This window comes from Conger conger, chromosome 5, assembly GCF_963514075.1.
Source record: "Conger conger chromosome 5, fConCon1.1, whole genome shotgun sequence".
Taxonomy (NCBI): Eukaryota; Metazoa; Chordata; class Actinopteri; order Anguilliformes; family Congridae; genus Conger; species Conger conger.
Genome location: NC_083764.1, coordinates 37,936,323 through 38,008,411, shown reverse-complemented (window position 1 = coordinate 38,008,411; position 72,089 = coordinate 37,936,323). Strand labels below are relative to the sequence as shown.

The following is a 72,089-nucleotide window of genomic DNA, read 5'->3' as shown; positions in this document are numbered from 1 at the left end:
ATAGGAACCAGAGCAAGATGTTTTTTCAAGATCTGTTTTTCACCCTGAATCATGCACTGCCTGTTTCGCACTGCTCCCCATCGCCCCCCCAAATCCGCACTGTACCTTGGCATGCAGTCCAGCTATGGACTGCTCAAAGTTCTTTGCATCTGCCTGCTGGTGGTTACAGTGAACTGCAGCTGCACGGTTTGCCCTGTTGCAGGCAAGCAGCTTCTCAGCCTGGCCATCTGACACTGTTATGAGAGAAGGGGGAGAGGGAGAAAGGGGGAGGACGAGAGGGAGACTGGCTGTAAGGGTTTTCTGAGTAGTCTCCTTCAGAAGCTCCACTCCTGTTGCCTGTTTCTTCTCCATCTCGTTTTGAAGCTCCTCCTGATTTAGCTCTTTTCGCATTGCTTCTTTTTCCTTCTTAATTCTCATCAAATGTGTCTTTAGTCCAAGTCCTTTCTGTTCATTTTTTGGCCAGACCTTCAGAAACTCTGCCTCTCTCAGCTCTTTCTTGTTAAGATCCTTCAGAAGAAGCTCCGCAGCTTTATTCTGTTTCTTGGCCATCTCTTTCTGATATTCTGCCTCCTTCAGCTGTTTTCGCCTTTCTTCTTTTTGCTTTTTAATTTTCTTTAAGTGCTTCTTTAGATCCTTTCGATTCATTTCCTTCTCCTCCGCAGGGTTCTTCGTTGGCCCAAGTTCCTTCAGTTCTACAGTGTTCTTTGTTTTCTTCTCGGGTTCGTCCTCATCCTCATTGGTCTTTCTCTTCATTTGTGGCCTGGCCTCTACCTCTCTCTGCTCTTTCTTAGCCATCTCCTTGAGAAGCTCCACCTGTTTGTGCCCTTTCTTCTCAATGTGCTTTTCATTTTTTAGTTTGACTTCTTCCTCTCCTTGCCTCGTCAAAGCCTTCCTCCTGTCCATCTCTTTCTTCCAGATCTTCTTGAGCCTCTCTCTCTCTTTCTCCTTTTCCCCCATCTTCTCCTTACTCTGTCCGGCCTGTCCCTCTTGCTCTATCTGCATCCTCCTTTTCTTATCATCCGATTCCAACCTGTCTTTTTTTGGTTCAGCCTCACCCACCTCCTTTTTCCTCTCCTTGTTCTCATCTGCCTTCTCCTCCTCTCTCTCCCTTTCCATGTCACTCTTCTTTCTTCCCCCTTCCATCTCTCCAACCTCACTTTTTCCTGCATGCTTCCTTTTTAGGCTGAGGGGTGGGATTAGCAGTCAATGGCAATTTTCACAACACCTCATTTATCCATGAGCACTGATTTATTTTGCCCTTCAGTTCTCACCACATTCCTCACTCCCTTGCAATCATTCTGTTAGTACTGGCACATGTAGAGCATTAACTTCCACATAGTTAGTCATTAGTTAGATTTCCTACACCTGTCCTTTTCACTACACTCCCTTCCCTGCTGACTGTTGAAGTTTCCTCTTCTAAGTCAAGTACCTTTTCATGTCTGTCAGTTCTTGTGAGCTATACAGTTTGGATTCTATCTGTATTCTATCAGTGAGGAGTGCTTAACCTGTCTGTGGTATGCACAACCATTTGTATCTTGTTAAAATTGAGGGCCCATGTGCATGTAATTATGGAACTATTTACAAAAACATTGGTTTTTGTAACAGTTTGATTTAAAAAAAGGAGGCAAAAGAAGAGTACAATAAACTAAAAGCCTGGTGAATTGCTGTTTAATTGACGCCTTACTGTAGCTTCTAATTAGGTAACTGGACTGAACTGTCCAACAATCCAAAACTCAACAATCCAGTGCAATTCTGTCTCTCCAGATTGAAATTTCAAACCTGTATAGCTCCTGAGAATATAGTCCTCAAATTTTAGAGACTGTTATTGAACCGTTAACAGTGGCTTATCCTCTCTTTTTCACTGTTTCACCCAAGTACAGTAAGTATGGCCAGTATAGCCTTTGCAGTACTAATTTCGTTAAAGTATGGCTTGGCCAAACAACTTTTTGTTTTTGTCATTGGTAAGTTATGTAAATGACTGGTTGTTCAACTAATAGTATCCCTCATCCTCGCCCACTCTCCTGACCAGTTTTTTTTTTTTTTTTTTGCGGGAGCACCAACTTAGCCAAGAACGCAGTTATTGGGGTTATGTTTGCCATTTGCGCTCCAACTTTTAATTTGATAAAGTATTCTATGCTATACAATGGGAGTTTCCAATAGCTGATGAAAATGTCAAATTTGTGACAGAGGAAGGAGGTGGGGTATGGAAGTAAACACAAGAGCCAGCGTTTGGGATGGCTGAGCTGAATAAACACGTATCCTGGAGTGCTAAAAATCCCATGAAAATTACAACACAAAGCACAATTGTCGCAAGTTGTATGGGTTCCTTGTTGTGGAAAAAATATACTTGCAATTGCATGTGTACCACACAAAATGATTTGTGCTCCTCAAAGACAGCCATCGTAATGTGTGCATGTCAGTGTTCGTAAGTTGCTTACGTTACCAAATTTCAAGCATTGCGTTGTAGTTTTAGATTTTCAGCAAGCTAATGAATTCTAATAATGAACTACAAATAAGAATATAACTTAATAATCACTGATACGAATGGTGCTCATCTACAGTGCAGTCCATAAGTATTTGGACTGTGGTACAATTCCCATTCTTTTGGCTCACAAATTACGCATTAGATTTGAAATGTAACAATGAATATGAGGTTAAAGTCCAGTCTCTTACTGTTCTTTTCTCATTTAGGAATAGAATAGAATAGAATAGAATAGAACACAATATCCTTCTGCTCTAGGTACTCTAGGTTCTAGGCCTCATCTCACCATTGGTGTGACATATTAGCTATGTAGTGCAAGATTAAGTGTGGCTAAGCCAGTAAAGGTAAAGTGACTACAATTGGCACACTACCAGTGAGAGCTGTCATCTTCACACATATGACCTGTGTAGAACTGGCAGTTCCAGCTCATCCATAGCGCTTGGTTGTTCGCAACCAAGTTGTGTAATAAATGAAGCGTGAATGCAGTGTGAAGTTCATGCATGTATGAATATATTAATTTTGTAGGCAGCATGAATTTTGTCATTTTAATGTATCAGCAGTGATTGTCATTGCCATAGAAACAGAATATTGTGAAGTGGATGTTGCTGGGCTCTACTCTAAGCAATATGTCAACATTAATTTTGGAATACGAAGAGTACTCAGACATTTCCAAGTCATCACTAAATACATCACATTGATTATTTGTAAGATGTACCTTCCTCATGTATTCATCCCAAAATATTACTCATCCCAGAAATAACATCTGAATGCTCTTCTTTTTTCTTTCATTTTAAAGATCTTGTCACCACAAATGGGGCTGAGTGTGTCCAGTTCTACCCTAATTTGTAGTTTTTAATTAGCTATTTGCAAACACAGCCACATTCATGGAGGGTGATTAATGACATAGGCTACTTCATTACGCACTCGTTTAATGTGTGCATGTCTCCATGCCGAATGAGCGTGTCCTCGTTCCGTGCGTGCAGGTTCCATGAGCAAACCCGCATTTCCACTGCAGCGTCTTCACTTCATGGCCGATCACCTTCATCAAGGAGGTCTTCTTCTGAATGAGCATCTTAATAAAGGCATTAATCTGGCCTCATAGCATTCATGCGTGCTCCCTCTCTGCTGATGTCTCAGGAGTGTTCACCTGCTGTTCTCCTTTGATGTACTTTCCTGCTGCAGGCCACATACAGTGGAGTCGGAGGAAGACCTTTCAAATGCAGCTTTGCAGTTGACCCATGGAGGTTGCTAAAGAGCAATGAAACGCTGAACGCAAACCCTACTCAGCTACCAGCCATGGTCAGCTCTGACATTGTTCGGATTCAATCCAAGGCCACAGGTCTCACCCATGCCCCACAGTGTAGTGCTTAAGCCAAATGAGCCACATAGCAGCCCCGTTGAGCCATGTATTTTATTTTAGATGCCATCTGTTTGTCATATTTCATGGTAAAAGACAATCATCTGAATCATCTGTAAATATGTAGCAAATATGGAGATTTGTGAAAGTGATACCACACCAATAATATTTTATGACTTTCATTAACAATTGTCAGAATGCAACATGCCTTGTACATCCAGATCTGTGACAAAAAAGTGTATAATTACTTCATATATGAAATTAACAACACTATTCCTATACAGCTCTCAGCAATCTTCTGTACAAGGTCCAGACCATATGGTAATTTGATTAAACACTCAACTTTCTGACTGACAGTATATAAAAATTGACCACAAGATATTTAAGGCGGCACGGATGGTGTTTTCCAGTTTCTTATAATATATAAATATGTTATGAATATCTTCCATCCATCCATTATCTTACCCCGCTTATCCTGAACAGGGTTGCAGGGGGGCTGAAACCTATCCCAGCATACATTGGGCGAAAGGCAGGAATACACCCTGGACAGGTCGCCAGTCCATCGCAGGGCACACACACCATTCACTCAGACACTCATACCGGAGTGGACATGCAAACTCCGCACAGAGAGGCCCCGGCCGACCGGGATTCGAACCCAGGACCTCCTTGCTGTGAGGCGGCAGTGCTACCCACTGCACCATGGTAGGTAATTGGTAAGATTAAAAATACATAAGATAAAACAAATAACCATTCTATTTTTTAAGAACTCTGTGTGACATAATGTAAGCATTACCATGGGCTGTAATATAAGATGATGGTAAATAACAAAATATGGGCCTGTTACATGGACACCGATTAGACCTAATCCTGGACTAAATGCAGCTTTGTATGGATAATCCACAATTAAATTTAGTCTAGGACTAGGCATCTGCGACTCAAGAATAATAATTATAACTTAATTTGTAAACAAAGTTACAAAATGTTGCAGTATTGGTTTATTAATATACTCATACTTTTTAATTTTTAAATGAAAGGTAACTGTTAAGCATTTACTTTAATCATTTAAAAAAATGAAATGAAGCTAGATATTGTTTATGCAAGAAATCGGGAGCTATGATTTTGGGACTACGTCCACATTATGCTATAGGAAAACCTTGAATCCTAAGGAATGCCATTGCACTATTGGATAGTAAAATTAGAAGTCATTTCAAAACCGCATGCAACTACAGTACATGCCAAATTTGGGTTCTACGGTAATGTTAACATCAATTACAAACAAGCTCTCTCAAAAATACAATTCATATTTGTATGCCAATGGAATGCCAAACATTGTCCACGCAACTAGTACATAACGTCACCTAACAAGACATCCAAAATCACTTGCTGTCCTGCTTGCATATCGATCTTAAAGACCATACTGAAAGGTTTTTTTTTTAAAAAGGCTCCAGATCAAAATCCCATGTGAACTACATTGACAATTAAAATGTACAGGGCTTTTCAAGCCAAACTGAAGAAGTTTGTTAACGTTACTGTACCTTACACTCGTGGTTCTCTAAGCTTGCATAACTTTTCAAGATCAATCATTTGAAATGCAAGCCAACATCGCTACAACTTGGCAATCAACAAAATAAGAAAATATGTGCTTTTGTTATGCTGATTAACGTTACACAAACATCATACTGAGTCTGAAACGTGTCATTTGGCCAACACAATAATTGAGCTAAGTTATGTTAACACAACAGTGAACAGCGGTGGGATCAGCTCCAGTGCTGGTAAACTGACTTACGTTTCCGTATGAGTTTTCAAATGTGTTGAAATTTGAAATTATTCCGCATCTTTTAATTTTCCACATTTTGCTAGTTGCAATAATTTTCTTTGCTCGATGAGCTTGAGTTATCTAAACTCAAAGGCCACAACTTGCGGAACTGTAATCTTAGCAAGCTGTGCTGCAGGAAATACAGTGTAGGTTGTTGCTATAGTTGCTAATAAAATGGTGTGGTGCGTAAAACGACGTTGGGTGTGTTTTAACTAACGAATGTCTTGCATATAGAAAATTTAAAAAGAATTCTTGGATTGTGATTATTCACTCCGTCATTTTCATGATTCCATTTAGCAGACTCCAATTGTTCATGAGTCCTTATGGACGAGTCCGAGTCGAGTCTCAAGTCATTTTTGGACGAGTCCGAGTCGAGGGTGCAACTTTGACATTTTTGGATGAGTCCATGTATGTGTGACTGAAGTGTGAGTCCCCATCTCTGCATCCAGCCAGCTGGATGGCTATCTGATCTTGGCTGGCATTACATTAAGACATGAAGTAAACATTTTCTTCCATTACACTCGAGGTTTCATTTATACAGCGCTAGCTATACTTCAGTCATTTCATTAGAACTACAGTGTGATCATTATCCCCAGTCCTTACCTCACTGCTATAATTAGCCATGTGTACGCCATATGTGACCTGGCATAACTCCACTCGATTACGCCACCTTGGGAATTACGCCCAAGGAAATAGTTTGTAAGATTTGAGGATTGGTGATCAATCCCCACATAGGTGTGTTCAACTAAATGAACAAGCAGAGACATGGATTCAATAATAAAACAGAGTTTATTAATTACCCACAGGATCGCCAAAATTATAAAATGAGCTGGTAGGTCTTCCCCGCCGCTAGGGGCGCTACTGGGTGCATGCGGGTACGGGTCCATGGAGGGTGGAGGACTTACCGGAAGTGGAACCGAAAGGTCACTCACTCGTGAAGGTACCAGCAGACATACACGCACTGTAAATCGGTGAGATACAGACACGGTGAATCAAATATTCTACTTCTGCACACACACACACTATAACATGCAGTGAAAAGAACGGCACCACTTCCGACGGTGCCGTAGCGACATCCACGCCAAACCAGATTCCAAACCACGCACTGCAACGTAAACAGTAAGCCGCCCTAAAGCTCCAACTCGATCAACAGTTGGTTTGTCAATAGTACGAGTATTAAAACTAGAAATAAATATGGAATCCCAGGGAAAAGACGGGTATAACACAGTTTAAAAACACGAACGCTCCACGTAGCCAGTTACCGGCATATTAATATAACTGGAGCCCCGCTATCCACGTTCCTTAGCCCTTTAATGAGACTACGCCATAAACGCAAATGACGAACGCCGGCAAAACAGCAGCTAGCAATGTCCTCAATAGGCTATGTATGTGCAGAGTCTCAAGCTCCACCACCTCGTCTATGGCGACCTTGAAGCCAGACAGGAACCTGCACACAAGCAGGGAAGAACAAGAACCCCAACAGGTAAGGAATTTTCTTGTACGTAGTTGTTGCAGGCTATTTATAGGCTCCCGGTAATTGTTAATATGCGCGTCAGCAAACCAGAAACCGGAATGCACAATAGCCAATAGAATTAACATAGCCTATTCGCTAGTTAGGGTATTTTTAGTAACCTGTTAAACATAGAATATAATAGCACTTATGTATAATTATTTTAGTATTCAGTGTATTCTAGCTGCCAAACCGTGGTATGCTAGTTGGAAAGTTGATGTACTCTTCAAGGGTTCAAGTTGTATCTATGTGATTACTCTTGGGCTTGGAACTGTACTTTTCTCTAGGGTCTCCAGCGCAGTTGTCCCTGGTTTATATTTGTGCATTATTGTCTGCTAATTGACTATAATGTAATGTAAAGTAGTGTGATGCTATGCTCCATAGCTGTCCCTGTGTTTATGCAATTGGGGGTCTGGAGTTGAGTTTCTAGGCTATGATATCACCAGATGTTTGTAGGCTACTGAACAAAATGCTACTCTGGATTGGCATATGGTGTGTATAAATAGTATAGCCATCCCACAAACAAAAAATGAATACCAGATAAGATTGATAATTGTTTTGCAATGGATTTTAATAGGATTTCATAGGGTTTAATACATGTCTTACATCTGAAATGCATACATATTCATCAAGTAAATACAATTACATAAATCTAATCAAGAAAAATCATTACATAAATCAAACAAAGTGGTTTATTTTATTTTATTTTTTGTTTTATGGTGGGGGATGGGGAGAAAGTGCTCAGGGTCTGTTAATTTTGAAGGTTCTCACGGCGACCTGCCTGGCCTCCTCTCTTGGCCTGAATGTTCAGCTTCAGTGGCTGGTCCTCAAGCTGGCCTGTGGCTTTCCGCTTTTTCCTTTCCTCACTGAAACACACACACACAGTGAGCTTACACACAGGCAAGTGAGGACAATATCCACAGGCACACCCGTGGGAGGATAGCGCTCCACATTTGGGACACTCACACATGCCACTTTCTGTTGAAGCAGCACTTGGCATCCCATACTGTCAGCTCAGTCTTGGCCTGGGCGAGCTCCTGTGTCAACATGTCAATCTGGAGGAGAACATAGAAGCAGAACATAGGAACCAGAGCAAGATGTTTTTTCAAGATCTGTTTTTCACCCTGAATCATGCACTGCCTGTTTCGCACTGCTCCCCATTGCCCCCGCCAAATCCGCACTGTACCTTGGCATGCAGTCCAGCTATGGACTGCTCAAAGTTCTTTGCATCTGCCTGCTGGTGGTTACAGTGAACTGCAGCTGCACGGTTTGCCCTGTTGCAGGTAAGCAGCTTCTCAGCCTGGCCATCTGACACTGTTATGAGAGAAGGGGGAGAGGGAGAAAGGGGGAGGACGAGAGGGAGACTGGCTGTAAGGGTTTTCTGAGTAGTCTCCTTCAGAAGCTCCACTCCTGTTGCCTGTTTCTTCTCCATCTCGTTTTGAAGCTCCTCCTGATTTAGCTCTTTTCGCATTGCTTCTTTTTCCTTCTTAATTCTCATCAAATGTGTCTTTAGTCCAAGTCCTTTCTGTTCTACAGTGTTTTTTGAAATCTTCCTCTGCTCTACCTCAGTCACTTTTTCCTGATTAATCATCTCCCTAAGTTCCACCTCATTTTGTGCCTTTTTAAGCAGCTTCTGAAGCTCTGCCTCATCCTTCTTCCGAATCACTTGCGTTAGAAGCTCCGCCTGTTTTTGCCATTTCTGAGTAGTCTCCTTCAGAAGCTCCTTCAGTTTCTTCTCCGTCTCCTTTTGAAGCTCCTCTTCCTTTAGCTCTTTTCGCATTGCTTCTTTCTCCTTCTTAATTCTCATCAAATGTGTCTTTAGTCCAAGTCCTTTCTGTTCTACAGTGTCCTTTATCTTCTCATTTTTTGGCCAGACCTTCAGAAACTCTGCCTCTCTCAGCTCTTTCTTGTTAAGATCCTTCAGAAGAAGCTCCGCCGCTTTATTCTGTTTCTTGGCCATCTCTTTCTGATATTCTGCCTCCTTCAGCTGTTTTTGCCTTTCTTCTTTTTGCTTTTTAATTTTCATTAAGTGCTTCTTTAGATCCTTTCGATTCATATCCTTCTCCTCCGCAGGGTTCTTTGTTGGCCCAAGTTCCTTCAGCTCTACAGTGTTCTTTGTTTTCTTCTCGGGTTCGTCCTCATCCTCATTGGTCTTTCTCTTCATTTGTGGCCTGGCCTCTACCTCTCTCTGCTCTTTCTTAGTCATCTCCTTGAGAAGCTCCACCTGTTTGTGCCCTTTCTTCTCAATGTGCTTTTCATTTTTTAGTTTGACTTCTTCCTCTCCTTGCCTCGTCAAAGCCTTCCTCCTGTCCATCTCTTTCTTCCAGATCTTGAGCCTCTCTCTCTCTTTCTCCTTTTCCCCCATCTTCTCCTTACTCGGTCCGGCCTGTCCCTCTTGTTCTATCTGCGTCCTCCTTTTCTCATCATCCGATTCCAACCTGTCTTTTTTTGGGCCAGCCTCACCCACCTCCCTTTTCCTGTCCTTGTTCTTATCTCCCTCCTCTCTCTCCCTTTCCATGTCACTCTTCTTTCTTCCCCCTTCCATCTCTCCAACCTCACTTTTTCCTGCATGCTTCCTTTTTAGGCTGAGGGGTGGGATTAGCAGTCAATGGCAATTTTCACACCACCTAACACTGTTTCAACATATTGTTGAAGAGCAGCAGTAAATTGAGACTAAAGGATGAAGGACTGACTGTGAAGTCTTAAGAAAATTTAACTGGTCAAGCTGGTTTCTGTTCTGGCTGGGTATGAGCTGGTCAACCAGCATGGCCAAGCTGGTTATAAGCTCTTCTAGCTGGATATGAGCTGGTCTACCAGCTGATTCACAACTTAGCTTCAGCTGGTCAAAACATGACAAGCTTGGAGATAGTCTGAATTGGTCAACCAGCTAAACCATATGGAGCTGGTTTGAACTGGTCAACCAGCTACTAGCCGTTTCAAAACCAGCATTTTTTTTCAGCAGGTTAGTTTCAATGTTTGATGAATATGCATTGTGTCATATTTCATATCAACATATCAACTGTGAACTACTGGCAATTCTTCAGGGTGAGCTCAGTTAGCAGAATGAGGGGGTATAATTGGAAATTAGCAAATGATACATTTTGTACAGGCATGAAGTGTTTTTACACATGGAGAGTGGCCTCTGTGTGGAATATCCTGCTAGGACATGTACTGGAGGCAGAAACACTGGGGGTTTTCTGAACCAGGCTTGATAACGTGCTAGATGCTATCTAGCTTTTAGGCATACTAAACATTGGGTACACATTAGTGGTCGGAAAACGCAAGCATTACTTGGCTGAATGCCCTGTTCTCATCGTTATGTTATGCTATGCTATGTTATGTTATGTTATGTTATGCTATGCTACTCATACTGTGGACCCACTGCACTACATTTAATTCCAACTTGTTTAAATGACATTTGAACTGCTCATCAAATTTAGAAAACATCAAGTTAGCATTTTTGAGCCATGGGTTCTTTCGGCAGATTTCCCATGCTTTTTTCACCCATTGAGATTTCGAAAATTAGGTCTGTCGTTAACGTAAGCTTAAGAGAGTTTCACAGTTTGTTAAAGAGTTAAATTACATCCGTTAATAACTGAAACGTGAATTTTGAAGCGGTCATGCACGTTAAAAAAGCAAGTTGCTAAATTCAAACTCCAAAAATGGTCACCTTTCGCCAGCCACCATTCAAGTTGCATACTACCCCGCCTGTAGGCGAGATTACCATTGTAGTTTAAATATAGCAACTTGTTAGCAACTTAATTTTTTAAAGCACATAGGCCTAACAGCTTTGAAATTCATGTTTGAGATATTACAAGATGTCGGTGAACAAAATGTGATACTCAAGCAAGCTTTTTTTCATAGAAACAGCTTTCGAAATCTGTGAAAACCCCCCAAAACAGCAGGGAAACCCATAGTGTGGCTCATGGTGGAAAGAAATTCCAGGTTGGCCTACAAAATGACATCATCATCGGAAAACCAGTTCGAACTACAAAAGATATCAGCTGTGACAGTGGCAGCTGATATCTTCCTGTATTCTAACACCTCCCCACTGTGACATCACAGAAGCTATGAGTCTTTCGAATTAAACCTGAACTTTCTTGAAGAGTTCAAATTACAAATAGCCCAAATCACCTTCATCAAATAGCCCAATTCACATTCATCATCACCCAATTCACCATCACAGGACAACAGATTGTTAGCACTAAATTTAGCTGTAGTAGGTCATAGTGTGGGACAGCTGGGCCATTACATGAATTGACAAATGAATGACGACTATCAGGAATAAATACATGTCCTCACAGGGGAAATATATTATTATTAGTAGTAGTATTGTTTGTAGTAATATTGATATCATGTATTATTAGATATAATGTATAGTTTGGCATAATACTCTTCCATGGAGAGAGACTGTTATGATTAGTCGGATATAAAGCTTATCTAGAGATTGAATTAAATTAGGATAAATTATCAGCTAAATCGATCCTGATTAGTAAATCAAAATTTGGAAACACTGGAGGGTTATACTCACAGAGCAGCAGGAGGCTCTGGTCCCAGAAAATCAAAAAGTACAGATTTTGATGTCATTATTGGAGTAAAATAGCTGTTAGCAGTTGTGCGTACAATGTCTAAACTGAAAATCTACTGGTAATACTTTGAATTTCAACACATCTTCCCCTGTGACTTCACAGAGGTTAATAATACAGAACACTCCAACTTACTCGAACATTCTAATGCTTTGGTTGTTTTCTAGTCAGAATTCTTACTGGTTTCAAGGCCTGTACAGTGTAACAGCAATGTGTTCAGATGTTTTCAACATAAAAGCTAATCTGTATATACAATCATTTAAAGCATAAATACATTTTGAAATACACGCAGTACTTACAAAACTCTTTCTTCCTAAAATAATATTAACTTTAAATATCAGAAGCGTTCTGCTCTGTCATTAAAACAGCATAATAAAAATAAGTTACTGTTGTCATGCCTGCCGGTTCCCGGATCCCCGTCCTTTTGTTTATGTGTTTCCCCAGTTCCCCTTGTGTCACATATTGTATTTCATTTGTGTGTTTTTATTTTTTCGTGTTGTAGGTTGGGTCCAGTTTGTGTTCTATTTCCCACAGTCACTTCACTTGCCTCGATTCCCCGTCTCTCTTTCTGATCAGTTTCACCTGCTTTGTTATCACCTCATTTATCCATGAGCACTGATTTATTTTGCCCTTCAGTTCTCACCACATTCCTCACTCCCTTTCAATCATTCTGTTAGTACTGGCACATGTAGAGCATTAACTTCCACATAGTTAGTCATGAGTTAGATTTCCTACACCTGTCCTTTTCACTATTTAGTCCCAGCTCACACTCCCTTCCCTGCTGACTGTTGTTTCCTCTTCTAAGTCAAGTACCTTTTCAAGTCTGTCAGTTCTTGTGAGCTATACAGTTTGGATTCTAACTGTATTTTATCAGTGAGGAGTGCTTAACCTGTCTGTGGTATGCACAACCATTTGTATCTTGTTAAAATTGAGGGCCCATGTGCATGTAATTATGGAACTATTTACAAAAACATTGGTTTTTGTAACAGTTTGATTTAAAAAAGGAGGCAAAAGAAGAGCACAATAAACTAAAAGCCTGGAGAATTGCTGTTTAATTGACGCCTTACTGTAGCTTCTAATTAGGTAACTGGACTGAACTGTCCAACAATCCAAAACTCAACAATCCGGTGCAATTCAGTGCAGTGTAAGTCTCTCCAGATTGAAATTTCAAACCTGTATAGATAGCTCCTGAGAATATAGTCCTCAAATTTTAGAGACAGTTTTTGAACCGTTAACAGTGGCTTATGCTCTCTTTTTCACTTTTTCACCCAAGTACATAAGTATGGCCAGTATAGCCTTTGCAGTACTAATTTCATTTAAGTATGGCTTGGCGAAACAACTTTTTGTTTTTGTCATTGGTAAGTTATGTAAATGACTGGTTGTTCAACTAATAGTATCCCTCATCCTCGCCCACTCTCCTGACCAGTTTTTTTTTTTTTTTTTTTTTTTTGCGGGAGCACCAACTTAGCCAAGAACGCAGTTATTGGGGTTATGTTTGCCATTTGCGCTCCAACTTTTAATTTGATAAAGTATTCTATGCTACACAAGGGGAGTTTCCAATAGCCAATGAAAATGTAAAATTTGTGACAGAGGAAGGAGGTGGGGTATGGAAGTAAACACAAGAGCCAGCGTTTGCGATGGCTGAGCTGAATAAACACGTATCCTGGAGTGCTAAAAATCCCATGAAAATTACAACACAAAGCACAATTGTCGCAAGTTGTATGGGTTCCTTGTTGTGGAAAAAATATTGCATGTGTACCACACATGATTTGTGTTCCTCAAAGACAGCCATCGTAATGTGTGCATGTCAGTGTTCGTAAGTTGCTTACGTTACCAAATTTCAAGCATTGCGTTGTAGTTTTAGGTTTTCAGCAAGCTAACAAATTCTAATAATAAACTACAAATAAGAATATAACTTAATAATCACTGATACGAATGGTGCACATCTACAGTGCAGTCCATAAGTATTTGGACTGTGGTACAATTCCCATTCTTTTGGCTCACAAATTAAGCATTGGATTTGAAATGTAACAATGAATATGAGGTTAAAGTCCAGACAGTCTCTTACTGTTCTTTTCTCATTTAAGAATAGAATAGAATAGAATAGAACACAATATCCTTCTGCTCTAGGTACTCTAGGTTCAACTCATCAAGTAGGTTTATAGCCTCATCTCACCATTGGTGTGACATATTAGCTATGTAGTGCAAGATTAAGTGTGGCTAAGCCAGTAAAGGTAAAGTGACTACAATTAGAACACTACCAGTGAGAGCTGTCATCTTCACACATATGACCTGTGTAGAACTGGCAGTTCCAGCTCATCCATAGCGCTTGGTTGTTCGCAACCAAGTTGTGTAATAAATGAAGCGTGAATGCAGTGTGAAGTTCATGCATGTATGAATATATAAATTTTGTAGGCAGCATGAATTTTGTCATTTTAATGTATCAGCAGTGATTGGCATTGCCATAGAAACTTTGTTTATGACAGAATATTGTGAAGTGGATGTTGCTGGGCTCTGCTCTAAGCAATATGTCAACATTAATTATCGAATACGAAGAGTACTCAGACAAGTCATCACTCAATACATCACATTGATTATTTGTAAGATGTACCTTCCTCATGCATTCATCCAAAGATATTACTCATCCCAGAAATAACATCTGAATCTTCTTTTTTTCTTTCATTTTAAAGATCTTGTCACCACAAATGGTGCTGCATGTGTCCAGTTCCACCCTAATTTGGAATTTCTAATTAGCTATTTGCAAACACAGCCACATTCATGGAGGGTGATTAATGACATAGGCTGCTTTATTACGCACTCGTTTAATGTGTGCATGTCTCCATGCCGAATGAGCGTGTCCTCGTTCCGTGCGTGCAAGTTCCATGAGCAAACCCGCATTTCCACTGCAACGTCTTCATTTCATGGCCGATCACCTTCAGCAAGGAGGTCTTCTTCTGAATGAGCATCTTCATAATAGTCATTAATCTGGCCTCATAGCATTCATGCATGGTCCCTCTGCTGATGTCTCAGGAGTGTTCAAACACCTGCTGTTCTCCTTTAAATAATGTAGGGGAGATCGGGGTCTGTTGTGACACGGGGTCCATTGTTAACAAGAGCAATCAGAAACAAGCTACACTCCCATACATGTCCTCTTTCACCCCTTTCAATGGACCAGTTTTGTGTCAATTTTGTGCTCAGTATAACAGTCGGTCGGTCCATGTCACAACAGCCCCCAATCTCCCCTACTTCTTTTCATGTTACAGCCCACAGCTATGCTCACATACATTGGAGTCGGAGGAAGACCTTTCAAATGCAGCTTTGCAGTTGACCCATGGAGGTTGCTAAAGAGCGATGAAACGCCGACTGCTAACCCTATTCAGCTGCCAGCCATGGTCAGCACTGACATTGTCCAGATTCAATCCAAGGCCACAGGTCTCACCCATGCCCCACAGTGTAGTGCTTAAGCCAAATGAGCCACATAGCAGCCCCATCGAGCCATGTATTTTATTTTAGATGCAATCTGTTTGTCTAATTTCATGGTAAAAGACAATCATCTGATACCGGCACAGTAAATATGTAGCAAATATGGAGATTTGTGAAAGTGATACCACACCAATAATATTTTATGAGTTTTATTAACAATTGTCAGAATGCAACATGGGAAATATGTGCCTTGTACATCCAGATCTTCGACAAAAAAGTGTTTCATCACTTCATATATTAAATTAACAACACTATTCCTATACAGCTCTCAGCAATCTTCTTTACCAGGTCCAGACCATATGGTAATTTGATTGAACACTCAACTTTCTAGCTGACAATATATAAAAATAGACCACAACATATTTATATATTATAAGACATTGGAACATTCACCTGCACACCCAAACATATGCAGTAATAGTGAGAGGATGTGTGTAAATACATAGGTCATATATAGGACATAATCCATATCAACCAAAGTAAATTAACCAGCTGGTTAAAACATGATTGAGGCTTATAGATAATCCTACTACAATTTGCTTTGCCCTTTATTTTACAAAACAAATCAAATGTACATTAAATTCTGATTGTTTGGGAGAAACAATGGAATATATTGTATATTTTAAATACATTGGAAGGACATAGCACTTCACAGGCTGAATTGTATTCCTTTTGAAAATGCTGAAATCAATGACTGTGTTACATGCAGCCAAATATTAATTTGAATACTGAAGAATTATAAATAAAAAAGATTCACGTAAACACATTATGCAGAATACTGAATTTGAAATAACAAAATATTCTATTGGATAATGCATTACAATTCTATCTGTTTGTCAAAGCTCTCAACCTTAAACTCTTGGAATACTTTGTTTGGTTGTGCATGGCTGATATATAAGGTAACGTTTCTACATATTTCTGGTTCCTGGAAATGGTAAAGTTATTTTATTCTTGAGGTATGCACTCACAGTTAAGTAAGGTGTGTTTAATATTTCTGGTGATTATTTATAGCAGCAATGGTATGTATAGTGCAAATCAGAAAATCTTCCATGAAATTTCAATAGAGTACAGGTATTCCATAAAAGCAAATAATTTACCCCCTTAAGTCTCATTGGCCCAGGGCCGGTGTAGGTTTTTAAAAATTAATTCCTTTTTTTCACAGTGCAATTTTCAATAACAATGGTAACAGGATATACCATTTGAAAGCCTTAAAATTCACAGTTCTGTATAACCTATTTTAAGATACCATTGCTTTAGCGACAACAGTTTGTTAAATGTCCAATTTGTATTGCCCTGGAAATCCTCTTTCTGTAATCAGTATGCCTAATCCTGTGCTGGATAAAGTTTACATTTTCAGAAACATCACTATAACTAGAGGTGATTTGTTGTTCAGAGCAATACTGCTACCACAGAACTTAACATGAATTGAGTCATCCATTTCCATTTCATCACCGCCCTGTGTTGGCTGCATTGATCCATTAATCATTTTTCAAGTATATTGTATACGTGAATGGTGAGTGATAGAGACCTGCCCACACCCCTGATTTACTGTAGGGTCACCTGCCTCTACTTATCCACTTTTCACATCCCCAATGGCGCTCCACACATCCAGCAACAACACGTCCGGGAAGGCAAAGTCCCCCAGGACTGAGTCCAGAGCCTGGGCAAAATCATCTGGGCTCTTCTTGTCTTTGCCTGCCTCCACGATAGTAGCCGCTACAAGAGAAAAGTGCCATGAGTGACCAAGCTGGCCAACTAGACTGTTAGACTCTCACATGAAATTAAAGGTGAACAATTGCCATTAGTAGTACTCACAGTTATGCAGAGCTATCACAGCTATGGCTTGTAGTCCATCTACAATCTCCAATGTTTGTTTCAGGCTGTGATAAGGGTGCCATTATCTAATCCCCCCGCACACATTCTTTTCCATTCCCCCACCCTCCCAAGACTAATCTGACTTAGCAAGGTAAACCAAAGAAACAACATTAGAGCTCAATTGTGTGTTAGCAACTGCCGAACAAGCCAAAAACCGTCAAAATAAATTCTGTTCATAAACTTGAATTTCCTGTGTTCCAGGAATCCTCATATACTAACATACTATGTTTTGATTCATTCTGAAACCTATTTTATTCATTCTGAAATATCGTACACCTCCAATCAGCCTCCAAACTTGCCCTACAATAAAAGGGAGACCTATTGTATGAGTAGAAGATGAAGTAGTCTAGTAGGTGCATTTTCTTTGTCAGAACTTCAAAATAAGTAGTAGAACTAAATAGAAAAGGATAACTTTGAATGGAAATAAGTCAGATATTTTTTCAGCCTTAAGTGTTTTTGAATTAAACATGTTGCATTTAAAAAAATAATAATACATTAGTAACACCTTGGTTATGGTAAAGATAATGTAGTGATGAAAATCAATTTGTTCTGGAAGATACTTGGAAATCTTAGCGTTTTCTTTCATGTACTCAGTCACCGTTTCATATATAAAAATATTGCCTATCTTATTTGCAAGTTAACTTTTGAGTTTTCTGTCTTGCTTAAGTTAAGATTATTTGGTCTTAATGCAGATGCAACAAGTTCTTCAGTGGATGACAGTCACCATAGGTACTATCCTGGGAAGCACCAAAATAAATCCATGATCCATGAATGGCAAGCCTTATAAAAAACCTTTGCCAATATTGATGCCAAATTGTTATTATTATTATTATTATTATTATTATTATTATTATTATTATACATAGACATTGGCATAGCAAAGCAAATGTATCAGGTGTGGTACATGGTAAGTCAAGTATTTCTTCATTATTTTGTATTTCTAATTAATTAGCTTTACAACCAACAACACAAATTCAATTCAAGTGAACACAAGTTAATAACATTTAGAAATCACAGTTGAATCCCTGGTCATTCACACAACTGTCAGCTATGTCACCTCCAAAAGGTCTCATGGGCACTGTAGAACTGTGTTATCCACTGGAATGGGTGAGGTTAGTGACACTCAAAGGTTTTAAAGTGTTGCTTTTATCACCCTTAGCCCCTCGATCCCTCAAGTCCTGGAATGATTGCGTTATCAATATCTTTGCACATAACTAAAGGGAGCAGTCTTACCGACTGCTTGAGGACTTAAGGGACAACAGAGCTAACAGTTTCCTGAGTGCGTGATGAAGTTCTTGTCTTTAGATGCTGCAACACTCAAGTTTGGTAAAAAATGTATGAGGTTTGCACACAAAAGTCAACAAGTAATTGTTGAAATGTACTGATATTATTTAATATTGATATTGTTTAATTCATGAAAAATAAATGAAGATTTGACCAACAAACTCATTTGAGACCAGGTATACTATTTGATATAAGAACTAAAAATTATTCAGTTCAAATCAAGAATTTGTCCTGAAGAAAAACTTGACTGATATTGTCAAATAAATGTGTTTACAGCTGCTGAATATGTTCAAGTGGTAAAAAGTACTGAGTAGTAGCTTCAGCATAGGTAAGGGGGAACTCACACCTTGTGAGAGTTTACTGTGTATGGGAAGTTTTGGTTATAAAATTGTTTTAAAACAATGTTAAAGAACATAGGGCAACCAATAAGTGAGGAAAAAAAACAGTGCAGTCTGTACGAACTGTTGCTGTGTTATCATAGACATAAAATATGTCATATGCATCACAGGTGCTGAGTGAATAAAGCACTTTCCATTGATATGATTGAGTATGTTTTACTTTTATACACAAGTATTGGTAACAACACTCAAGTTGCACTTACTCCATGAAAGTATAGAATACTCTTTACAAACTCAAATGGTTCAAGGCCATCGGTGTCATTAAACCATTTGAGTAAATCTTATTAGGTTTTATAGTGTAGAAACCTTAATATCACAGATTGATTCTGGCACTTTATCTTAGTGCTCGACACTCCAAAGCTATTTATGGTGTATATAAGAATGTCCTGGAACCATGGACCGTTGGAACAACACCTCTCTATGCTTGTTCCGCTACTTTAATAAGTTTATATCAAACCTGATCATTACCTTGGCAACCCTTGGCTCTCTGTTCCTTGCAATTTCCCAGAATTTCTGACGCCTGCTCATTGAAGGCATTTAAAGGAAAACGTTGACCTAGAGCACATTAATTGTAGCAATCCACCTCACCCAATTCCAGGTCCCGGATGCCCATATAGCTCTCTAGAAGGTCGTCCACTGTCTTCACAGCTCTGTCTTCAAACTCGTTCGGCTGGGGGGGAAAGTCTCCATGACTCAAGATCAAGAATCCGTTACATTCACATACACTCGATGAGCACTTTATTAGGTATTTATTTGACTTATTAGACTTCTGCTGCTGTAGCCTATGCACTTAGATGGTTTGACGTGTTTTGTGTTCAGAGATGCTCTTCTGCATACCCCTGTTATAATGCTTGGTTATTTGCGTTACTGTCACCTTCCTGTCAGCTTTGACCAGTCTGCCCTTTTCCTCTGACCACTCTCATTAAGCATGCATTTTTGCTCACATTTGCACTGTTTTGTTTTACCATTTGTGCAAACTTCTACCCTGTCCAAAGCTCTCTGGACTAACGCTATCACGGGTTGAAGTGGACACTGTCCTCTGTGAACCTCCTGATCTCGGGCAATCACCATGAGGAGATCACCTTTTATGTTATGAAGTCGCTCCATGTTCCTGCCATTCTGGGCAGGTCCTGGCTTCTACGCCACAATCCAAGCATAGACTGGATCCAAGGGACCATAGCAGGCCGGACCCTGGGCTGCCATGTTTCCTGCCTCCACTCTGCCTCTGTTCTGTCTACTACTGCTCCGGTGACCGAAGAATCTCCTCCTATCCTTTGTACCAACCTCTACCACAACATAGGCCAAGTCTTCAGCAAGGCACGGGGGCCTGTTCCCTGCCTCTGCACCACTCCTATGACTGTTCACAGTTAATGTTCAACTACAGGGAGTGAACAAGAAATAGCCCAATGTGACCTAATAGTGTAATAGTACTTGTAGCCAGTACAGCCTGCATGCCCTATAGCATGGAATCTACCAGATTCTGGAATTATGCAGGAGGAATATGACACCACGCTTGTATTAAGAAACTCAATCAACTCCTGCTTCGGTGATGGAAGTGGAAAACTGTGTAAATGTTGCCTCAGGCATCGTTCCAGAGCATACAGTACATAATTGACTGGGTTCAGATATGGTGGCTGAGAATGTCATGAGTTATAGATAAGTTATCAGAATCATGCTCCTCCAACCACTGAATGACTTATCATTCTCTGTGGACCTCTGTGGAAATATTGAATTGAGATCTAACTTGCAATTTAAGGATGAGAGCCATGCCAGAAACTGTAAACCATCCAATTATGGAACCAACATAAGCCTTCCCTGCTGGAACACTTTTCATATCCACTACCTGTAGATGACAGGTCATCCATAAGGAAATTGAAAGGAGTTCATTTTGTCTGATGTGTAAGTAAGGTTGTAAGGTTACTGACAATTGAGGCAATGTATAAATTCTATTTCTATCACTTTATTGTATTTCTCTTCTTCTACAAAAGCACTGATCCTCTAGTGCTATATCCACTGTCCTATCTATATGAAGTTAATATGTGAATTATGTGTTTTGGGTTACTCACTATCTGTCCATGTCTGTTTGTGCAAACTCACCACTTCCTGTACTGTGGCATCCCCCTGAGATCTGAGTCGGAGGGTCTCTCTCCCACTCGTTATCTTCCCTTCACTGGACTTGGGTGCCTTTGTCCTCTGGCCAATCATATCTGAGAGAGAGAAAGAAAGAGAGAGAGACAGTAAATTGTACATTCCATCTTTCTGCTGAATCTTTGCACTGTTGTACATTCTGTGACTCATGCCCGCAGTAGGATTTTATTCTAAGATTATAACCATTGGCAGACACTTGACTCTTTTTGCATTGCTGATGTGTTGCCACAGCATGGTGCTGTTTCTACAGTTTTACAAAAACTCAAGTTTTACTCTCAGTTTAATGCCAGCCAGATAAATTGAAACAGATACCTGATAAACTCATCTTAGCGTTTAACCAGATAGTAACTGGCATATTCATATTGTGTGTTGTTCATTTGGTCATATCTATCATACTCAAGAGCACTGTTTCTTTTTTAAATAATTATTTAAATATGCAACTTAAATGAAGAATGGTTTACATGAATTGCATATGTGTTAAAGTGCTTACTCACCAAAGGCTTTCTTAGGTTCCACCAGGCGAAGGGTGAAGGGTGCTCCCCTTGGCAGCTCCTTCAGCATCTTGGCAACCTCATAGTGCCTGCATCCAACAATGCTGCATTCGTTGATGGCCTCAATGTGGTCACCTACACATACAGTCTTCACCCGGTCAATGGTACTGCCCTCTTTGATCCTCTGTTTATATTGTAATATTAGGACAAGGGGAGGGAGCCATCACTGACTATGCATAGGGATTTGCAAACAATCCATAGTTTGCCTTCTTTACAATTATCACTTAAAGGTCCCATATTAATGTTAAATAACATTACATTGGTATGTGGATTATAAAGGAGTTGAAAAACACTGTGAAAGTATGAAAACACACAGTCCCGAAAAAAATCCACACAATTCGTATGAAGAGAATGTGCATTTCAACAAGCCGTTTGAACTTCCGTGAAGTTATGACATCACTTGTTTGCTTCAGCATGGCCCACCTTGTAGCCAGTATGAATCCAAGTGCACAGACCATGTTCAGTTCGTTGGAGCTAGCCAGCCAATTAGAACAGAGGTTCATTGATATCAATGAGCCTTAAAGACACACGCTGCATTCGAAACCGCATACTAACATACGACTACTCTTACTAAATCCCAGGCGATTTTCATTGAAAAGTAGTATAAGTAGTATGCTAAGCATGCAATTTTGGATGCAACCACAGTCAGTAAACCAGCTTGTTCTTGGTAAAGCGCATGAGGTTCGTTGGATAAAGTATATATATATACACAACTAAATAGAGATTATTTTTGTACTTAAAGGGACAATAGCTAATAGCTAATAGCTATTTTTGTGTTAAAACATTGTTACAAGACCATTGTAAATCCCTTCCTATTGTGTTTATAGTCCATGAATTCAGGTTTCAAAATATACAGTTGACAGGCCATCACTCTGTATCAAAACATTGCGTAGCTGTACAATAATTCAAGCCCATTGGTTGAAAAATGGTTCTAATTGCCACATCCAATGGCATGGGGGCTTATTCTGATGTGAAGTGTAGCTGCCCAAATTGCACTCCAGACAAGCTATCACTGAAACTATAAACTATATTATTGCTTATTTTCCAAGCGAAGACTACATATCTAGTTATAAAACAATGCCAGTTCGCTATCGGTAGCAACAAGCAAATTAGCCATAGCTCGATGAATTTACGAATATCCAGCTGAGGCAATACGAACATAGTAGCGAGTGTTGCGAGCATTGTTGCACATGCGTTGCGTCTCAGGTGGATATTTGTAAATTTGGCAAGCTAACTAACAGCTAATTTGCTTGCTGTTACCAATAAGGAACTCTTCACTTGGATAATAAGCAATAGTAAACAGAGTTTCAGTGATCGCTTGTCTGGTGTGCAATTTGGGCAGCTATACGTTCCTTTTATCTCTTTACGTGTTGAATCATGCGTGTTTAGCTAAACCTATATTTGTCTCAAACTCTAAGTTGCAGTTGCATCGTTTGTGGTGTCATATCTTAGTTATATAGCCAGCTAGTTCCATAGCTAAATAAGTTGCTTGGTCATAATATAGTTGGTAAGCTGAAGTGAAAACGTGCTGTCCAGCAAACTAAAGTCAACATTTCATAACGTCACCTGTTCGGCAAACTTTTTCTTACTAGAATACTACGAAAGACAGCAGGCTCTGTCGTGTTTGTCACTGTCAACTTTCCAAAACAGTGCATGACGTGGTTTGAGGGTGTTTGTTGCTGCAATTCCTCTCTTGACCGTTAGGAGTCCGAAATTACCTATTGTACCTTTAAAACCACACAAACGTATCAGGCCCTAAAATAAAACACTGGAAAGGTGTATGATTTGGGACCTTTAAGCTTAGAAAGCCCCTACCTTAATGAAAGCATATCCCGCGCCATTGTCTGTGATGGTCAGGCCAAGAGCCTCCTCTGTCTTGTTGATCTCAACCTCCTTTGTTTCCCCCCTCACGTGGGCGAAGATGAAATCTTCAAGACCGATCTGTCCCCCCAGCAGTTTCTGCATGTCCACTTTATGAGAGTTCAGTGTACAGAACAGGATCTATGGGGGGAGGATACAGGTTGTCTACATTAATAGCAACATTTGCACATTAAGATTAACATTAACATGAACAGCAGCAACATTTGTCAATGTGAAGTTTTTGAAAAGAGAGTACATGATAATCACAGTTAATACCCTGCCCTACATACAGTAGAGCATCTAACGAGCTGGACACAGGGAAATATCGAAAGTCCGCATTGCATTGGTGTTTTATTTATACACCGGCAAGAGCGACTCTAAAAATACCAAGTCTTCGGCCGTCACAATCACGGCCGATCAGCACTATAAATAACAAACAGCAAATAAAAGCAAACCGAACCGCAGCTTTTCAGCTCTGTAGCTTTTCCTGTTTTCACATAGTTCTCTGCTCCCTTGCTGTTTCCCCAGATTCAGACACCTACTGCAGAAAGAACACTCATTTTAAAACCTTGGACGAATTCACAACGTAGTCCAGGTGTGTGTCTACTTAACCAGTAGACATGGTCCTCGGGTTGCCCTGCTTCCTTCCCGCAAACCACATTGTAACTGTTTCTCCTACCAAATTATTGTTATTTCTGCCTGCAGAATAATAACGAAGCAACTTCTATAAAAATGCTAATTAACACAGAAAACCAAACTGTCAATGTTCAAACCATTTCAATGAGACACATTTCAAAACCCCCCCTTAAATAGCCTAAAGCAACCAGGAATACTGTGATGCAATGTGACATCAATCATTAAGATTCCAATTCAAGGTACAGGTAAAATATAGTATTTAACTTTCAAAATAAAGACACAACAGACAAATTGCATATTGTACATGCCAAGCCAGAGCCAGAGCTGTCAATCAAATAAAACCCTGATAACTAAAACTTATTTTACAGTCACTTTACTGCAGAGCCTTAATTAATTCTGACAAATGGCAGAATCCACTGTCTAACTGCACATGATAATGATAATTATGTGACACAACTTGAATCTTGGATGAGTTTTTGACGAAAAACAAACCCTCTTCTTTCCTGCGAGGGAAGGAGCACTGTGGCCTACCTCAGACATAGAGACGTGAAACTGTCTAACTGCACTGAACGCTTGAAGGAAGATGCAACGACGTCACGCAACTTGAAACTTTGGACGACTTTTTGAAATGCTGAAAAACAAACCCCTCTTCCCCGGCCTACCTGGGACGCCGGGATGTGGAACACCTCCGCGATCTTAGCGTACAGCTCCTTGACGTTGGTGAAGCTGTGGATGGAGCCCGTGTGACTCCCGTGGGCGAGCTGGGTGTGGAACACGAGCCTGGGCCTGCAGCCGGGCTGAGGCCTGGCGGGAGTACCCGGGGGGGAGGAAGGGAGCGGAGGCGCCGAAGGCACGACCCCTCCACCGTCTCCCTCCCTCGTTCCCGCCGTCGCCGGCGGGCCTGCGGACTCTCCCTCCTGCATCTCCCTGGATTTGGCTCTCTTCCGGGAGTCCCGCAAAATACAGCTGAGACTCTAAGTGCCAGAGTTCACCTGCTCAATTCGTAATAAGCGTGACCAGGTGACTGGACACCCGAGAGCCCGCAGGATATCCAACACCCTTCAGGAGAGGGATCTTGCCGTATTCATGTTACCAGAGATGAGAACAGTACTCTTCAGCAGGCAAAGCACAGTAACCCTACAGCTACCTGAATAAGAACTTCACAGCGCAGGCTCTCCCACAGAGAACACATATCACCCTGGTGTAAAATCCAGCTATGACCAGCTTGAAATTACAAGCTACCAACCTGGAATGGTCAAGCACTGGTCACATTTCAACACCTAGCTTGAGCTGTTTTTCTGTCAGTCACGCAGACATGGGTCAAGTACATAATTGTTTTTGACTAAAATGTTTTTCTATGGTTTACTGGGATGATTGGTACCTATGAAATGCTCTCAAAAAGAGCAAGCCCTGCCTTATGGTCCTCTTGGTTGGCTCAAATGCACCAGGCAAAACAATTATGTATTTGACCCAGGTCTGCAGTCAAATATTTTCTTGTCAATCAACAGAGTCCAAAGACACTGCAATTTCACCATGCAATGGGGCTTGGTTTAAAGGTTGGATTGTATTGCAACGAAATGGAATCAATATGATCTTGACTTCATTTCTGATAAAAGTTAATTTAACAATTTAATCTGACATTTGTAAAATCAACAAAAAAAAAGGACAGTATATATTGTCCCCGCTAAAAACTCAGATATACTGTGACCCTTCACCATAGGTCTTTTATAAAATAGTTCAGAGACTATTTCATATCTTCTCAGGATTATCTCATATTTAAGAAATCATGTCAAAGAAATACTCTGGGCACCTTCCAAAACGTTACCGAAAAATTCAGTTTAAAAACATTTCAAGTGTAGTTATTTGAACTCTGAAAGCAGATATTTGAATTCCACTGCAGTGCAGGTGAAAGATCCCAAACAGATCACCCTTCACTCTAACGGTTATATGAGAGGACCCTATTGTGCATCAAAGGCACTACTCACTTAGCCTACCTGCTAGCCCATTTCTGTCTCAAGATGTTCAGCTTTTAATCACAGCTTTTAAACTTCATCTCTTAGCAATGGAGGGTACACACACTAATATTCTGTTGCGCAATGCTAAGAGATGCAAGTTACTGAATTTAACTTATGTACAAAGAATTTGTGTGCAAAAACCTCAAATGTGAAGATATTAGGACACAATGTTGCATTGCATGATGGTGAATGCACAGTGATTATTCCTGGCTCTGATGACTAAGCATTTAGAATGTTATGCAATAACTGAATTCATGTGGTTCAGCATGACCTTTCCCCATGGTTGAAGAGAGATTAAAAATGGAGATACCTAATTAAATGCCCAGGAGAAAGGAAGAAACCATATATTTTGATAAATAAGGTGACAGGATCAGGATTCCATATATCCAAACATACTTAAAGGCCATACCAAACAAACCTATTGGGCTTATAATATTATCACCGTGGACTAGATTTAAACTGGACTGACTGCAATATGAGAGGCTGATTGTCAAAATGAAGTTGGTGAATTGGAATACAATGAGTGGCTCCAGGTTATAACACAACAAATAACAATAAAGGAGATCCTATCTGAGCTGCTTTACAAGGTCCCACAATTCACACATATCATACTTGCATGTCAAAGGAACTCTCTGTAGACCTCTGCAATACAACTGTGGCAAGGCATAGATCAGGGCATGGTTATAAATCAATTTCTAAAGTGTTGCGTGTTCCCAGGAGCACAGTGGCCTCAATAATTGTAAAATGGAACCACCAGCTGGACCAGGTGAGGTGACCAGGTACCCAACCAAGGCTGCTCAATGGAAAAGATATTCAGGAGAAACATTTCTTGTAGTATCTACTGCATATCTGACAGCAACCCATTGGTTTGAGGTTAATTTGATACCTTGGACCTTTGATGACTTGAAACCATTTAGCCAACAATTGTGTTCCATACTGTATCAGCAGTAGTCTAACCCCCAATTCCCATAGAGTTCAATTCAAATGCAAAGAGTTTTTGTACCGCTTGTAGGACAACCTGAAAATAAGATAATGTTCATGGGTAACAGATATCAAGAGGTCATGGCATGCAAAGGATATGCAACCAAATACCGAATCTTTTATTTGTCTCGAACATTGACATGTGGAACTACAAATAAAAAGTCTGTGCAGTGACCACGTATGAATTGTTTGATTACAAACAGAGAAAATAAAATATTAAAGCAGAAAAAGACAAGGTGACCCCATACTTTTGAATGGTAGTGTACGTACCTTTTCCGTACGGGGTGAATCAAAAACCATTACTTTCTGTACATAAGAATGTATCTTTGCCAAAATAAAGATATAAAATGTGTACTGTGTAGGCACAATAGCTGAAGGGCCAGCTAAGAGAAGTGTTGTAGTTTTTTTTTCCTCCTCTGCAGCCTTGTACAGTACAGTACAGTGCTTTGTGCCATCTTTTCTTCCCACCCTCTGTGGCATATCCAGCCGTTTCCACAGTAACTTCAGGAGGTGAGCTGATCGTGTGGGTGCACAGGCTGCTTCCGGCTACAGTGCGGTGCCGCTCTGCTGGGGCAAAGCAGTGTTAAAAAGACAACTCTGTTCATAGCATCGGACACGCACTTCATGGAGAAAAGGAGGAGGACCTGGTACCAGCCCGTGTCCGTCGACAGTGTGGACACACCCCTGTCAGAGGAGCTGGCTAGGTAAGTTCCTTTGGGGCTAAAGATCTGGTGAGATATGCTAATTTAGAATTCCAGAAGGTCGCTTCCCCCAACTTTCAGATGTTGCTCTTGCACTGTTGCTGAAGAAACAGCTAGATTACAGGGGAACACGATTTCTGTGGTTGATTAAATATCGATTGAATATGAAACCTTTAATTTTTACAGGTTTGTACAGCTTTGCTGCAAAATGGCTATTTTTAAAATTTAAAATTTACATGTTGGAAAACTATATTATTGTTGCAGTTTTCAAAATAAATTAGAGTAGATTTTGAAACCACTTATTCACAAAATTAGTTGCCTGACTTGGGTTTTTAATAAATGCTCAGGAAATGGGAGTTCTTCAGAAAAGCGCTTTGAGAGAGAAGTCATTCCACTATTAGATTCATCCATCCATCCATTATCTGAACCCGCTTATCCTGATCAGGGTCGCAGGGGGGCTGGAGCCTATCCCAGCATACATTGGGCAAAAGGCAGGAATACACCCTGGACAGGTCGCCAGTCCATCGCAGGGCACACGCACCATTCACTCACACACTCATGCCTACGGGCAATTTAGACTCTGCAATCAGCCTAACCTGCATGTCTTTGGACTGTGGGAGGAAACCCACGCAGACACGGGGAGAACATGCAAACTCCGCACAGAGAGGCCCCGGCCGACCGGGATTCGAACCCAGGACCTCCTTGCTGTGAGGCGGCAGTGCTACCCACTGCACCATCCGTGCCGCCTCCACTATTAGATATTATGTGAAAATTAAACTTGTGTATAAAACCCTCAAACATTTGTTAACCCCTGAGTCTGTAGGGCCCAATAGGGCCCATAAATATCAATTTATTAATATCTTCTCCCGTCACCCTCACAGGATCAAAATAAGAAATAAAAAAGAAACTAAAAGTGAAAACAAACCAGAACACAACGAAAGCTTTTGTGCTTGTTTTGTACTCCCTTTCTTGCTCGGTCTCTCTCAGCATACAGATTCTGATCTCTATTTGCTACATCTTTTACAATATGCTCAAATACTGTACATTTACTTAATCTCCCTCTTGCACACTTGACTTTTTATATTGTAAGTTTATGTTATGACAACAACCTGTTGTGACATTGAATCTGGACAAGAGAATCTACGGAATGTATGTGAATATGAATTATAAATGTGAATGTACGTAAATGCCACATCCCTCTGTTGACATTGTGCTCCTGGCCTTACTCCCCCCCCAGGAAGATGACAGGTACAAAGTTCAACTTCATGCTTCTGGTTGGCTGCATGATCTTAGGCTACGGAATGCAGCCTCATTATTACTGAACACGCTTATCTCTTCACATGTTCTTCTCAAGTTGCATAAAGATTAGTGTGACAAGATTTCACTGCCAGAAAAATGCTGCTTTGGGAACAGGTGCAACCTGTTAATTACATACATACATTTATCTCACTTGTTTTCCCTAGTAAGAAAAAAGAACTTTGCAAACAAAGTAGCCCCAACGTTATCTAACTTCTTACTCATTGTCACCTATTGCAACCCACCCAATGGTGTGTTCTCTGCATGTGGGCCAATTGTGATACCTATGTCACCTGACTCCCTGGGATTGTGACCTTTCACATGCCTCTTTGTGAAGAGTAGACCAAAGGGATGGGGATGGTAACCAAAGCACAGAGCCCACACAAAGGGGTAGCTCACTAATAATGGGGCAGCTTATCACAACTTTCAGCCTGTTGAAATGAGATCTGAGGTGAACAATCAAAATTGTTATGTTGATGGGGGACATTAGGTTACACAATTCTTTTTTTTGTTCTTTTTTTCCGAGTTTTACAAGCAGCAGACCTGGGGGAAGTGGGGAAGAAGGGGCTTGAAACTGCCAGACCCACGATCAATAAAGAATGTCCTTACTCAAACAATTTTATCTAAAGGGTGAAACCAGCTACGTAAAAGACCAGGGATAAATAAGCCTGACTGACCTTTTCAGCACAGTAAGCTTCTTCTAATCTACACTGGATGCCCCAATGTCAATCTCTTCTAGCCTCTAGATTCTTCTTAGCATGATTTTGTCATAATTTTGTAATGTATATTACCTTTGCTAAATGAATGCGTAATTCTGCATATTCTGAGACAAAGTTATTGCATTCAGCCATAATTCTTAAACCATTATAATACAGCCATTTTCATGATTACTTACTTGTATTATGACATATGACACTGTCACAAATGACAAATAAATTTCCATTTAATATGCATTTCAAATTGCATATAAATGGCATTCAAATTAATTTGACAAATATTCTGTAGAATTAGCTTAATGGAATTGCTGCCTTTGCAATGAAATTGAAAGGACAGTATTACAGCCAACCACTTGAAGTGAAGTTTAACCCTTGTGCAGTCTTAACATTCTGTATACTCCCCTTGTCCTAAGGGTAAAAAATGACAAACCTTCGCTAAACCCTGAAAATAAACCAGTTTAGTTGAATTTCTATTTTTCTAACCTATTTTGAATAAAGAAACAACCTGTCACTCATCACTAACTTTGTCATCAAATTTCAAGTTGAAAAAAAAAGATCATTTAGGGGGTTTTCTCTGCTTAAGACAACACAAGGGTTAAAGTGTTAAAGGTTAGCATTAAAGTTGTCAAAGGTTAGCCTGATACAATGACTCCAATTCCCATTGGGAATGTCAAAATGAAAACATATAGTACAAGTTAAGGGTATCTTTATGGCTCATTTATTCATTTTTCTTCTTACTCTAAAACACACAGGAAGATTTCCCTCACTTATTATATTACACTCCCAGATTTCTTTTTTAATTTTTATTAAATTATTTTTTAAGTGTTTCCGGCAGTACAGACTGACTGTACAAACTGTACCTTCAAAGAATCTGGAGATTTGATCTGCTCTCTGTTTCTGACTGAACATACTGTGCATTCTTGAAAGTCTGTGCTTTTTAAAATCTGATGGTGGTCATCTGACTGTCACACCATGATAATATGTGGTCTTGGACTTGGTCAAACAAGCACATCCAGAACTGACATACCCACTGCACCTTCCGTGCCGCCCCTACAGGGGATCCATACTCCCTCAATCTTCCTCCTTCCAATGGAGCCAACAAAAAAAATTGCTCCAAGGAGTGAAAATGCACAGAATTAATTGCGATGTTCCCTTCGCATTAAAGACTTTCCAACAAGGTGACTGTGACATCGCTCATTGACTCAGTTTCCATGTGGGTGCAATAAGCATTTGCCGGGGAAGTGCTGTTTTTGTGCCGCCACATAACATGTTAAGTATTAGAAATACTTATATCCAATATGGTCCTCGATGTTAAACACAATGTTAAACATACATAGACACTCTTCCAGTGAACACTTTACATGAAAACATGCCACAATATGCAATTACAGTATCCAGTATGCTTTGTGGACTTGGAGAAGGCTTTCGACCGTGTCCCCCGGGGAACCCTGTGGGGTGTACTGCGGGAGTATGGGGTACCGGGGCCGTTGTTACGAGCCATCAGGTCCCTGTATAACCAAAGTGAGAGCTGTGTCCGCATTCTCAGCACAAAGTCAAGCACGTTTCCTGTGGGTGTTGGACTCCGCCAAGGTTGCCCCTTGTCACCGGTCCTGTTTGTGGTATTCATGGACAGGATCTCAAGGCGCAGCCGAGGTGAGGAGAGTGTCCGGTTTGGTGACCTCAGAATCGCATCTCTGCTTTTTGCGGATGATGTGGTTCTGCTGGCTTCATCGGACCGTGACCTTCAGCACGCACTGGAGCGGTTTGCAGCCGAGTGTGAAGCGGCCGGGATGAGAGTCAGCACCTCCAAGTCCGAGGCCATGGTTCTCTGCCGGAAAAAGGTGGATTGCTCCCTCCGGGTTGGCAACGAGTCTTTGCCCCAAGTGAAGGAGTTCAAGTATCTCAGGGTCTTGTTCACGAGTGAGGGTAGAAGGGAGCGTGAGATCGACAGGCGGATCAGTGCAGCGTCAGCAGTAATGCGGGCGTTGCACCGGACCGTTGTGGTGAAGAAGGAGCTGAGCCGGAAGGCGAAGCTCTCGATTTACTGGTCGATCTACGTCCCAACCCTCACCTATGGTCACGAGCTTTGGGTAGTGACCGAAAGAACGAGATCGCATATACAAGCGGCCGAAATGAGCTTCCTCCGTAGGGTGGCCGGGCTCAGCCTTAGTGATAGGGTGAGGAGCTCGGACATCCGGAGGGAGCTCGGAGTAGAGCCGCTGCTCCTTCGCGTCGAAAGGAGCCAATTGAGGTGGTTCGGGCATCTGATCAGGATGCCTCCCGGGCGCCTCCCTTTGGAGGTTTTCCGGGCTCGTCTAACTGGGCGGAGACCCCGAGGGAGACCCAGAGCCCGCTGGAGAGATTATATATCTCTCCTGGCCAGAGAACGCCTTGGGATCCCCCAGGAGGAGCTAGAATGCGTTGCTGGGGAGAGGGACGCCTGGAATACCCGGCTTTGCCTACTGCCCCCGCGACCCGACTCCGGATAAGCGGGTGATGATGGATGGATGGATGGAGTATCCTCCATAATAATTATAACATTTTCCATAATCATAGTTAAGGCTGGGTATTTTTCACTGAAGACTGATTGATGAAAAAATGAAAAAATAAAAAATCATGGAGCAAAATTGTTTTATTTAATTATTTAATAGATCTACAAGTGCATGCTTGAATTTGCAAAAAACCAAAGGGCAGTAACCAGCTGCTATACAGTTGCATATAGCATACAAGTAAGATAAAACCCACCAGCTTATGAGTGTAACAGCTTAATTTGGCCCATCACGGACAGAAAGAGTACATTGTCATTAATTGAACAGAATCTTGTCAGAAATACAGCATGCTCAAATCGCATCAATAAAGAAACATGGCTACCATATGCCAGTTTTCTCTTATTTTAAATTTGTTTTGGTATATTGAATGTTGCACATTGCTAAGTTTGGTATTTGATGGAGCGCTTTTTGTCATCGAGTGTGACCAACATTGTTTACTGACAATGATGGAAATCTTGATCCCAGCATATTCCAAATATCTGTACACATTGTTTCACTTTGTTTTCTCAGCCTTTTGCTCAAATGCGTATACCTATACATTATACAAATGACACTGTTGGCGACATTAAGCGTTTAGGTTATCATCCAAATCATCTATCTACATGTATAACATAATTTTGGACCTTCCTAGATCCCTAACAATTTGTGAGAAATCAGTCACTTTTAGGTTTTAAATATTGTTTTTATGTTAACCTATATGAGAAAATGTTAGAATGTGGTTTGATCAATGAGAATAACCAACCATTCAGGGTACAGGGGCCCTCAAAATTGACCCATATTGGCTTCCACATCAGGCAACCTTCTTGCTGCTGCACATATCAAGTCTTGCAGTGACAGTGATACTTCAAGAATATGTCGGACAATGGTGCACAAAATGTCAACATTTTACAAAAAAAGCAGCTCAAGGGAGCACAGGTCACTTGGTTTTTTAAATTTATCATAATCACCTGCCCCCCTGATCCTTGTGAGTGGTCAGAAGTCTCCCAAATCAGCAATATGGACCACAGGTGGGAGTGAAGTTTAAAAATGTACATTATCCCATCACAAATTAACAAACAGTCACAAGCTGAGGGACTGAAAAGTGCGGGGAATTCACTCAGGTCACGTACTCTGCAGGGCAGTTGGTCTGCCAGAAATTGTATGCAAGGGTGGGAAGATATTATTATGTTGTATTTCTATTATTTTTGATAAAAATACACCGCGATAATCTTTCATGTTATAATCTTGATATTTGTATACATGCTTACTTGTGTCCCTGCATGTGTAACATATATGAATGTGTAGGCACAGTAGCACAGTAGCATTACTTACACTCACCGAGCGGTTTATTAGGTGTTTTTTAGACTTATTTTTGAGACTTCTACTGCTGTAGCCTATCCACTTAAAGTTATGATGCGTTGTGTGTTCAGAGTGTTCATACCATGACCTCACTTTAAGACCAACCCACGAAGATAGGTGCATGGCCATTCGCTATTTCAAAAGCAAAGATGCTGGCCATAAAAAGGACAACTGCATCTCTCTGAAACTAGACACTCATGCTTGGATTACCGCCGTGTTGCGCTGAGTCAAAGGACAGCCCTCAGACAGACCAGGCAGATCAACACTTTGAGCATTGTGTTCATTATTTGCAGGCAACATAGCACACAACTTCATACAACCAGCACTACAGGAGCTTTTGAGCTATTAGTTTTGCCAATTGATATGAAGTGGGCATACCTATACTTTTTCACAAAAAGCATATTTTCCCATATTTTCACCAAATGTAAAATATTTCCGCTCATATATTGATATTCAGACCGTGCTATATATATATATATATATTTTTTTTTATTTATTTCCCCTTGCACATCGACAAAGATATAGCTATTGTTATTTCCCAAAAAATGCTCTGACTTTGTACCCCAGTTTGGTAATGGTCTGGCCTTGGACCAGTTTGCAGGATGGCGTATTGTCACATGTGAACATCATTAATATTCATTATCACTCCACTGTCCCATACACATACATGTTCCAACAGAAGCTCTATGTGCTGCCGTAAACAATTATAATACATCAATTTTTATAATTACTTGTATTATGACATATGACACTGTCACAAATAGCATGTAAATTGCCATTTAATATGCATTTCAAATTGCATTGAAATGGCATTAAAATGAATTTGACAAATATGCTGTAGAGTTAACTAAATGGAATTGCTGCCTTTGCAATGAAGTTGAAAGGACAGTATTACAGCCACCCTCTTGCAGTGAAGTTTAACCCTTGTGCAGTCTTAACATTGTCCTAAGGTTAAAGAATGACACACCTTCACTAAACCCTGAAAATAAAGCAGCTTTATTGAATTTCTATTTTTCAAATCTATTTTGCATGAAGAAACAACCTGTCACTCATCGCAAACTTTGTCATTTCAAGTAGAATAAAAGATCATTTAGGGGGTTTTCTCTGCTGTTAAACATAGTGGCGGGTCATTTTTTACCCTGTCTTAGGGTTAGGGTGTTAAAGGTTAGCATTAAAGGTGTCAAAGGTGTTGCTGAGTTTCTGAGAGGATATATATATTTTCATTTTCATAAGGAATGACTGTTCAAGACATTCAAAGAATACAGTCTGGAGATTTTATCTGCTCTCTGTTTCTGACTGAACATACTGTGCATTCTTGAAAAGTCTGTGCTTTTTAAAATCTGATGGTGGTCATCTGACTGTCACACCATGATAACATGTGATATTGGACTTGGTCAAACAAGCACATCCAGAACTGACATAAAAATAATAAAAAAGTAGCACATTGACTGCAGCATGTCTTCATGTTGGAGACTTTCTTGATTTTCTTGAGACTTTCCATATTTCCCAATCTAAATCAGGGCTAAGGCCCCATTCCAATCCAAAAAAAATGCTTCTTCCTGCTCAGTCTCCCTCGATCGAGGGGGAATCTCCAAGGTGACGCAGATGTAAGATGGCATTCTCATCAAAATTGTGAGTGGACAGGGGATCTATTTCCTCCTTCCAATGGAGCCACGATAAGATCTGCACAGCTGTTGGGCCCTTGAGCAAGGCACTTAACCCCACATTGCCCCACATTATCTCCTGCTTAGAGTAATCAACTCTAAGTCACTTAGGATAAAAGGGTCAGCCAAATGTAATGTAATGTAACATTTTTCAAGTGACTATGACTTGTATCACCACATGCAAGTTATTGTGCAACAATTTCAACGTTACGCTGAAAACATATTCTTATGTCATGAACAAGCTGGCATTCACATGACCATACATGTAGCCTGTTACTCATACTCTTTGTTAACTTTACGTGTGCATTCACAACTTAGCCTACGTACCTAACTAGCTGTTTAGGAAACTTGTGAAACTTTTTCACAGTCAATCAAACAAAAGTGTCTCCGCTTCTGTCCAATTACTTGTAGTTTGAGACATTATTATCAAGGTTCTTTCAAGCTAGATAAAGTTGTTAGGCCACCTGTTTCATTGCTTTTGGCAGGCTCTACAATTGCCATCCACCCTTATACCGCTACAAGTATTTTCCATTGCACTAAAATAAATCTACCTACCTACTACTCTAAACTGAAATACTCTGCCATTAGTGTTGTTGCAATAACTTATGATTACCCTGTGTGGTAATCACAAGGTATTGTTGCTGTTGGTCTTAATCAATTTTTTATTCCTGAAAACCACAGGTGCCAACATAATTTTTGGCACCCCTAACAATTACTGTAGATAAAATCAAACAAAGTGAAATTGGCAATACAATTTTACTATAATTTAGACTACTGTAAGACCATCAGTGCAATCGCAGATGTTTCCGGAATAAATAAAAAAAATCGCGAAACTTTTCCGTTCTTTGCTTTCGTTGCGCCCGCTTGTGCCGACCGCAGAACTAGTGTCATCGGAACATGCGCACAACGGAGGGGAAAACATCAGTGAACTTCTGGGGATCAGGTGTTACAGGACTCAAATTGCACCCTGCAGTCAAACGCACCGTGCATCTTCCAAAACTTAATACGCAGCATACTCCGAGTTTGTAGAATAGGGTAGTTTAGAAATCCGTGTTAATACGCAGCTCTGTAGTAAAGACTAAAGACGTTGCGACCAACCCATTAAGTTTCTGTTTTCAGGTGCAGAAGGAGGTCGGTGAGAGTCCCGCCCCTGTTGCTATCAGTTACTGATCTCAGCATTTTAAATGGAAGGACCTGGGCCAACAGTTCATAAAAAAAAAAAAAAAAAAGTGGGAGCATATCTAACCACAAAGGAGTGCAGTGAATAATTGGATGTGATATTTGGTCAGGCCTCAAATGCACACCATGAATCTACAGGGTAAAATGTGCAGGAAGTTTTCACTGGATAGCTCTTGGTAAGTATCTGACTTTAGTACCCATACAACTACATTGCTTAAAATATATAACTGCTTTATCTGTTATTGTAATGTTGTTGCTTAATCGTTTTAAATTAAACACACACTCAGGATTTATTGTATTGTATATTTATTACCATCTACTTATGGCTAACTTATGATCAGAATTGCATAAAACCTGGCATTTATTCTCTTTAGAAAATCCATTGTTCTTAGTTCAGATTTGCATTGAATTCATTTGGTTCTTGCTATATTACTTTTTTTCTCCCTCCAACTGTTCTTCCATGCACTGTCATCTTTTTAGTTGGAACTGTTGCTCATGCTCCAAACCCAACATGAACAGTTTTGCACTGTGGGAGAATTAACTGCAATGTTGACCTGGTTGGAAATGGCAACATTCCTGATTTCATTGACTGGCTCAAAAGGTCTGCAATGATGGAATGATTGAATGATGGAAAATTATTATAGTCACTTAGTTCTGGTTATTATCCTTGCACGTCTCCAGTGTGCATTTATAATCAGCTTGCTAAACATTGTTCAAAAACTGAAACTATTGTTTCAAAACTCACCAGGATACTGTAATTATTGTTAGGTATTAAATAGAGTAAGATTGTCCTGAAACTGAAGATCTTTCATACAAAAGAGGTAGTGACAGAAACTCATTATTTTGGTTTAAAGTATACTTCATTACTATAGCATACTAACTTACTTATAATACACTGTCCATGGTCAGTAGTTCAGTCTTACCATGTGCATGGGAATTCACCCCGATTGTCAAAAAAGGAACTGCGTTCGCCCATTCAAGTGAAAGTGATCTAAAGTGCTCAACTACAGAGATGTGCATTCATATTACGTGTTATTTTAGCTCCATGAACAGAAAAGACATGGATGACACAGTAATATCATGTAAAATGGAAAATTACAGAGAAACATTTTCTTTTCAAGAAGAATTAAAGCAAAACCAACAAGCTTAGCAAAATAACTGCACTATTGTTTTCATATTATTTATATGGTGACATTTTATGATTTCAGTATTAGATGTGTCATCACAGTTTAGTTTTATTAAAAGGTTCAACCACTTACCCTGAATTTAAGGTTATTGTATTTCTAAAAGGTTTTGGAACATACTTTGCTTGCATTTAGCCTGTCTTATTTTGAGTGAAGCCAGTCAAAACTAGCCTCCAGCACAGTAAAGCTCCGCCCTCAGTCTTTGGCGTCTGGTAAATCCGGTTTGTTCAGAGCTTTAACCTGACAGTATTCGGTTTCCCTAAAAGTCTGCTGAACCCTGGGAGGGATTAACAGGAAGAAAACAACCACAAAACCCAAAATGCACACACCCGCACATTAACAAATTGACACAAATGCAGTCGCACACATACTTTCTTACTTAAAGATACTTGCTGTACAAGCAACAGGTGTAGAAATTCTGTGATTAACACACATACACACATTTTACATTGCATACATTCAAATTTCCATTGTGTTTTAGCCATGTGATATTTCAAATTTTTGCCTCAGACATCACATGGCTGATTTCCCTCTTCGCACCGACTGTGCGCCTGCTCTGGGGAGAATGGGCGGGGAATTTGCCGTGTGTTCACACCTACCCGCAACCAACACAAAGGGTGCTGTGCCCTTGGAGGCGTGGCCTGCCCCAGTGGCAACAGCGGGGGAAAAAATCACAACATTTCCCTTAGAGCAGGTCTCCTGTTAGAGCCAGCGATCGCAACCGAAATTCACTTGAGACAACCTGTGGCTTTCACTGGGTGTCCATTGACGATGGGTTGTGATAGGACTCTTGGATCCGCACTTCAGGCAATGCTAGCTCAGAACCTATACCAGAAGTGATATATTTTTTGTGGTTTAAAGTACTTATTGTCGCGAAGCAATACGTTTGGGTCTCAGAAATGAGGGAGGATTTTCCAATGGAATCATGTTGGAGTTTTCGCTCAGTCAGAGGCAAGCCAGAAAACCGGTAAGGGCTGTGTTTGTCATATTGAGAGCATTCACACCATTCTAAATGGAAAACTGATTTTTATATCACCAGACTCTCCTGCATACACAATATTACCTATACATGTTGTCTGGTAACTCTCCAGTAATTCTGAAAAGAGGACATCATATCTTTTTTAGATATGATTGATTTTACCTTGATTTACATATGATATGATTTACTTGGTCGTTGTTCTTATCCCTTTACAATGTTTTTATTTTTTTCATAATAATAGTATAAAATATTAGAAACACAAGAGAACAGAGGGCTGGTTTCACGGACACAGATTAAACTTTTTTTTTTGTATTGAGAATCTCCAATCAAAATTTAATTTAGTCTAGGACTAGGCATAATCTGTGCCGGCAAAATTGGCCCAATGTCTTTTAGTTTAAGGAAAGGGCCTCATTATGATTGTGCATATATGTATGTCTATCAAAACTCCTTTTTCTGCTGCGTGCTTCTGAGAATTGCTTTGAGAATACTTTCTCACAGTGTCCACTCCTTGCTAATTCAGTCATAATTCTTGACTCATCGTGAAACTTTAAGACCAATCTCAACTGCTAAACTCCATTCATACTTTCCTGGATTAGCAGGTTTAATTGCTGGTGACACAACACACCTGAACAATATGATGCTAATATCCTCAACCTTGAATAAACATGAGTAAAGGAGTTAAAGATGGTGTTATGCAATGAATGCTATTTATGTATATGTAAATATGTAGACCGGAAAATCAGCCTTAAAACATGCAAGGAGGAAGTCATAATTTACAATAGCCTGCCAGTCTGTGTACTGAACCTCCCCCACTGATCACTTCCCTAAAGTGATAATTTTATGCTCAGAACAAGGGCCCATCATGGACTCTCGAAAAAATCTGGAGCAAGTGCCTCTTACATGATCCACTAACTTTCCTTTGGCTTGTGAAAAGTACTTTGTACAATTTGGAGTGCCATGTTGTTCAATTTGGAGCCAGAGACTGCGCAGTAGGGAAACAGGAAGCCCTTATATGGGCTTGAAGTCTGCCGAGTGTGTTTCCTACGAAGCACATGAAAGAGAGTCACTTGTCAGTGATGGAAACTGCTCCTGATTGATCCATAAAATGTTTCTATATTGTCCAAATAATACGATAGCTTAATGTGTCGGCACATGGGGAGATATTAGATGAAGAAACAACACTTGCGATTTGTGGGAAACAATTATTGACTTCATATTCATCTTTCATACTCCTATTTTTACCATATTGTTACCATTGAGTTACATTGAAAGGGATCTGTACTGGAGCCAGTGAAACTACTCTCAAACAGAAATTAGCTTCAAAAACGAAACCAAGTTTTAGTCGCTTGGGGTCTATCAGCCCCATGTCATCCACTTAGCATCCAGAAACGCTGTGTCATGAACCCTGTGTCATGTATCCATTGGAGAGGAGGGAATAGACATGAATACACCCCGGACAGGTCGCCAAACGCGCACACCATTCTCTCACACAGTCACAACTAGGGCCAATTTAGTCTCCAATCTAACATTGAGTACCCAGAGGAAACCCATGTGGATATAGGGAGACCAAATTCTACACAGAAAGGCCTCAACCTCAAACCTAGGACCTTTTTCCTGTGTCAGCCCATGTGAAAATTGTTTGCTATTAAAAACAACTGTATTATTACCTGCAGCTAACATTCAGAAGGTATGCTAGGCACAAAAAAACTTTTTTTATGCAATTTATTTGGGGACACTGCATTTCAAACTGTTTTTTATAGCACCATCAACTCCTTAATAATTCACATGGCAAAGGAAGTGTAATTCTTTTTATAATATGGGACCTTTAAGAGGTACCTGTCCCCAAAATGGCCATATGCCTAGATCTGTTCAATGTATCATAAAAATAACTTTTCCCATTCTCGTAGGCTAAATAAATGACAAATTATGTCATGCTTACACTTCATCGATTATTCAGCAATATGTCTGCTCACTGAAGTGTTATGGGACCAACATAATCAGATAATATATGTCATTATGTGTGACTTATTTAGCTTATGAGAATGGGAAAAGTTATCTATATGATATATTGAACAGATCTAGGCATATTCTTGTTTTGGGTACAGGCACCCTTTAATGGCCGCTAACCGGCCAAATGGTCATTGTAAGTGCTGTGGATGGTGGCAGTGGTGTGCAGTTCAGTTCTGGAGATCTATCAGGCATGTTGCAGTGTGCTCAAGGCCTGATAAGCTGCGTTAGAAGCTGCCTAAGCATGGACTCTCTTTTCCTCCAGCTACACAGTGGAAGGGGTTGGGAGGCTGAGGAAACCAAAAGGGAAGAGCAGGTTTGAGCCCAGGAAAGTGGATAGTTTGGAGGAAGCCCATCTGCAGATACAGGAGCTTAACAAGAGCCTCAACAGGCAGACTCCAAACAGGTGTGTGTGTCTGTGTGGTCTGTGTGTCTGTGTGTGTCTGGCAGACCTGGATCAATTACGTAATTGTTTTGGATTTAAATTATTTTCTGTGCTCGGTTGAATCTTGCTTGGTGCAATCGAGCCAACCAAGAGGACTAGAAGTTTTTGAGAGTATTTCATAGGTTCCTATACACCAGACAAAATCAGGAAAGCGTACATATTTGAATCCAAAACAGTTATGTAATTGACCCAGGTCTGGTATGTCAAGGTAGAAAAACGACTACAGTGGTATTTGGCTTGTGTGTGTAACTTCTGCTTGCATAACTTCAGTTTTCATTATGTTAGAATAGGCATGCCCTGTTACTGAGCAGTACTTTTTTTTTTTACTATTTGTTTAGTTCTGTTCCTGATCCTGTATATATTTATTAATATGATTAGGCACTTCTTTCGACTAAATATGTTTTTGTCCGAATCATTTTGGTGCTTTATTGTTCCACAGCTCACAAAACATTGATGAGAGAGGCTTTGAGAGGTCTGAGGGTGATCTGGCGCGGAATGTAAGTTCCTTTTATTTTACTCTAGTATTTCCTCACACCCAGCTGTTCACAAGAAATACAAGGGAATGTTCAGTAACATAATTCTTCATTGGAATCACATGAAAATGAAGCCATCCTTTGAGCTGTCAAGTGCTTTTCAATGCAGAAACAGATAGATGCCATCTGATATGCTTTCAGTTCTGAGCTGCTAAACATATGTAATGTTGACACTAGTACTTGCTTTATCCTAATGTTTTTTTATTTGCCTCTCTTCCTCTTTTTAGAGTTTTATAAAGCACAACAAGACATTCCACAAGATCTTTCTAGACATTCCTGAGAGCGAGGAATTGACACACTGTGAGTTGAAGCAAAATTTTCAACCGAACAATTGTGTTTGTTGCTTGGCACGTAGAATGTATTAATTAGTACAACCCAAACAGTACAACAAGATCTCCCCTATCCGCATTCGATTGTTGTTGGCATCTGTTAAGCGGAAATGGATAGCGATAAAAATCAGGTCCAGTTCTTTACGTACATTTTAGTTTGGGGACAATATTTACGTACATTTCAGTTTGGGGACAATAGAAGAGGTGCAGTAGCACTGAAGCGGGACCAAGGGAAAATGGATGTTGTCATGTCCTGCGTAACAGACATATATATGTGGGCGGAATTTATGTAACATGGATGTGCCCTTCTTTCTATAGCGTTCACCTGTGCACTGCAGAAGGAGGTGCTCTATCAAGGCAAGCTCTTTGTGTCTGACAACTACGTGTGCTTCTACTCATCGGTCCTGCTCAAGGATACCAGAGTAAGTCTGTAACCCTTTGGGGAAAGTGTTTCACTGGTTTCTAAGTGCATTCATCAGTCTGCCTTCTAAAGACAACCATGTCAAAACATCCATAAAATAATTGGAGGCACTGATATGAACCTGTTCATATTTCTGGAAATATGTCTTTCCCTGAATTTTAACAAATGGCAATAATCATACAAATATCAGTTACTATATACTATACTGAAAAAGGTGCTTCTATATACTGCTTGTCACGCGTAAAAACAGCTGCAACAAGGTCACAATATCTATGTGGGATTCAGTAAACGGTTGCAATGGGTCAAAGTCGCTATAAGGGTGTAATTTGTTGGGATTGGGTTACCACTAAGACTCCACCGAACCACAGTGAGAGCCATTATCTCCAAATGGAGGACACTTGGAACAGTGGAAATCTTCCCAGGATTGGTTGGCCTGCCAAAATTTCTCTACAAATTGACAAAGTGACAACTCATCCAATAAATTACGAATGATCCCGGAAGAACATCCACAGACCTGCCGGCCTCTCTAGTCTCAGCGAATGTCATTGTTCAAGACTCTACAATAAGAAAGATACTGGGCAAAGAGAGAGTAACAACCCACTGCTAAAAAGAGAAACATCAATACTCATCTCACAATTGCTAAAAAGCTGATCCCCTGGGATAATGTTCTATGGACAGATGGTGGGTAAAAGGTGGGACTTTCTGAACAACCTGGGTCCCATTATGTCTGGCATAAAGCAAATGCAGCATTTCACAGTAAGAACATCATCCCAAACGTGGTGGTAGTGTGATGGTGTGGGGATGCTTTGCTGCCTTGGGACCAGGACAACTTGCCGTTATTGAAGGAACCATGACTTCTGCTCTGTACCAAATAATTCTTAAAGAGAATGATCGGTCATCTGTCCATGAGCTGAAGCTGAAATATAATTGGGTTATGTAGCAAAACAATGATTCAAATCACAAAAGCAAGTCCACATTTGATTGCCTGAAAATAATCAAAATTAAAGTTTGTGGTCTAGTCAATGTCTTGACTTGAATCCATTAGGTATGCTATGTTAAGACCTGAAAAGGGCAATGCATGTTTGAAAACCTATCTACCTTCTTTATTAAAGCATAAGAGAGAGATGTGAAAGACTGCTATCAAATTATAGGAAGTGTTTGGTTCCAGTTATTGTTGCTAAAGGTGGTAAAAGCAGTTAAGTTTAAGGGGGCAATTACTTTTTCACAAGGGTGATATTACATTACATTACATTACATTACATGCATTTAGCAGGCGCTCTTATCTAGAGCAGCGTACAACAAAGTGCAAATCAAACACAGGGAAAAGTGCGATGAGGACCCTAGAGGAAAGTATGGTTCCGAGTCCTAGCATGACCATACAGATACAGTTGGAACCCTTGAAGAATACATCACGGTTGGCAGCTAGAATACCCCGAGTACAACAATATGGGTGTTTGATAACTTTTTTCATGTAATAGTAATGTGTGACAAATATACTATAGTAGAGGAAATAAGGAAGGGAGGAAATACTTACAGTGTAGCGCTGTTTTAAGTTATAGACCACGTTTCAGATAAAACCTTGGTCAATGCTGTCTGGGATTACCTGTTGAGCCAACGTCTGTGGCCAGTTTCCTTACCAGCCGATTTCCTTATAATACAACAGTGTACCTAAGAGAATTGATGCAGCAAGGGTAGTCACTCAAATATTGATTTGTTTCTTACCTGTGCCTAAGACTTTTTCACCATATTGTATATTAATTGGAGTGATTAATCAAATAATTAATATTGTTCAATTAACAGACAATAGAGGGGGTGAGGGAGTTATTGTTTTATACATTTTTATACATTTGTTACAGATTTTCCCCCTTTTTCCTCCCAATTTGGCTGCCAATTGTACCGTGTTTATTTCATCGGACATGTTAATTGAAGAAACACCGCTACTACCCCGTTCCCCGGTAGCCAGAAGGAGACGCCTTCTTCAAGCCGCATCATCTCCAGCCTCGGCAACCGTGTTTCCGAGGCAATCGGGTCACTTTTTTGTATGCGGCGATCCTCCCTGCCGAGAGCTCCTCCCACCGTCGGCCCAATTATGTCTCTCCCTCATGTGCCAGCCATACTTGGCTTTGACAGCACCCGGTTCTCAGTGTGCGACTGCATCAAACTGAGGTCCGGTGTCTTAGCCCTCGCGCCACCGTAGTGCCGTTGGTTTCAGTTTTAAAGTAGAAAATGTGTCATGAACTTTGCTACAAAAATCTGTGGGATTCTAAATGCTGCCTTCATCTGCACTTGTTAGCAGAGTACATCCTAACTGCATAAATGTATTCTCAGCTAATGTAACATGAACCCAATGTCATCACTCTTTTGCCTTGTGTGCAGTTTAAGGCAATGAATGAGTAAGGCTTGCATATTCAGCTGAAAGCTCATTATGAAAGGCCGTCATTTGACCGGCTTCTGACTGCATTATTGCTTTGCTTAAAAGTAAGAATATAGATTTTACTTAAACTATTTGTTTAAGTGCTATTTTCCTTTCCCAGGTGGTGATCCATGTATCGAATGTGCAAGCTGTGAAGAAGCAGAACACTGCCCGACTGGTGCCCAACGCCCTGTCAATCCACAACAACGAGGGAGAGAAGGTGAGCACTGCCATGGTGAACAGTCACTTAGGAATGAAACCAGACCAGCTGCTAAAACAGCATAGCGTCACAAACTTTACATGAATTTACGTTCATTTACAAAATGAAAACACTTTGAACTGTGTAGTGATTAATTAAATCCATCATTAAATCCTGCCTTCTTTTTGCATTACAGTATTTATTTGTGTCTTTGCGGAATCGCGAGGCCTGCTACAAGCTCCTGTGTTCAGTGTGTCCAAACATGGAGGTAGGTAGAGCAGGGCTGTGTCACACAGCATTGTTAGGTCACTTGGCCGGGTCCCGGTAATGGCCTATGGATCAGTAACGGCTCCATCTGGTTTCTTATATAACAGAAGAGTGGTCAAAGCAGCCCGGTTGTCTCCTCAGCAGAGAATAGCATTGATCCCGGGAAGGACACGGTAAGTCTACTCTACCGGCTGTAATATAAATACTACATCCTAATCATTTTCAGTTAACCACTGTGTATTAATTAAGTAGTTAATCATTCACTTATATTCATTTGTATCCATTCACATCATTTATATTCATTTGTATTCATGTACTCATCTATATGAATGTATTTGTGTGTTTCAATATATGTCATATGCAAACTGAAAAGTTGTTTACTTGCAGAATATGTATTCAAAAACCAGTGAAATTGATGACTTTCACTTTTCTTATCTCGCGGCAAGTTAAAAGTTATACATATTTGGGAGGGTTGGGCTGTGTGTTTACGAGTGTTTCTGTTTGGTGTGTAGGCCCATACATCCACCAGGCTGACTCATTCAAATATTGAATTTAGCTTATCAGCTCCAAGGTTGCGACTGTCTTGTGTGTCTTCACTAACCCTAACCCCCCCTGACACCTGTGTTGACTCAGTGGTGAGAAATTCTCTTAAACTATAAGAAAGCTGTTTCTGAAATATGTTTGGTGTGTATTAACCTTTCCTATTCGCAAATACATTTGTTAAGCTTAAAGAGTGTTATCTCTTCTTCATTTTCTCTCCGATTACTGTCACATTGTGTGGCAAAATTCTACGACACGGCCATTATTTTTAATGAGCTTTCCTGCCTATAGCTTAACTTAATAATGGGTTTCTGGCGTATAATGGGACTAACTGGTTCTCACCCTTTTGCAACTCTACAGAACACAAGCGAGTCAAGTCTGGAGGACTCCCTGGATCCCCTGGATGACAGAGACTCCAGTGTCCAGTTGAAATCACCCTTGTCCAGGTTGCTCAGAAGTGAGTGTCTCCTTAAATGGGCCCCGACCCATCCTCATTACATTACATTACATTATTGGTATTTGGCAGACGCTCTTATCTAGAGCGACGTACAGTTGATTAGAATAAGCAGGAGACAATCCTCCCTTGCTCAAGGGCCCAATGGCTGTGCGGATCTTATTGTGGCTACATCGGGATTAGAACCACCAACCTTGCATGTCCCAGTCATTTACCATAACCACTATACTACAGGCCGCCCCTCATCCTCAGTTAGGTGAGATGAGGCAGAAGTATCTGATGAGGATATTGAAAATGAATATCGCGCTGTATTACATTACATTACATTACGTGGTATTTAGCAGACGCTCTTATCCAGAGCGACGTACAACAAAGTGCAAATCAATGCAGTGCAAAAGTAGACCTGAGAGGACAGTACAGTTCCGAGTCCTAGTGTAAACATACAGAAATTCAGAACCCTTGAAGAGTACAATCAACATTCAAACTAGCATACCACTGTTGGCAGCTAGAATACAACAACAGCCAATAAAAACAACAATACCTATACAAGTAACAATATCTATACATAAGTGCCATTACGGTCTAAGGCCAATCACAGTGATTGTGAGTTGGGGAGAGAAAGGTGTAGCCTGAAGAGATGGGTCTTCAGTCTGCGCTTGAAGGAGGTCAGAGACTCTGCCGTTCTGACATTCACCGGGAGGTCATTCCACCACCGTGGGACCAGGACAGACAGCAGTCGTGAGCGTGAAGAGCAGGTGTGGCGAGGGGGAGGCGCCAGACGGCACGAAGTGGCAGAACGGAGGGGTCTTGTTGGTGTATAGGTCTTGATAAGGGATTGAATATACAATTATGATCCTTTAACTGCCTGGTATGCGAGCACCAAAGTTTTAAATTTGATGCGAGTCATAACAGGCAGCCAGTGGAGGTTGCTGAGTAGGGGGGTGACATGTGAATGTCTGGGAACATTGAATACCAGACGGGCTGCAGCATTCTGGATGAGTTGTAGGGGTCTGATGGCAGATGCTGGAAGGCCAGCCAGCAGAGAATTGCAATAGTCCAGGTGGGACAGGACCATTGCTTGAACAAGGAGCTGAGTGGAGTAGGTGGTGAGAAAGGGTTGGATTCTCCGGATGTTGTACAGGAAGAACCTGCACGCCCGGGTCACCGTAGCGATGTTCTTGGAGAAGGATAGCCTGTTGTCCATCACCACTCCAAGGTTTCTTGCACTAGGGGATGAGGTCACTGTGGTATCCCCTAGTGAGATGGAGAAATCAGAGAAGGGAGAGGTTAAAGCAGGGATGAAGATCACCTCCGTCTTATCTGGGTTGAGCTTTAGATGGCGGTTGCCCATCCAGCTCTGGATGTCTCTCAGGCAGGTGGAGATACGGGTAGAGACCTGTGTGTCTGATGGGGGGAAGGAGAGAAAGAGTTGGGTGTCATCGGCATAACAATGATAGGAGATGCCATGAGCAGAGATAACGGGGCCAAGGGATCTCATGTAGATGGAGAAGAGGAGGGGTCCGAGGACTGAGCCCTGAGGGACTCCTGTAACAAGGGGGCGAGGGGTTGACACTCCTCCAGCCCAGGACACCTGGGAGGACTGGCCAGAGAGATAAGATTGGATCCACTCTAAGGCTGTGTCACAGATCCCTGTAGATGCCAGGGAGGCTAAGAGGATGGAGTGGTTGACCGTGTTGAATGCTGCAGAGAGGTCAAGAAGGAATAAAGCACTGTATAAAGCACTGACCTCTATGGTGACGAGATGGGTGAGTTCTGCGTAATGTACCCACAGCCTCAAGGACCCGAGAGAGCAGCTCAACTTCTACAGATAAGGACGACAGTTCCAGTGACGAAAACACAGGTACAGTGCGTATACACACACAATATATACACACAATATATTCTTGTGTGTGTATAGATTAATGTCTGCTAAGACTGAGTTATACATTTTGTCACACACCCTTGCGTCAAGTGCCTCAATGTCGCACACCTGCAGAATTTATTTTTATTAATGACAAAGTCATACTTTGTCACGCAATGTTTATTGGACAGGATTAGCCAGATGGAATGTGAAAGTCGTTGTCATGGACATGTCTTGTTTTCAAAAAATGTAAACAAATTGTCAGGAGTCTGAATGTCAGGAGTTGTCACTTGCCAAAGTATAAATGCAAAAGAAAAGATGTGACACTTTTATTTTTGTCACGCGACACCTCTTGCAAGGGTTGTGCAACGACGTATAAATCAAGCTTTATCATAAAGTAATTATTGGTGTTAATTTGTTCATTAAACAGTTCATTGAATAGCTTTTATTGGATGATTATACTTCTGCTTCTATTCGTTTCTTCAAGATTAAGACCTCAGTCTCCCCATACACACCATGTACACACATACAATATTTAATGACTGTGTCAACAACCACCTCTATATTAACGGTAACATAAACTGGGAATGACCGTGTGGCACAGTCTGTAGTGCAGCTAACTAATATATGAATTCCGTTGTGTGGCCAGGGATTCTATTTCTGGCCATGACGCTTAATGTGTTAATGATACCATATGTGTCTGTAACCTTCTCAGAGTGAAAAAACCACATAAGGAGGATAGCCTGCCCCCTATTCTTTCATTAAAAATTGGCCCCAAAACAAAAAAAAAGGCCTTTGCGCTAAAAAACAGTTGTGCTCTTGCTCTTTTTTTCAGATCAATCTTGGATTTGGTCCATAACTGAGAAGGCCAAGTCGTTCCTAATATTGAGAGAGTCCAATAACTTCAACAATCTCCTCATCATCTACGTACTTCTGTGAGTCCTGTGCCTCATTTTTACATACTTATACTGTACTGTGACCTCATTCTCCTCCTCTACTGTACATCTGATTCTATTCCACTTGTTTAGCTGCCACGCACAGTCTCAGCAGTAAAAAAAGAAAATTGCATTAAAATGATGGGAATACTGTTCACATTTTTTCAGTTATCATGTGCTACATATAAGCATCGCAAACATTTCAAAATGGCATCTGTCCAGTGATTTTGAGCGATGTGTTTTTAAGCCCTGATCCATTCCGTCCTGTGTGGGGGGACTAAGTGCTCATTCCCTGCTCTCCGTAGTGTGCTGCTTCTCCTACTGACGTCAGGGTACATCGGTCTGCGCATCATGGCTCTCGAGGAGCAGCTGAGCTCCATGGGGGCGCTGCCAGAGTTCTCTCTGCAGAGTGGGTAAGTATCTAATCCCACTAACTAACGCCAATTAATGTACCTCCTCCTTCCCAGGCCTCCACAAACTCTATTCATAATCATTATGATTGTGCCCTGTCAATATCAGTTTTCATATAAAGGTTGGATGGTTGACCTGTAACAGAAGAAAATGGCGGGAACTTCACAGCTGAAGCAACCCTCTGCGTGCCCTCTGTGACTGGGTTGCACCAGCTGCACTTCAGTTCAAACGTAGCCTAGTTAGCTAAATACTACTAATACTCTTGATTTATGCATTGCTAGCTAACATAAAAGCGATGACAGCACAGAAGTAAGCTAACAACGTAACTAACTACACCCAGCAGGTGTAATCACACAGTCACTCACAAACGGTAAAACATTTACCGGTGCACACATTTTTCGGTAACAGCATGACATTGTGCAACTCTAATTAAGTAGAGGTTTCATTTATGGATATGATATTTTCATAGCGATTTAGCCAACCAGCTACTATACCACGTGGAAGACGTAACGGTAACCGCACAAGTTAACTTTGTCGTTTTGATTACCCACTTGTCTTAGTAATGACTTTACCTCCAAAAGAGTTAGGATATGACCAGTTAGTATATATAATCATGGTGCCACAAAATTTATTAGCTGATTTTGTTGTAAAGTACCTCATAGCTGGCTAGTTTGGACTTTACACTTGGTAAGACTGGTACTTTTTTTGTGTGATGAGTGAGTGACTTTGCGGCTGATGAGTGTTCAGTTCCACCGATTGAGCTAAATTCAGTTCCGCCCAAGCTTTTTCTCTTTCAAACCTTTGACATGAAAGAAGTATGTTGCTTCACACATCTGATAAAATAATTTGCATCAATCTGAAAACAGATCATAAAGGAAGGAATTTTAAATGAGACTATGACACAATGAGCAAAGCACGTTCCTCATACCTTCAATCAAAGGAATGCCGTTAGAACTTCTGAGGTATTTAAGTCTGCAGCTCCAGGAACAAACTTAACCCTACTGTGTCAAGTTACCTAATGTTTACACAGCCATCACCCCACTATCATTTCTCACGTGGTCCTCCCATTCTGGGTGGAGCTAGCCTCCTTCCAGTGATATTATAATATTAATTGACTCTTGTTCACTATAAAGTGTGGCAGGTTTTTTGCATTTTTATGAAAGCTGTTGATTTTTTCTGGGGGAAAAGTACAATTTGTACTGACATAATAATTTCCTTCTTATTCTCAGGCACAAAGACACATCGGATTTTGGACAAGGGGAATGAAGAAAGAAGATTGCTTAACTCATTCCATGGACAATACTGGAGAGCCTTTTTTTAAATCATAATTTTAAATATAAGTGATGCTCAACATTCCACCTCCGCAGTGAATGTTTTTTTAAAAGACTGAGGCTGGACCTCAGCTAGTTTTTTAGGACAAGCATGTCTGCCTTACGAAAGTGGAGTGGTGTGGTCAGTTCACACGTGAAACTGAAGACAGCGGGCCTGTCTGCGGACTGCTTAGTTTAATGTTGAACTTTTATCTTTTTTTACACACTTTGTTATGTTTTCTTCCAGAAGTAACAGAAATGAAGTGTAACCTCTGTAGGAAGGAGCACAATATATATATATTTTTTCTGAATAAACTTTCAACGTACTTTGTCACTAAAAAACAAAAAGCCTAGTCACCTGTGTGCATTTAGACTATCAAAAAAATAATTCTTCATTTTGTTTGGAGCCTTTATATTTAAGGGTGATCATACAGTCTCTTAAATTAGGAATGTTGTCTCCTTTCTCAGTTTTACATATTGGTTAAAAGACTATGAATATAACATCTGAAATTATAGGAATATGACTTGTTGTAAGCAATTTATCAATCATATCACATTTGCAGCATATACTATGCATATCACATGAATTTACAATAATCTGAAATTTTGTTTAAATTTAGATATATCCTCCTGATACCAGGCAGAAAAATTGTTTAAGTACTTTAGTTGTTGACATAATACAAGTATCCTGGATGATAAAAACATGCTGCAGTGAAGATATTTTGAAAAATATTAAAATTTTTATTGAATGTCCATTTTAGTGTAGATTACTCCAAATACAGTGAGCAAAAATGAATTGCCAGGATATAAAATATGTATTTTGCTTTTCATGTGAAATACTATGTCATATTTTACCATACATGACCTTTTAATTAATTCACAATTCCACGTACTTAATCTTACTTAATCTGATTATTGTTGACATAACTTTCTGTGGTGTTGACAATAGCTGTGTTAGCTGGGAATAATCAGCCAAACGGTTTGCTCATCTATCTAGTAATCAGCTAATCCCCTACCCACAATATTAAATCTTATACCCGAAGCATGTGTCAGCTTCTAAAAAATGGCTTTGATTGTTGTATGCTTACACGACTAAATGATTAAGCAAAGCATTGGTAAGTAAATCAGTAGATATCAGTAGCGTCCATGCTCATTGTTTATGATGGTCCTTGTGTCATTTTCAAGCAGGAGGGAAATTAAAAATGCTAAATATTTCTAAAAGCTCTTGCAGGTTATTTAAAAAACAGCTCCATGTTTCTATGTTTATTTTTAATTTATCATATTATTATGATACTGAGAGATATTTATGTGACTAAAGGTACATCAGTCAATGGATTCAGACCAAATTTTTTCTGGGTTTATAATGGACTATATTAAGCATCAGAAAAATTTTAGAAATCAAATGCATTGCAATATTGACAGTGCAGTCTGTAAGTATTCAGACGCATATTTTGTGATTTTTGCTCTCTACTCCAGCAAACAATTGAAATAAAAGAATGTGCAGATTCAGTTTTAGCTATGTATGACACCTTTTAGCTATGTATGTCTCTGATTGATGGGGCGACCTGGCTCAGGCAGTAAGAGCAGTCGTCTGGCAGTCGGAGGGTTGCTGGTTCGATCCCCCGCCCGGGCTGTGTCGAAGTGTCCCTGAGCAAGACACCTAACCCCCAAATGCTCCTGACGAGCTGGTCGGGGCCTTGCATGGCAGCCAATCGCCGTCGGTGTGTAAGTGTGTGTATGAATGGGTGAATGGAGAAGCATCAATTGTACAGTGCTTTGGATAACGGCGCTATATAAATGCCTGCCATTTACCATTTGATTGATGTATTCTCCTTTTTCATCCTAATGATTGCCTGTTTTACTGGCATTGACACTTCTTTGGTTCTCATGTTGAGAGACCACAACAACGGACTCCAAATGCAGATGGCGCTCCCAGAAACAACTCTAGACCTTCTGCTAGCTCTTTCATGCATGGCATAATGATGAAACTTAACACACCTGTCCAAGAAACATTTGAACAGCCAATTGTCCAATTACTTTTCATCCCCTAAAATTGAGGGACTATATAAAAATGGTTGTAATTCCTACATGGTTCACCCAATATGGATGTTAGAAACTTAGAATTAAAGCTGAAAGTCTGCACTTATACCACGCTGTTTTATTTGAACTGTTTGCTTGAATAAAGACTGAAACAACACAAAATGTGTCACCGTCCAAATGCTTACGGACTGCACTGTTTATCTGTGTAAACATTTCCATCTATTCCTATGTGGGGTTTAAATGGTTGAGTCCAATTTATTCTTAGACTATTGGGTCAGAGTCCTTGGTGATATCAAGAATTCCCTGGCTAATGGTCCCATTGCATGCACCTGGATTACCTGTCGTAGTTTCATGAGGTTTCAATCCTGACTGGGCCCATTTGTGTTTAGCAATTTTTCAGCTCTTAATCCCCGTACCAACCTTATCCCTCTCTCAGTCTCCCTCCTTCTCCAATACACTTTACTTGTGGGTGGTACACAAGGTGGGGTGGTGAGGTGGTGAAATGGTCCATACCATGGCCATACAATCCTGACATTGTTTTCAAGACAGATTTTATGTCCGACATTAAATGTGTGTTATTATAGTTATTTTATTTAGTTATTTTTTTCATTTGAAAGATATTGGGTGGATGTGTAGTGGATACATCCCTCTGTGATAGTATATGGTTATTTAAACTTCCAACTTCTTTAAACTATTTCCAGCTGCTTTACAGTCACTTGAATACATTTATTAGAATACCAATTTAAAAGTCAAGGTACACAATATTTTAAATGAACATTATGTATTTTAATAAAACTGCATTTACATAAATTTGCATCACAATTTTTGTTTACCCGGTTTGTGGCAGGCAATTACACACTCTTCTCAACAACCATGAATAAAAACTTTTGTTTCTTTGTGTATTTTCGATCCGTAAAATCAATATAAAAGCTAATATTCTAGCTGAGCCGATGCTTACATTATCATGTTTTTTTTCTTGCAAAGCAAGCCAGTCCTTTAAGAAAGTAAATGCGGGTGGGGTTGTTTTAGGAGTATATATTGCGTGTATAGTACTATTGTGCATGCTATATACATATAGTTACACTAGTTGTATATAGTTTAATACTTGCCACAGTTTCGTTTTCCAATTTCTACTTATAATTGTATAAATATTTCATGCTTTCTGTGATATTGTTTTTGTTGTTTTCTCAAGACCTTGGAGTGACAGATATATGACTAAAAGGCCTTGGAACACATTATGTATTGACTGTGTGTTAGAAAATACAAGACATTCTGTTAAATGTTTTTCTTTCATTGCAGTTCACACGCACATAATGAAACGACGGTTTCATGTAGGTGAGCCTGTTCTGAAAGAAATGAGCAAAGGCTTGATGGTGAAGATAAAGGCAGACTAAAGTTATGAGTTAATGCCAAAACATGCATAGGTCTCTGAGGGTTAATAATAATAATAGTGATTGCTGCAAAGCATTTTTATGGAATGAATCGTCTTAGTGAACACAAGTACATATTTTTCATTCTATAACATTTCACCTCATTCAATCTATCATACTGAAAATAAGATTATAAACATTACAAAGACATTCTATTGTACTTAACATTCATAGAGCATAGTATGTCATCATGGCCATGCAAAGAGCAGGAATATAAACACATTTGACACATGTATGTACTGATGATTGGACATTACCAATTAAGCATATATTTTCAAATCTGTAAAAATGTCCAGGCAATATATTGATCTTGGCTTGGCATCTCCTCATGACACCTGCAGGCATGAGACTGTATCCCAAGCAACTTCAGTTTGGTCATGGGACCTGAGAGACATTCCAAGTGTAGGGGGTGATTCTGATTGGCTAGTCCGACTCCTGAAGTGTTTGGGTCAGTATGGCAAACAGGCCGGCCTATTCCTGACTCATACTGTCAGATGCTGCTTATTTGTCTGACTGCTTTCATGTTGGAACCAAGGGCTGCTGCTTCCAGACTCCTGTATAGCCATGTCTTTGGACATAGTTCTCATCCTTGTTTTCATGGCTGCCATCATCAACAGTAAGTAATGAACATCTTTGCTCTAGGTTTTGCTCAGAATTCTTCCAAACTAAATATTTCACTATTAATTGCACTCTTTTTTTTTAATAAATTAGATAGATTATGTTATTGAGAAGTCAAGGTTAAAGCGTTAACATAATGATTTGATGATTTTTGAATATACAGATTTTTTGGTGCAAATATTAACTAAAAACAAATGAAGTGAGGAGAAGGTCATACTTATAATCTAGTAGGCCTAAGTAATTATGCTTCATATTAATAAAGCACTTCTGGTTATGCCATTACATGTATGTTTTGAGTCTGTAAAGGCTCTTCAAAATGATGTGCTCTAAGCGTCAAATACTAACTCACAGCTGCCTTAAAATGCATATTGTTTTGACAGGTGAATGTAAAACAAAGCAAACAGATCAGCCTTGCAATACAGCATGCAATGGTAAGAGAACAGTGAAAACTAAAATTTCAAACAAAATTGTGACCTTTACATTTTTACTCAACTGGCTATTTTCCTGAAAGGAAAACATAAAAAGCATTTAATCAAACACTATACAACCAAATAAATAAAATTCCGTATTCAAAAGCATCATAATGTTTCATCATAATGTTCATAATGACTTATGTAGCTAAAACCTAATTGAGGAGTGGCCAAAATAAGTTGGCTGTTAATGCTTTACTATGCATATTATTCAAGGAAAATAAAGTTTTTATCTTGCCACTCATCTATCTGTGCTATTGGACACTGCACAAACACACACAAATATTTTTGCTTACAGTATGCAATACATTCTGCATTTATACCAATGCTATCTACTATTCAGACTGTACAATAGTCATAACATTAATGTATTACATTCCTTTGGTAGAGGCTTTTGACAAATGACAAAAGGGTGACAAAACATTATGCTTAGCTTACAGTACAAAATTATGTTTAGCTTACAGTATAGTACTATTATGTTATCAGAAGTGTTTGAATGCCTCCACACTTAACATGCAATATTTCCTACTGCGCTGCTTCCAAAAGCTATGGATATGCACTACCAGAAAGGCATGAGGTACACCTACAGATACCGCACTTTGGTAACCAGCTCACTTCAGAGTTCAGCCTCGGACAGCAGTGGACTGGCTCTTGACTGTCTGATTGACATCGATGTCCTCTCTGGGTGTCTACTGATGATGAAGGTCTGCCACTATGCAAACTTCTGGAATTAACCTTTCAATTATGTTTGAACTGATACTTAAATCTCCTTAAGATGTAAGATACAGTGTTTGCCCCTTCCCGGTTTCCTCTATTATTGCATATTTGTGGTCATTCATATAGTTTCAGATCTTTGGATCTTTGGATGTAATGTAATATTAGACCAAGGGAACCCTATAGTAAACAAACAAAGTACATTTTTAAAATCGTTATTTCATTAATTTCATGATAAAAGTTCAAACAACCCCCTTAAACTTATTAACTGGTTGCAACACCTTTAGCAGCAATAACTGCAACCAAATGCTTCCTAGGATTTGACATTCACATCATTGTGGAGGAATTTTTAGCCCACTCCTCTTTGCAGTACTGCTACATTTGTCTAATTCAGACACATTTTTCTCAAGCATAAACTGCTCATTTCAGGTCCTGCCACAGCATCTCTATTTGTTTCATGTTCTTTGGCTAGGCCATTCCAAAACTAAAATTGTATTTATTTTCAGCCATTCACATGTGGACTTTTTTGTTTTGGATCAAAAAACATATTTCATATTCTTATCGTAAATGTATCTTACTTTTTTTTAAAGAAGGGCTCATACGAGTGTGCCATGTTGGATTCAACAAACTCAACTAACTTCAGACAACTGTCCGAAAGGAAGATGCAGATGCATACAGTATATACGGTACTATAGGTAGGTTACATCAGATAAATAGCCAATGGGATAAACAAGAACTTGGACGACGGATACCTGATTGGGTAGACTGTGGTTCCTTAATTTAAATAATAATATAGTAGTAAAACATTTTTCTCCTTAACAGTCCACTTAAAATAAGTTTCTCAAAACATGAGGCAAGAAAAAAGCAATCTTGATTCATATTGATCTGCAACATCTAGTTTGAAAGATTGATCTAAGTGTGCCAGACTCTTGTTTACATGACTTGTACAACTTGTTAATGTTGTTCCTACCTAAGAAAAAATTCTAAATAAGAGAAAATTGGTGAATGTTCTCTTAAATCACTTGTTTAAGAACAAATCTGTTTGTGTATGAGTGGTTCTTGCATGAGGCCCATTCTCTTACTGTAGAACCCAATTACACTTCAGCTCATGAACAGATGACAAGACATTCTCCTTCAAAATGTTCTGGTACAGAGCAGAATTCATGTTTACTTCAATGATGGCAAGTTGCCCAGGTCCCAAGTCAGCAAAGCATCCCCAAGCCACCACATGACCACCACCACTTTTGACTGTTCTTACTGTGAAATGCTGTATTTGCTTTATGACAGACATAATGGAACCTGTGTCATTCCACTTTTGACTCATCTGTTCATAGAAGATTATCCCAAAAGGCTTGGGGTCATCCAAGCCATGAGATGTGCATTTAGGTTTTTCTTGGTTAGCAGTAGTTTTTGCCTTGCTCCTCACCCATGAATCCTATTTTCCCCATCTCTTTCTTATTGTGAAGTCATGAACACTGAAATTTGCAGAGGCTAGTGAGGCCTGCTGTTCTTTGGATGTTCTTCTGGGAACTGTTGGGACTTCATGGGTCGGTTGTTGCTGTGCCCTTGGAAATTTAGCGAGACTGGCCATTCCTGGGAAGATTCACCACTGTTCCAATTGTTGGAGATAATGGCTCTCTCTTGCTGTGGTTCGATGTCGCAGACACTTAAACATGGTTTTGGAGTGGCCTAGACCAAGTCCTTACTTGAAACCAATAGAGATGCTGAGGCAGGACCTGATACAAGCAGTTCATGCTCGAAAACAGCCCAAAAGTGTTTGGTTGAAGTTATTGCTGTGAAAGGTAGTGCAACCAGTTACTAAGTTTACAGTGTTTATCAAGTTCTCTGTCTTTATTTTGTCTAAAGATCTTTCAGTTTGACAAATATGAAATCAGGAAGGGGGCAAATACATTTTCACAGCACTGTACTGCATGTCATTGCCTTCGCCTTATTTTCACACTGCCTGTGTCTGTTTTCTACAGCTGAGGAATTCACAAATCAAAAAGGTTTCTCCACAGCGGGAAAATTCAGTGCAACGGTTGAAGAATTTAAGGTAATTATGATCTGATCCTCTGCTTATTGGGAGGATTTGTCAATTTGATCACGATTTTTGTGATTTGATGATCAACTGCATAATTTTGAGGTTAACAGTTTTTTTTTTGTTGCATGAAATTAAGGTGTAGTACTTGCTTGTAACCAGCAGTTTGCATAATAATCAACCATGTAAGTAACATGGTGTTGCAGCCCTCAAGAAGACACTTGGCCAAAATGTCTTCAGTATCCAGCTGTTAAAAGAGAGATATGTAAAATTTGACCTGTGTAGCTCACCCTGGATAATACAAATAAAGAACGTAAAGTCTGACTAATGGAAAGCATATGCAAGGCATATAAGGTGAGTCAAAGACACCCCTGGAGTGTTTATTATTCGCCACTATATTTACTTAGGACACAATTTCAGCTGGGTTTCAAATGACATAGATTCAAGCCCTTCGCAAACACTCGTTGTTTTGTTATCCATGAATTTGTTTTGACGTAAACAGAGCTCTTGCCAACCCCGAAGGTGCAGCTGTCGCGAGAACAGAATGGACCGGTGAGACCGATTGGCCTGCGGTGTTGCTTGGAGGCAGAGTGGCCTGTGGGGTTTCTATGAGGTGGAGGCAGTACGTGCAGTGGCCTGCGGGGCTTCTGGGATGTGAAGATGTGATGTATAGAGGCCTGTGGGACTGCTGAGAGGCTGAAACCCATCTGTTGTTTGTATTTCCAGAGAGGCGCTGGAGAGAAATGCCCTGCTGTTCTCGATACGGGAGGGGAAGGTGCTGGAAGTCTGCCCTCAGGCGGGGGAGGTGGCGTGGACGCTCAACATCAAGAGGGCCATACTGAGCGTGCTCCAGACCTCTCACACTGGGGAGACACAGGAAATGGTGGAAGAGGTGAGAGCACAGGTCACACAGCCGTTGGCCCCACAAGATGCAGTCTGTGGTGTAAGAGATCCAGATCTACAATCCAACTACATTATAAATAGAACTATCCTCCAATATAACCCTGGAGATCTGGAACACAACCCTATTTTTTCCAAGTAATTTTCCAGCCAAATCACCTTTTTCGCATTATAAGCATGTAGGGTGATTCTACATGAGAAAATATCAGCTGATTAGCTGGGCATTGTGTTAAACATTTATCAGTCCTTCTTGCAATATCCACTGGCTGTGTGGATGCTTTCCTTGGATTTATTATGATTTTAGTTCAATTCCAATGGCATATGCTTGTTAAAGGGCAATGCAGGGAGGCAGAATATTGGACATTTTAAGACAGATTTGTGCATGGTCAGTGAGAGACCTACCTGAACGCTTCTCTCCTTTTGTGTGTAGACGGACATTCACGGAACCTGCTGGAGCTCATATGAGCGGAGGGGGCCACTACTCGTAAAAACACGAAACCTGCAGCGGTGTTTCCAGGACAGGCTGGCTGATTTCTGGGTGCACTCTGTCCCTCTCACCGACACCACGGTGAGCCCTAGAGCCTCCTGTGGCCGGGCGGGGAGGCCTATTTTAGGCCGTTTTACTCCATAGCAGTAAAAAGCTGTGTGATGTTACAGCACAGAGGACCAGTTTTGATGGAAATCTTTGGATGGCCGTCTAGGAGCAGTATTGGATAATTTAAATTTGGCATAGACATGATGATCAGGAAGAGGGCTAAGAATAAAAAATGTAAGATACCAAAACATTCTGGAATGCTACAGGCAGCTTAGCTCTAAAAGCACTGAATCTCCATTGCAAACTAATGAGAAAGCATAGATCAACAATGCGCTCCATAATGTTTGGGACAAAGACCCATCATTTATTTATTTATTTGCCTCTGTACTCCACAATGTGTGATTTGTTATAGGTAAAAATTGCATGTGGTTAAAGTGCACATTGTCAGATTTTAATTCTGGTTTCACCATGTAGAAATTACAGCAGTGTGTATCGATAGTTCCTCCATTTCAGGGCATATGCCCTGGGACATAGCAATGTTATGTAAATGAAACTCATGTTTATTATTTTGTTGCATATCCTTTGCATGCCATGGCTTCCTGATGTCTGTGACCTATCAACATCATCAGAGTCTGGAAATCTTATCTTACTGTGCTACTGCCAGATATGCAGTAGATATTAAAATAATTTAAAATACAAAACATGAAGACTTTCTTTTACATAACATTGCTGTGTCCCAAACATTATTGTTACCATTGTTTTTATTATTACCAACATTTATAAGAATGCCCTTTATTAAAACCTGACAATGTGCATTTTAACCGTATGTGATTTAAAAAAAAATCACAAATCTCAAATTGTGGATTACAGAGGCAAATAAATAAATAATTGTTGTACCAAACACTATGGAGGGCACTGTATGTAAATACTGGATGGGACAAAGAGTAAATGTCTTGGTATAATTACTGTATATATTTTTTCCTATTATCTATAACCTTCATGGCATTTTAATATTCGATATTGCTATTACAATTACACATATGAGCAGGGAGGTGGTGTGTGTGTACTGGAATGTTCTACAACTATTCCTACATTCCAAGAGCAGGCCTTGGAGTCAAGGGTGAAGTGCTTTCAGCACCATGGAGACAAGGCCATGGAAGAGGTCAACTGTACAGAGACAGTCAGCCTGGCATCGCTGTCTGGCCCATCAGGTGGGGCACAAACAAAGACTGTGACCAGTCTCACCCTTCTGAGGGCCCAGGAGGGGGTGCCAGTGAGTCCAGGTGGGTGTTACTGTGCAATAATGCAACCACTATAACAAAGAAAGAGGTCCACCCTGCTGAGAAAATCAACTCAAGCTAGGTTTTGAAACAGCTGGTAGCAAGTTGACCAGTTCAGACCAGTTCCCAGCTCAACATGATTTAACTGATTGACCAGTTCAGCTCCCAATTTGATGACCAGCTCAAACTTTGTTTTGACCAGCTACCAGTCAGACAAGCTGCCAGCGCTGGCTAGGTAACCAGCTCATAACCAGCTTGACCAGTTCAATTAACAAGCTGGTCAAGCTGGCATAGCTGGATTTTACAGCAGGACAGTGTGCTCCATTGAGGTTAAATCTCCCTTTTGTTTCTCCAGACGCAATAGGCCCTGTGTATTCCAGTGATTTGAGGTTCAAGCAAACCTCTAGAGGCCCAGGTCAGGGCAGTGGACAGACACCTGCAGAGTCCTCTGAGACAGTGAGAAAGCTCTGTGCCATTAAGGACCATCAGAAGGTGAGGGAAGCATTGTGGGGTCATTCCATGTCCATCTGAGCAGAGTCTATGACCCTGATCTGAACACGCTGCTAACAAAAAGAGAAAAATAATATTAAGAAATAATCTACATTAAACTTGCATAGCAGCCTGGATTAAGATCCTGATAAAATCTAAATGTGCATACTTTTTTCCCAATACTGTCAGGTTAATTATACTGCCAGATAAATGACAGCCATACTTGATATGTAATAATTATATTAATTTCAGTTAATTTAATGGTGAGAAAAGTAAAGTAAAAATTAAATCAATATAACTAGCAAAAGTAAATCAATAAAAAGTATTGAGTTGACTCAAATGATAATTCATTGATGAATTAATTTTCCAACTAATTTTATCTTTTGATAGGGTTTTAGCATTTGTTATTCCTGGTTGGGTATTGCTGTGGTCTGGCTCCACTGAAATGAATAGAAGCCCATACACTGAAGCCCATGCCCTTCATAGAGAGTTCATAGTTTAACTGCAAAAATTCAGAGTGATGGACATCTCTGTGGTAACAGTGTTTTAGAATTGTGGGTGTCATAGTCTTTAGCCAGTACTTAGCCAGGATTAAACCTTTTCTTAAATCGTTTCACTTACAAATCAAATGATCTTTGGCTAATATGAATGGGATTTTTACTTCTGGAAACCAGTATGTCACCTCGGTATGCTTTATGCTGAATATAATGGGATTTCTGTTTTCACAACTGAGGATAGAAAACCCATGGGTGCGAATGTTTTGGTATGTCACATGAGCCATCCGAGGATCGATAACATCATCTTTGTTGTCGTGTTTGGTACACAAATCTGACTGTACTCTCATAACTACGATCTTTTTGATGATACAAAACATTTGCTGATGATACGGAGCCTTGTAATTTTGTGGTTGCAAAACAATGTAATGTCGTCTATGATGAAATGTGCCAGCATAGCATTTAGCAGTATACCAAAAACTCAATATAGCAGGACATCCGCTTTACCTCCCCATTATACATTTAGTATATATACATTTAGCCTTTATTCTACGGTATTTTATTTTAGAAAATGTTTTGTTTGAACCCCCCAGCATTCCTTCTTTTTTATGGACAATTGCATACGCTTGGTTCCGTTTTTAAATAGTTTTGATGAATTGGCTGTTGGTCGAGTGGTGTGGTGAGATTGTGATGGTGTTGGGGGTTGGGGGATGGGGGATTATTTGCATTTCTCTGATCCTGAGCTTCACTCTCTCGCCTACAGCAGGCAACCCTGTTCCTGCGTCTGGTGTTCCAGTTGAGAGGGCTGTCCCGGGACCAGCTGCAGGAGCTGTGGCAGGAGGCCTCCTTCAAGTGCCGTGATGACTGGTCAGTATATGCATCCAATGTAATGTAACGTAACATGAAACATAACCAGGCAATTTTGCCTATCACTTAAGTGCACCCCATGCTTAGTTTACCTAAAAGCTAGATGCTATTCCATACAGAAAGCACTCCCACTGTGTGAAAAAATACTTCCAATGTCTGTGCGGTGTTTATTATTTGCTCATTTCCGTTCTTCTAACAGAACTCAACCTGAACAATGTCCTGAACTTAAAATATGGCACCATATAACTTAAACACTACCAAAATGGCCCAAAACAAAGGGAATTACACAACATTTAAAAAAAGATTTGTCCGTATTTATTTTATCAGGCATTTCAGGGGGAAACAGGCCTCAACCATGTGTCGGACTCACCTGGATGATGCACAGCAGCCATTTTGAGCCAGGACATTAGGAAAAGAAATGATGAAGCCAATTTGTGTAGGGAATAATTAGGTGATCAGGTTGAGATTTTACAAGGATAACTGTCATGAAAGGGACCTTTCATCAACAGTGATTTAAGACCTTGGGCTATCATCTCATCTAAAAGACAGCATCTGCACATTGCCCTGACCATTACACTGGGGTCTTGGGGAGTGAGTCAGAGGGAAGTCAGACGGAAGAGCTAAAGATAATAGTTTTTCCCACCATTCTCCATTGGCAAATGTGATGCAGTGTCTGGGATTCAAATGCCATTTGTCCTTACCTTTGGATCTAGATATCAATGTCTGGCGTGATTTGGTAAATTTGTGTGGCAATGTTGACTGAATCCTAGCCATTGGCTTGGTTGCAGGCAGCCTCTACTGGATGCCTTGCCGACCTGTGGCTCAGAGGCGTGCGTCTCCATCATGACGGACCTCATCTTGGGTGGCGAGGTGGAGGAAGAACGGGTGTCCTCCTTCCTGTCCTCCTTTGCATTTATTCCCCGCCCCACCCCCACCATGATCCGATACATCAGTGTGAGTGCCTTACCAGGTCACAGCATTGTGGAGCAACCCAAACCTGAATCCACCAAGGACACTGAGAGGAACACTGTGTCAAACAATTATATTTATACAGTGGCTTCCAAAAGTATTCAAGCCCCTTTTTTTTGCACACTTTATTGCCAGACGGCCAACTCTAGGAAGGGTCCTGGTGGTACCAAACTTCTTCCATTTCACAATTATTGAAGCCACTGACCTCCTGGGAACACTCAAAGTTTTAGAAATGATCTTATATCCTTATACCTTACACCCTTGCCCTATTCCTCACTACATTTTTATCGCAGAGGTCTACAGAGAGTTCCTTAGACTTCATGGCTTGGTTTTTGTTCTGACATGCAGTGTGAATTGTAGGATACAGATGTGTGCTCTCCACATCAATTCAATTTGCCAATATTGTGGTCACTGTCCCATTAGTCACACACAGACACAAACACACGCGTGGGCACAGACACGCACAGTCCATAGGCCAGATCACACTCATAGGAAGGCTCACACTCATAGGAAAGAGGAATGAGGAAAGAGAAAGGGATAAGTTAAAAGGAGAGAATATTAGGCCTGTAGGTATGGTATTTCTACTGATGAACTGGTGAAAACTACTGTTTGGTTTCAACCATGTTTTACATTATATTCATTCTACATTTTATATTGTATGTATTTATTATATTTCTATTCTTGCATTGAATATTTGTGCTCTCTGGTTCTTATTTGAATTAAATAGTTAGAAATAGTAATTAATCTTTTTATTTTTTATTGTTGTTTTAAAATAAACAAAAACAAAAAAACGTTTACAGTATCTGTAATCTCACAGGAAACAAAACATTCAATATAATGTTTTATGCATACTGAAATCCCCGCTAAGACTGTATGCAGCAGAATCTAAACCAGTAACAGTAAAGGCACTGACACATAGTTCTTTGCTTAGCACAGAGACACAGTTTGCTGTCTTAGCATAGCGGAAGGCTAACTCATGAACATTGTATCCCCCAGACTTTACTGCAGTCTCCAGAGGCTGGATCTGGCACTCTTCTGGCTGCGTCTGCTGTAGTCCACTCCTTCTGCCAGAGGGCACGTTCTCCATGTAGCCTCTTCCCTGAGGTTCAGCAGTTCATGGATATTCTCATGGGGATGCTGGGAGAAGACTGCAAGGAAGGGATAACCTCACAGCTAACTGAGGTACAGGATAGCATACTCTCTCTATTGAAAATATTAGGACTGATCTGACTACATCATAGTCAGGGACATCCGTATCCACCAAGCACCAGTAGTCACAGTCGTAGTCATAAATAAATACGATTATAATACTGTAAAAAAACTAAACCAAGGCTGCTTTACGTGGCTGACAATAATTGTTTTTGGTTTAGTTCTACTGTGAAATGGGATGTGAACATTGTTCTGAAGATAGAAGAATGAAGACGAAACAATAGATAGATTTTTCCGTAATGATTAGCATGCAGCGCTGGAAACAAAACAATAAAAGCGACAATATGTTTGTCAGTGTGCCTGAGTCAATGAGTCATAACAGAGGCACTGACATTGAATACAGTGTTGATGATGGTAATGATGACAATATAATGGTGAGGATTTTGATTATGATGATGACGGTGAAGATCATCTCCCCTGTGTTTCTCTGTGTGTGCAGAAGCTCAGAGTGTTGAAGGCTGTGGGAAATGCAGGCCTTGCAGCTTCGTCTTTCACCTCTGTGCTGAGTGCTTGTGCCCAGAGTGTTTCCAGCCCCCTGGAGCTGAGGCTCGCTGCTATCAATGCTTTCCGACGCATACACTGCAGTGCTAATGTAAGTATCACACACTGGTCATGGCTGAAAGCAAGGGCTTTACGATAGTAATAAACAGCTTCAGGTTTAGTAAAATAGTCTTTATGTATTGACTATTTGTTGTGAGTTGCCAGTTAGGGCTCAGATATCAGGTTGGAGTTTTTACTGGGTGACTTGCTGCTCCTTCTATCCAGAGAAAGGCTCTGCTACAGTTGTACTGCTCAGCTCAGGAAGATGTGGAGGTCAGGATTGCAGCATACCAGCAGCTGATGCACTGCCCAGACCTACAGGTCCTGCGGAAAGTGAGGGCGACACTGAGAACTGAGACATCAAGCCAAGGTAAGAGCCAAGAACTGTTATTCAAAAGACTGGTGTCTAACACTTCATTTCAATTGTATAGATACGTCAATTAATAGATATATGCGGGCACAAATCTCTTCACAGTGGGCGCCTTTGTCTGGAGTCACCTGACTCATATTCAGAAGACTGAGGACCCTCTGAAGCAAGCCCTAATGGAGTTGCTGCCTGATGACATCATCAGCAAAGACTTTGAGGCAGAATCTTGGAAATATTCCTCTTACATCGATGCTACTATGGACACAGGTGTGCTGGAAGTTAGAGATAGAATAATGCTTGATGTTGTAATGATATGCAATGACTGAGCTCTGTCTGTGCGGCAGGGTTTGGAGGCGCCAATATGGAGGGGGCCCTGGTCTTCTCACCCAGCTCCCTTTTCCCACGCTCTGCCATGGCCAACCTCACCCTTCACATTCTTGGAAGAGCCTTCAACCTGCTAGAGGTGGGTAGAATGAAGAGAGGGAGGGAGAGAAAGACACAATTACACAAAATACACTAACCACATTTGGCAATGATTTCATTATGGTAGTATACAGTGAAATCAATATATACTGCCTGGTAATGATAATTAACGTTTTAAAAGATTAATAGACTACAGTCAAAACTGTGGTAAACATAGACTAAGAAAGTCTATACAGCAATATGCTGATTGCTTTTTGAATTGAACTCTGTTGTACATCTGTTACAGTACGTGTGGAAAAACACTAGCAACAGAATAAAGTGAAAGCAGCAATGGCATACAAGTTAGCAGTCATTGATTCAATACTAAATTCCCCTTTGATATTCAAGTGGAAGGAAAAAGCATTCCTTATCTGTGGTTATAAAGGGGATAAATGTGGCCCTGGGTGTCATTGGTCAATCGGCCATTCCAGCAGTGCCGATATTCACAAATTCACAAAATTACAAAGTCAAAAAAAAATTTCATACATCATTTACCATCATTGCTCCTTCCACTAATATAAACATCCTACATATTGAATCCATGTAAGCAGTTAATCGAAATAGCAAATTGGACATTTAACATCTCTTTCAGCCTCCCCAGTTCAATATCCAGTTTTTCAGAGTCAACAGTCCCACATTTTACTGAAAGGCGTACTATGCAGGATTTTCTAGCCCTGCAATGGTCAGGTGTTTAGAATCAAAGAAGTCTCCTCCTCAATCCCACCCACTCACCGCCAATCTGTTTTTCTGGTTTTAACATTATATACATTTTTTTTAATTGCTGTCGAATGAGCCCCGTCGCTTTGTGGTTTCATTTCAAGACCTCCTAATCAGTCGTGGATACCAATATATTAACAACCAATTTACTAAGACTAAGACTACTAATTACACAGTCAAATATATGAAACACCCTCTTTTACCATTTTAAGACCCGTAAAACGTCAGAAACATAGCATGCTTACATGCCCAGATTACAAGGTGCTGAGAAATGGGTATGGAGATAACAGAAGAAAAATAAAACGTAAATTTACAGATAAGGACATATAGGGAGTCAATGGGGTGTAGCTGCTCCATGTCGTATTTCAGCATATAGGAATACGACAGCAGCAGAGAGGGAAAGTTTTGGAGTGACATCGCAGACAAAATTCATTCTTGTAGGTAGGCATATAATAAAATTAACAGTAGGCTATGGATGTAAAGAGGAGATAGTATGTTAGGTTGAGTACAAAAAACAAACGTTTTACTTTGTATTTTCGGAGGGAGAAATATGCAGGTGGTGGTCCAGCTAAGGATATAGCCTTAACACTGGTAGAACAACAGGAGGAAAAATCCCTGCAAAATGAGAAGGTTATAAGGAATAGACACAAGTGAACTGGAGAGAAGGTAAAACTGTATTCACAATTCCTTATATACCCTAATGAATACGTATGCAGAAACTTAAATTCAGAACTGCTTTTTTATACTGACTGCTAGCTGACGTTAATAGACGTCTAGAGTCCTTCCAAAGATAATTTCACAATTCACATTATATCTGAAAATACATTTGAAGAGACAAATAAAGACAGTGAAACAAAATAAATCCTGTCTCCTTTCCGGAATATGAATGCATTCATTCATCCCCACTCTATACTGTCGTGGATGTGCTTAGCCTGCAACTATTCTCCAGCATCATGCATGTGAGCTTTTGGCTCTAATGCCTGGTGTAGCCACGATAAGATACGCTCAGCTGTTCAGCCCATGAGCAAGGTCCTTAACCCCACATTGTTCGAAGAGGGATTGTCTCCTGATTAGTCTAATCAAAATGTAAATCGTTTTATATAAAAGCGTCATCCAAATGGATGCATCAGCAGGAAAGTCGCAGACAGACCCAATCCCGGCAAATTACATCCTAATAGTTATTTTTACCCATTGCGTCAGTTTATTAAATCCAACCTTATTGCGGCTGTTTTTACTGAAAAGCAGTCACAGCCCTTTAGTAAATCTGGCCCTTAATTACTTCCATATAACACATTACAGAATGTGAAAGCATACATCCTCTGAGAACTGATCTGTATGGTCTGAGAACCTGTGGTATAACCCATCTTTCGCTAAATGTGTCGTGTGGATGAGCAATGAAGCAAAAACAAATTGTTTATTGTTGTGACATTGCTGTTGCCATTTTCTGACTTTTCCCATCTGACAAAAGAAGAAAATGGACATAGAGGTGTTTCTTTCTCAAATGTAATGCATTTGCTGGGTTCTCCATCTCAGGTTAACTTTCGAGCAGAAAATATGGAGCCTCTTCTGAAACAAGTGTTTGGTCAGCAAGCACCACAGTCTGAAGAGGAGGCTGGCCTCTCAGGGGCGCCTGAGAGGCAAAGCAAGAGTGGAGAAGCAGGAAAAGAGGCTAATGGTTCCCAAGACAAGAAGGAGAGGGGCTGTCAGAGTGATGGCTCGACTCGTCTCAGACAGGCCAAGGCTAAGGTGAAACTCACATGGCCGTGGAAAAGTGATTTGCATGTAATAGGCTAAATCCATAAGTCTCCCTGCTGTAAAAAGTAGCTATGCTAGTTTACCCAGCTTGAAAATTAAGCTGGCCAAGGTGGTAGTAATCTGGTCTAGCTGGGTATGAGCTGGCCAACAAGCGTGGCCAAGCTGAAGTTGGTCTAGCTGGGTATGGTCAAGCTGGGAGCTGGTTTAAACTGGTCAACCAGCTATCAGCTGTTTCAAAGCCTTGAACTGTTTAGCAATACTGTGCTAGCAATGTGTGGCTGGTGAAGGCAGGGTTGTAAAGAGCTTGTACTCACCGCTGTGTGGTTTAGTTTGCAGGGCGGCGGTCAGGTGACACCAGGCTGTGGTGTGGACTGAGCGTGAAGTTGTTTGGCAATGAGCTGGACTTCATTACCTGCGATGACATCTCTGCGCAGATGAGGCAGTTGTCACTCAGCCTGGCTGGTGTGGCAGTCAGACTGCTGAAGGTGAGACTATTAGTATGCAGAGTGTGTAACCTCAGTAAAACCTTTCTATTCCTGCTGGAACAGCATGCAATCAATATTTAGCACACCATTCATATTATTTATTCATTTAAATTATCAGCAGCAACAAGGATGGCAACAGAGGTTTAAAGAAGCAGTAATACATAGGCACTGAGACGCAGAGGTACAATAAATAGTGCCTAACGATTTTCCTCAGGAGTAGAATAATTGTAAATATTAATGCTGCAGCATATTATAGGGAGTGCGGTGTTTGCATTGGTTGGCACTTCCATTTAAAACAACAAATTTTAAACCTCAATGTCATCCATTTCAAAACCCATCTCAATGCCATTTCACAGGTCTACTACAATGGCAATGGCCTTGCCAACTACCGATTTTGGTATTGCTACGTTGTGCCATTTCTGTGCTATGGATACCCTTAAAAAATTTGTATAAAACATTAACACTTTTTATTATGCAAAAATAACTCAATTTAAATCCAACGGATCCCGACATAGCCTGCTCTCCATCAAGGTATCAGCACAGATATTTGACAACAACTGTATCTATTACATACAACAGTGATAATCAAAGTAATTTCTGGGTTGCTCTATCATTGAGTGACTGTGAATACATGACTTTGTTTAATTGGTCAATTACTTTTGGACAAATGTTAATAATTATGTACAGGCCCATATACATACATAGTATAGACTATATATCTGCTGCTACAGTTTTATCCTGAATGACATACCTACTATAAATGAGTTCATAACAATATACACTCTTCACTCTACAATATACACTTTATTGCAGGATCTATCAATTAAACAAGATTTAAATAACGTTTAAAACCATGTTTAATACCATCTTAATAAGCAGGGCCATTTTTTCTGACCTGGGAAACATTTAACCAGTGGCATATTTGTGCAGATCACCAGCTTGCAGGCACCACATGCACACACACAGAACTAATTTGACATTTCAACTAATTGCAGCCTGCAGTAGATGAACTACATGAAACAGACACCTGCCTTCTGGGGCACTAGCTTCCCACCCCCTGTGTTCAGCCCTTATAAAAAACCACATGCAAAATGTTCCTTTTCACTTCTAACATTTTCACATCTGAATTACAAAATTCACACGTGAAAAGAAAAGGGGGTACATCAAATGGTCACTAGTGCAAGTTGAAAAAACTTGACTTTTGTTATACTACAAGTTTTCAATGCTATTTCTCAACATCCATTCCAGAGCTTTATAGCTGTCTCTGTGAACGGCTCCAGCAAAATATTTGTTGGCAGCACTTACCTGACACAATTTACATTACATTACATTAGTGGCATTTGGCAGAAGCTCTTATCCAGAGCAACATACAGTTGATTAGACTAAGCAGGAGACAATCCTCCCCTGGAGCAATGCAGGGTTAAGGGCCTTGCTCGAGGGCCCAACAGCTGTGCGGATCTTATTGTGGCTACACCGGGACTAGAACCACCGACCTTGGGTGTCCCAGTCATTTACCTTAACCACTACGCTACAGGCCGCCCCACAATAAAATCCTTTTGCATTTGCATGTGAAATTTGCAGTTTGTTAGCTAAATGCAATATGTATATTGGCTATACATTATGGCTATGTGCATAGTTGGTCTGACAACAGTAAATTGTAGCTAATGTATTTGTAGCTGACACTACTTAAATAGTTGATTCTGATATGTTGATTCAGAGCTAGAAATGTTGCTTGAAGGGAAAGGAAGGAAGCTTGCATTCACACAAGCCCGTTCTGCATAAGATTGAACACTCATGACTGTGTGGCAACTGAATGATTAATTGTGATGATTATGGTTTTGCAATAAAGTGACTGCTGAAGATGTGGCTTCAGTATGTCCCGTATCAACCTCTTGGTCATAGGACAGAATGACAGGTTAAAGGAAGTCAGGAAGAAACCCATGCCCTGACATGCATAAGTCTTAAAATGATTTGAAAGAATATTCTCTCCTTTGTTTGTAGGGTCAAGAGTTGCAGCTCAACCATAGAGCAGTGCTGGCTACGGAAGAGCTAGTCCTGCCCTCTCTTTCTGGCCTTCCTGTCAAGCTCGCTCTCAATATGTCTACGTCTCTTAGCCTGCGGGTGAAAGGAAGTGCCAACCTTGTTAACTGGTCCCACTTCTCTGTCTCTGGCTACATAAAACCAAGGTAAGTCACAGACAGGCTTTGGGAGGTATAATTTGGGTTAATCCCTGAGTTGAGTGATGTTGACTTCTCACCCCTACAGCGCCTATGTGGGGGTATGGGCCCGTATGGGGGTGGAGGGGCCCTGTGGCCTGGCGGGGGTGGAGTGGGCCATGGGGCTCCGAACATCCACCAGCCTGGATGGCGCCATTCAGCTCCAGAAGGGGCAAGACCTGAGAGTGACCCTCAATACTCCCGAAGACATCATGGATATCTTTCATTTCAGGTCAGGCCAAAAATGGATATCTTTCATTTCAGGTCAGGCTTCCTTCAAGACCTCTTAACCAGCAATCTTTCCCAATGTGGTCAGCTAGGAAAAGGGGATATTTTGTTTTCCCACTGTCACACAGTTTGTTCCAAATTGATGCTAAATGCTGTTCATTTAGTTCTGTGCCAGTTGTCAAGTGAATGTTGACATGTCTGATACCCAGCTCCAGAATCTACAGCGTGAATGCAGAAGTCAGGGAGGAGCTCACAGACTTTCGAGACCGTGTAGAGAAGACCATTTGCACACCACATGATTGTGAGTGCCGACCCAGTGTCAATTAAAAAGTTGAAAAAACATTCAATAGTAAACTGGGATTTGTGTCAGAGATCGGGGTGCATACTACTAACTGTTTATTTGACCTTACAGGGAATATTGTAGCTGTGAATACAACACATTTTCTTAGCTTATAGCATCATTGCAACTTGTATTGTATTTGAAATGTATTGTTTTAAAAAACATGTACAGTATTATTTTTCTCTGAAAGATTTCTATGTCTCCAAACAAAAT

The 72,089-nt window shown here is 40.4% G+C and overlaps 2 protein-coding genes and 2 long non-coding RNA genes across 5 annotated transcripts in view; 1 reads left to right on the top strand and 3 right to left on the bottom strand.

Annotated features, from left to right (window-relative positions):
* The window catches only part of LOC133128333 (uncharacterized), a 536-nt gene extending 351 nt beyond the window's left edge, over positions 1-185 (bottom strand). Inside the window, exon 1 of the long non-coding RNA XR_009708744.1 lies at positions 106-185. This is a non-coding gene — a long non-coding RNA (uncharacterized LOC133128333). The remainder of the gene's footprint in view (positions 1-105) is intronic.
* Positions 186-7,894: 7,709 nt separating this feature from the next.
* On the bottom strand, positions 7,895-8,479 carry LOC133128345 (uncharacterized). Its single transcript, XR_009708745.1, has 3 exons — positions 8,352-8,479; positions 8,132-8,220; positions 7,895-8,031 (listed from the first exon to the last, which is right to left on the bottom strand). It is a non-coding gene; the product is annotated as an uncharacterized LOC133128345 (long non-coding RNA).
* Positions 8,480-15,367: 6,888 nt separating this feature from the next.
* On the bottom strand, positions 15,368-24,909 carry LOC133128859 (PDZ domain-containing protein GIPC3-like). Its single transcript, XM_061242665.1, has 6 exons — positions 24,649-24,909; positions 23,306-23,491; positions 21,434-21,614; positions 20,889-20,998; positions 19,380-19,461; positions 15,368-16,950 (listed from the first exon to the last, which is right to left on the bottom strand). Exons 1-6 carry the CDS (start codon positions 24,907-24,909, stop codon positions 16,805-16,807), a joined length of 966 nt encoding a protein of 321 aa, XP_061098649.1. The 3' UTR covers positions 15,368-16,804.
* An 11,425-nt stretch (positions 24,910-36,334) lies between these two features.
* LOC133129760 (GRAM domain-containing protein 2B-like) lies at positions 36,335-52,915 on the top strand. Of its 2 annotated transcripts, none has more exons than XM_061244037.1 (13): positions 36,335-36,601; positions 40,861-41,001; positions 41,480-41,537; positions 41,801-41,873; positions 42,221-42,324; positions 44,858-44,956; positions 45,132-45,203; positions 45,310-45,375; positions 46,103-46,199; positions 47,989-48,057; positions 48,893-48,992; positions 49,298-49,405; positions 50,633-52,915. In XM_061244037.1, exons 1-13 carry the CDS (start codon positions 36,543-36,545, stop codon positions 50,667-50,669), a joined length of 1,083 nt encoding a protein of 360 aa, XP_061100021.1. In that variant the 5' UTR covers positions 36,335-36,542; the 3' UTR covers positions 50,670-52,915. The 2 variants fall into 2 exon arrangements, with proteins under 2 accessions (XP_061100021.1, XP_061100020.1); XM_061244036.1 differs by lacking the exon at positions 36,335-36,601 and adding an exon at positions 38,304-38,576.
* The last annotated feature ends 19,174 nt before the right edge of the window (positions 52,916-72,089 follow it).

Coding starts and splice junctions, on each gene's coding strand:
- LOC133128859 (XM_061242665.1), bottom strand. CDS start 24,909: ATGCAGGAGGGAGAGTCCGCAGGCCCGCCGGCGACGGCGGGAACGAGG. Junction 20,999..21,433: donor GGAACCTAAGAAAGCCTTTG/GTGAGTAAGCAC, acceptor TCTCTCTCTCAG/ATATGATTGGCCAGAGGACA. Junction 16,951..19,379: donor CATCCGGGACCTGGAATTGG/GTGAGGTGGATT, acceptor TTTCTCTTGTAG/CGGCTACTATCGTGGAGGCA.
- LOC133129760 (XM_061244036.1), top strand. CDS start 38,509: ATGAGGGAGGATTTTCCAATGGAATCATGTTGGAGTTTTCGCTCAGTC. Junction 45,204..45,309: donor CAGTGTGTCCAAACATGGAG/GTAGGTAGAGCA, acceptor CTTATATAACAG/AAGAGTGGTCAAAGCAGCCC. Junction 48,993..49,297: donor CTCATCATCTACGTACTTCT/GTGAGTCCTGTG, acceptor TGCTCTCCGTAG/TGTGCTGCTTCTCCTACTGA.